Source organism: Gopherus flavomarginatus, chromosome 1 (assembly GCF_025201925.1).
Source record: "Gopherus flavomarginatus isolate rGopFla2 chromosome 1, rGopFla2.mat.asm, whole genome shotgun sequence".
In the NCBI taxonomy this organism is placed as follows: Eukaryota; Metazoa; Chordata; order Testudines; family Testudinidae; genus Gopherus; species Gopherus flavomarginatus.
In genome coordinates this window covers 262,528,497-262,600,585 of record NC_066617.1, presented here as the reverse complement: position 1 = coordinate 262,600,585, position 72,089 = coordinate 262,528,497, and the positions used below count along the sequence as shown (strand labels likewise).

The 72,089-nt window shown below is 43.5% G+C and overlaps 1 protein-coding gene across 3 annotated transcripts; it reads right to left on the bottom strand.

The window, feature by feature from the left end:
- Window positions 1-30,280: 30,280 nt before the first annotated feature.
- On the bottom strand, window positions 30,281-65,082 carry IRS2 (insulin receptor substrate 2). Of its 3 annotated transcripts, XM_050947604.1 has the most exons (3): window positions 61,471-65,082; window positions 42,002-42,047; window positions 30,281-32,665 (listed from the first exon to the last, which is right to left on the bottom strand). In XM_050947604.1, exons 1-3 carry the CDS (start codon window positions 64,835-64,837, stop codon window positions 32,638-32,640), a joined length of 3,441 nt encoding a protein of 1,146 aa, XP_050803561.1. In that variant the 5' UTR covers window positions 64,838-65,082; the 3' UTR covers window positions 30,281-32,637. The 3 variants fall into 3 exon arrangements, with proteins under 3 accessions (XP_050803561.1, XP_050803579.1, XP_050803570.1); XM_050947622.1 differs by lacking the exon at window positions 42,002-42,047; XM_050947613.1 differs by lacking the exons at window positions 30,281-32,665; window positions 42,002-42,047 and adding an exon at window positions 57,540-60,436.
- Window positions 65,083-72,089: the final 7,007 nt, after the last annotated feature.

The following is a 72,089-nucleotide window of genomic DNA, read 5'->3' as shown; positions in this document are numbered from 1 at the left end:
GGCACAGAGCTAGCTACCCACCGCTCCTCGAGGCTTTCCATTACATTAGGGGAATTCCTAACTGCCTTGTTCAGGCAGCTCTTTGTCTCCTTGACACCACCGAAGTGAAGCGAAAGAGAAAGAAGAGGCCAGGCTCTCTCCCTTGGATAATAACATGACTGCATAGGAACAATAAACAAACAAAAATCTCAGAATACTCATTTCTTATTGCTTTATAATTATGCACCAAAACATCCATCTGATACATACCAGCATAGATGCAAACTGGAGTGCTTGCATATTTTGCCATTTTCATCAAAAATTGCCTGGCTTTGATTGTCACAATGTCCCTTTGTGTTACTTTGCACTGGTTTTGTTTACAACTTGGCATAACAAAGGTTAACGGAACATAACGTAATTTAGCACAGAGCTCAGGAACCAAAGATAAATCAGAGAATCTGTTCAACTCAGGAAAGGAAGATGAAGGTTAATTTCCAAGAAGCAGCAACGTACACATTAGTGGGGCCAGATCCTGTCATTTGCTAAATGCCTTTTGACACGACTGTGCAAAATAGCTTTACTAGTGGGCAATGTCAAACTTGTTGACGGGTCTAGAGCTGCTATTGATTTCATGGCAACTGTAAGTGCTCATCACCTTTTTCTGAATCCTGTCCATAATCTGGATTGTAGTGAAAAAGTTTTTGCAAAGAAAGCTGCGTTTTTCACATTAACATTTTTAAGGAAAAAATTATGTGGGGAAAAAAAATCAGACTGTAGCCTTAAAATCCCATTTCCTACTTTAAAAAACACATTTTCCTGTTATAGGGAATATACTTTCATAATCTTCTCCTTGTCAGCATGCACCTGACTTTCTGCTGTGGCTGACAGAGATAGCCTTTGCTCTGTTTACTTCAAAGAATGAGCCACTGCTGTTTGATTTCATTTTACCTTTTTAATATGTAAACCTTCCCTTGAGCCAACATTCCAGGGGGGAAGGAAAAAAATATCTTTAAACATGAGGGTGGAGATCTATGAAGCACGGAGCTGTAGATGCAAATCTCCCCAGCAATTTTTATAACAGATTTATAGAGAAATATGTGACCCCGGTGCAGCACTGATGTGACAAGTATACCTCAGCCAAGCCAATCACTTTTCATTTATCTGTCAGTGCCCTTGTTTGGGACTCCTAGCTGCATTGCACCAGTATCGCTGTTTATTCTAAAGGTCAGTCACCCACACCAGAGTTCAGAAAATACCTTTTTTTAAAACAAGTGCAGAGGTAGCTTTGATCAGAGCTGCCTTGACCAAGCTAGGGAAGATGAATGTCACTAATAAGCAAGTTCCAGATTTTAAGAAAAACTTGGGAAATTCTTGTTTGATGCATATGAACTGCACCATGAACAAGATATATACAAAGGACCAAATCTACCCTCACATCTGTGCTAACTCACCTAAGGTAAAGGTAATGCACAGGGCAGAATTAGTGGATAGGATGGCTAGACATGAGCAGAATTTCACTCCATTCTCCTCAGGGAAAAAATAAGGGTCCCAGTCCTCCCTGATCCTGCATATACTTCATGGGAGGATTTCCTATTTAAATCAGTGCAGGTTCAAATCAATTATCTATTTCCATGTATTCTAAATCTCCAGTGTTCAAAAACAATTATCAGAGGCAGTGCTAGCCTAAGCAGGGTGCCCATCATCACACAACACATACTAAAAAAGCAAAAAGGGAGGGGGCCCTTGAGCTGCTTGGGGCCCTAAGCAATTGCTTAGCCTGTTTACGCGTAGCTCTGGTTCTGGCTCTGTTTGATGCAAAAGATACCAGATACTTCTTCACTGACAACTCCATTTCTTATGCACTGAAATTGAGAATCTTCTTTATGGCACTATTGCTCCATTGTGGTTCCATGACACACCATTCAGCTACACGCAGCTGCTGATGTAGATCTGTATCTAAGGGTATGTCTACACTACATTAAGAATTAGTTCAGGTCCTGGAACAGGAAAGCCACAGCAGTACAAGCCCACTGGGAACTCTGGATAATTACTGGGACAGTTAGCCCACGCTGAAGCCCATGCTGCTGTGGCATCCCTGCTCCAGCTAAGTGAAAGCCATCTCAGGTACGACTACACAATCTGCAATCACACCCCACGGATGCGGTGCAAATATACTGTAAGAGAGCATGAACAGATTCTTGGCCCCATTCTCCACTACCTTGGACCTTGTGTAGCCATTTGTACCTATGCAAAGTTGGTGTAAAATGCTACCATATCAGAATGAGGAACAGTCTGTAAAGGAAGACCAAAAGATTAGGAATATCTGATATGGCCATTATAGCTGTGGAGAATCTGGTCCGCTCTATGGGAATTATCATACCAGGTATTCCTAACTGCCCAGGCCAGCTTTATACATCACAAAGAAAAAAGCCCATAAACCCACTATCATAGCAGCTCCAACCTGGAGCAACCTCCTGCAGCAGGCCACAAAAATGACAGGCACACCTGCCTCAGTTTACCCTTTGAGAATTCACACTAACTCCATGCAAACTTATCCTCTAGTCCACCAACATGGTTTATTACTCTTTTGCTCTCCCTGTTTCACTGCTTCTCTTTGCTTCAGCCCTGGTTCTCCAGCTTGGGGATGACAACCACCAAACCCTGCTTGCTGCTTGTCTTGCCTTCAGCCTTCCCCAGGAAATATCTCCTCTAATCTCCCTGGTCTCTGACCTGCCCTTCCTGATTAAACTACTCTGCTCTGATTCACTGGGTCACTCCCTGGTCCTTTATAGCCCACAGGTGTTATCCCACCCTTTTAATCGGCCAAAGGAGAGCACCTGCTCTGGCACAGGGGGCACTGGACCTTGGGGCCAGGCATTTTCCCTCTTTGTGTGTCACTCTTACTTTGCAGCTGAGGGCTTGTCTACACTTACAGCACCACAGCAGCAGAGCTGTGCCGCTGTAGCTTTTAGTGAAGATGCCATCTACACTGACAGGAGAGCTTCTCTCATCAGTGTAAGTACTCCACCTCCCCGAGAGTCAGTAGGTATGTTGACTGGAGAAGCCTACCCATCGACAGAGCACTGTTGACATCAGAGTTAGATCGGCATCATTTGGGGGTGGATTTTCTGAGATTAGTTTGTAGTGAAGACCAAGCCTAAGAGTTACTGAAAAATGTTATTTGCTGTAAAAAAAAAATTGCTTTTATTTGAATTTTTTCATTGGATTCGTTTTTGTCAAAATTAAATAAAAAATTTAAACAAAATAGTTTAGTGCTCAGTTTTGCTTTTTCCCCTCTCCCTTTTTTCCACTGGAAAAGGAAGAAAAAAAATCCAAAAAATAGCAAAAACCAAAATTTTTCCATTTTAATTTGAACTGAAATTTTTTTTTCTCATTTCACCTGGACAAAAAGTTGAAAAATGCTTAATGACGTACCATTTTGGTATATAGTTTGAAAAGCCATTTAAAAAATAATAAAAACACTTTGCGATGAAATTTTTTGACCAGTTCTCCCTGTAACTCTAATTTCTTCACACACTGCAGACAGAAATATGCACACAGAGTCATACTCATACTATGGATTCCCTGGTCACTGGGATTATTTATGGGCTTAAAGGTAAGCACTGTGTTTAAGTGATTTGCTGTATCAGGGCCCATGAGAGCTTGGTGGCTAAATGCATTATAATGGCAATTTCAAATATATAGACAGGAAGTTAGTTACACATGTGGCCTCTTGCTACAGATAGAAAATAATAATGGCTTCTTGACCAGCATAGAAGCAGGCTTTTCCCTGAAATCTAAAGGCATAAATTAGTGGCTGTCAGCATAGCCAAAGAAAGAGCAAGAGAAATGATGGAGAAAGTGAGAACCACAAGAATAAGTAGATGCCTTTCTTCCTGTAATTTTTTCCTGAAATGTTTTCAAATGATTGCTTTTGCACCAAGGAGAATTCCTGAGTGATTTTGCAAAATGAAATTGCAAACAAAAAGTAACACTTTGAAAACATTTCCTTTGATTGCCAAACAAAACTAGTAATGCCACTTCATGTGTGTGTAAGATGCAGTGTTGTTGTAGCCGTGTTGGTCCCAGGATATTAGAGAAACCAGGTAAGTGAGGTAATATTTTATTGGACCTACTTCTGTTGGTGAGAGAAAAAAGCTTTTGAGCTTACATGGACCTGAAGAAGAGCTCTGCGTAAGCTTGAAAAGTTTCTCTCTGACCAACAGAAATTGGTCTAATAAAAGATATTGCTGCACTCCCCCCTTGTCAGTGTAAGGAAGAGGTCTTTAGAGTGCCAGAAGATGCCGTTCAAAAACAAAAGTACTTGTATTCCCTTAGCAGGAATACCTAGAGTTTCCCAGTATTTCACAAACTCTGTGCTGATAATGTTGGGGCTTATAAATTAATCTTTATTTTTATCTTATTGCTGCTGCTTTATATATAGAAGTGTTTCCCTCATATCTGGGATGCCTGTAGGTTAGTACAATTGTGCAAAACCAGCACCATTCTGATGTTCTACATGATGTCCATAGCTGTCCACGCAAAATTTAGTTCTGTGATAGAACTTGTCAAATATCTACAATGGACACATTCCCCTCTCACACCTGTCAGACAGTGCTGAGACTTCTACACCTCTGATCAATTCAGTTCATTTTGTTACCATGCCTCCCACCCACCCACCCCCCCATCCATCGTCTGTTTTGTCCACCTGTTACATCCTGCCTCTCACCTAGACTGGAAACTCTCCAGAATGGGGACTGTTTTCTTTGTTATTTCTGAAAGTCGTTACTTGAGTCAATATAGTCCCTGGTAACTTCCCTAAATACAGGACTGTTGGAGGTTTTTTTAAGTAACAGGTTGTGCAATGTTTGGAGAGTTTCCTTTTTTGTGCAGAGTGGCCACACATTGTTCCTTAGAATTAGTCTCCAAGTCCTTGCCTCATATGCAGTTACCTCATTCACAGAGGTATTGCGTAAGCTGCTCCAGAGACCCATTCTACAAACATGAGGGGGGAAATAAGTTTATCCCAGTGTAAACGGCACCTTTGCAAACAAAGCCAGTTTATGAACACTGTCAAATTGCAATCTTTCTGGTCCATCACAGTATTACCTCAGACACTTCTGCTAACCTGATTTCATTTTTGAAGAGAGAGTCTGGGTATTCCAGGGGAAATTTACTGTTGCCTTACGGCCACATTATAAAACCCCACTCACGAGAAGTATCCACCTACATGAGCAGCACAGCAGGTATAGCCAGCTCTTCACCACCTCCTGTAGGAGCCCTTGTGAGAAGGAAGAATCATATCCAGGTCATGCCTATGACCTGGCTATTCCTCCAGAGCAGAGAGGCCCATAAAAGTCATTGCAGCTGGAGCTCAAGAATGGGCAGTTCTTAGGGCTGTCATTTCGATCAGGGGCCAGCATTCTACAATAGGGGAGGCACAGGCCATCCCCAACCCAACTCCATGCACGAGGCTCAGGAGCAGTATAGGGATGAATTCCCCAGTAAATGTTCAAACCTGTTGCTTCACCAGGTCAATGCAGTCCTATAAGAATGTACTAGGACAGATATTCATGTTTGTGGTACATGTGCTAGAAGAGAATGAAAATGGAGTGCAAACTGGACCAGAGTAGAAAGGGTTAGCCCTATTGAATCATTATACAAACTAGTGTATCAGGAGCATGTAAATATATTCCATTCCAATATATATCATGTAATATATCCCATGAACTTGACTGGATAAACAATGCGCGTGAGCCACCTCAATGAGTTGACCATAGAGAATTCTCTGCCACCATGGGATTCTGTAAATTTTTAACTACATTAAATCAGAGATCCAAACTCAGAACTCGAGGACATCATGCCTTGCTGTAGTCTACAAATCCCACGATCTCTCTTGGAACTACATCCTCCAGAATGCCTTGTCATAGCCGGTAGACTGTCAATCACATGTTGTTGGCTGAAAGAAGAGGACAGCACTGGACCTTTCAAGGGCGAGTGTAGAATATATTTTACATTTGCTATGCAAAGAGCAAAAGATACAACCACCAGCATGCTGTTACACAGGTTTAAAGTAGAAAAACAACCTGGTGGTAATGGGCACAGCTGAATTGCTGCTGAACAAGTGTTGGATGAAAAGCATAGACAGATAATTGTGCTCAGCTCCATTTCTGAAACTGAGATAAATTCTGTTTGGAAGAAGTGGAAGCACATTTGTTATTCCCTGCTAAACTCTGAATAATCTTTAATAAGAAGAAAAACATACATTTTCTGGGACCAGAAAGCAGCAGATAAAATGCTGGAAAAAATATGTGTAGAGTGTACAAGATGAGGAATTAGGCTTTCATATTTAAAAGGCTGTTTTCATTGATTGCTACTTTGTCCCCTGAACTGTGGCACACTGACACTAAAATATTGTGCTTAGTAACTGTTTACTTGACTATCAACACTATTTTTTGTAAATCTCTGGACTTTGATATTCTCTGGGACATGTTAACACAAAGTATGACTACAACAATAGAAATAAGTATTTGCAGTATAAACTTTCATTGTTCTCCCTTTTTTCCTGCCTTTCACTGGACTATAAATACTTTGCGAAATATAAGAATTTATTTAGCAAATTGATCATTTGTTGCTGGGAAAGACACTTAAGACACCCTTCCTAGGGTGGCCTCACCCAGGTGCCAGAAACAATCTGATTTCCTCACAAATACACACACACACACTTTTGGGTGTTTTCTTGGAGGAGGGTTGTTTTGTTGTTGATTTTATAAACCTTCTATCTATCAGCTGCTTGTTATTTTCTCTTCTACTGAGCAAATAGTAGCCATAGTATTATATAAGACTGTGCCAATAACTAACAATTAGGAGCGCTACTTGCGTCACCCTAGGGAAAATATCAGACAAGGAAGAAACACCTTTTAGAGAAAATGACAAGGGCTGGTCACACAGATACCAAGACCAGGATCTTAAATCTCACTTGCTCACCTGTCTTCCCTGCATCAAGACCTCAAAGGGGAGGGTGGGTATCATCTTGCCCTCTCACCCTGCCACAATGCACCATGACTGTACTAATGACAAGGAAGATTCCACAAACCAGCCTGCTTGTATTTTAATATTGGTGGCATTAGCTATGAACTTTCCCTTCTGTTCCCCTTGTCTCTGAACTGCCTGCCATTTCCTGTATTGCAGGAGACAATTTCAATATTCTACCCTTTTTTGCACTTTCGTTTTGATTTCTCTGCTCAACTCCTCACTAATGCTTTGTTCCGGAATAGTTGCACCCTGGCTCTTGGCCTTTCTTTTTCTTTGCTTGCTTCTCCTTCCCATTCCCTTTCTCCCCCCAACCCCTTTAATTCTTCCATTCCCTACTCACTTTCTCCTCTTTTTCATGCACTTATTCTACTCCTCCTTTCATTCCACCAGTTGAATACCAACATCCTCTGTCCCTCCTGACCTCAGCTCTGTTTCCTTCTCTTAGTCACTGGTGACATCTGTCCCAGTCCATCCTTTATGCTCACTTTTTCAACTACCTATTGCTCCTCTCTCCACCTTCTTTCCTGATCCATGGGCTCTACTTTTGTTAGTCTTATTCCTACCATCTGATCTCGTTTGCCCACAAAACACACACACATACACCTTCCTTCCTTTCACCTGTTGTCTCTAATGCTTCGTTGCTAAGAAGTTCATCTCAGTCCACAATCCTTCACCTCTTCACTTTCACCAACACTTGTATCTCTCCCTTCAACTCCACTTCTCTTGATTTTCTCTCCTTTAGTGATCTTTCTCACTCTTTATCACAGTTACAGGGCTACCTGCACCTCTGTCCCCTTCCGGCCTCTCTGAATGCACCTCCTCAAGAATTAGGTCCTGTGCCTAACCCAGGGGTTCTCACAACAAAAAATTTGGTGGCCTCAGAGTGCGGCCACCAACTCTTACTGGTGGCCGTTCTGACATTTTTCCTAAAATACGTAGTTAACTTTAGGAAAAATAAATAAATATCCACATATACATGTGCACCGTAATTTATGTAGGTTTTGGGTTTTTTTGTGCAGACTCAGTAATAAAAATAATGTACAGTTGTTGCTATTCTTTACTGGACCTAAACAGAACAGACACACAAATAAGGTGCTTTGCTTGGTTCTTGTCTTTTTTCTTGTTTCTTTTGTTTTGTTGCTTTACAAAAAATTAAAAAACTTGCTGGCTAGTCAGTCTCAGGCTGTAGCCACAAGAACAGCCCCTGGTGGCCACATGCGGCCACAGTGGCTGCATTTGAGAAATGCTGACCTAACCTGACCTATCCTGCTGTGGGATTTTACAGGTCTCTCCAGAGCTGCCCAGAGGGGGGGAGGGGCAAGTGGGGCAATTTGCCCCAGGCCACGCAGAGGCCCCCCATGAGAATATAGAATTCGATAGTGTTGCAACTTTTTTTTAATGGAAGGGGCCCCTGAAATTGCTTTGTCCCGGGGCCCCCTGAATCCTCTGGGCAGCCCTGGTTCTCTCAGTCCTTGACCAGAAGCCCTAGGCTACATCATGCAGAGTGTAAACCACGTACCCTGATGGTCCAATTAAATTTGGTCACCTGTGGTGCTTCCTTTTGGGAGTCTGTGGCCAGTGGTATCCAGCGAACAGAGCAAACAAAAGGAATTGTTTGTTTTTTCAGTTAGGAAAAAAAAAGATTTTAAAACAACAAACTGCCTACATGTATGTCTATTTTACCTAAAGCTGTATCATCCTTTGACCTAGACAGACCCAGATTCTCCAGAAAATCCAGTTGGGTCCTGTATCCCAGTGCTTATCTATAATTGAAACACTACAGCCACACCGCTACAACAAGCTGTAGTGCTTCCATGTAGACAACACCTATGCCAACGGGAGAGGTTCTCCCATCAGCCTAGGTAATTCACCTCCCCGAGAGGCAGTAGCTAGGTCTATGCAATGATTCTTCCATCCACCTAGTACTGTCTACACAGGGGTTAGGTTGGTATAACTATGTGTGGATTTTTCACACCTCTGAGACAGACAGCTATGCTGATGTAAGTTCCCAGTGTACACCAGCCTTAAGTCTAGTGTGCCTCTTTAAACCCTAATACAGTTCTTTTTTTCTCTGTGTTCATGGACTTTGACTCTCCTTATCAAACCAGCCCTGTAGGCTCAGCAGGAGATCCAGACGGTCCTCACAGCCAATGGTTCTGGCATTGCCCCTTCATGACTCTTAAGTTTCATTTGATAGAGGGCTATCTGGAGCCATCTTCTCCTTTCTGCTAGCCCTCTATTGAGTTCAGACAACCCTCTATTGAGTTTTTAGCCCAGTATATTTGTACAATCAACATCCCAATAATTAGGACAACATACAACATTCATAAATAATTACAGAGCAGCTTCAAATTTGGTGCACTAATGTTCCCTTCCCTGAAAACTGTGGTGATGATTTTAGGCGCCTCTTCTTCTCCTTTTGCTTTCCACCTTTCCCCACACCTTTTCTTTCTTCGGTGTCTACACCATCAACTCTGCTATCCCTTCATGTTTCTGTCACCTGACATCCTCCTTGATCTTCATCCTCCTCCTTCCTAGACTTTGATGTCTAGCCTCTTCCTCTTGTCTCAGTCCCCTACCTTTACCCTAGGTGACTCCAGCTTCAGTGCTGATGACCCATCTGACACCACTGTCTTATTTCCTGACCTCAGCTTACCGCCAGCTCTGAGCCACCTTCTTCATTCATTCTATGATTATTCTCTTGACTGGTGTTCACCAACCACTGATGAGTTTCTGCTTTCTCAATCTCTGAGTTCCTGCTTTCTGATAGCTTCCTCATCTCATTACCCCCTGACCATCTGCTCAAAGTGGGTGAACTAATACCTTTAATTGAACCAACTTCTACTGTGAGAGAGACAAGCTTTCAAGCTACACAGAGCTCTTCTTCAGGTCTGGGACACAGCTAAATATACATTTCCCAGACCTGAAGAAAAGTTCTGCGTATCTCAAAACTTAATTTCTGTCACCAACAGAAGTTGATCCAATCAAAGATATTACCTCACCCACCTTGTCTCTCTAATATCCTGGAACCAACCTATCTACAACACTGCATATATCTGCTCATCATACAGTCTTCCTTGATTTCCAATCCATCCCCCTGTGTGATATTTCTATAACTCCCAGCCCCCTTCTTTTCTCTATATACTCTGCAGATTCCATAGTCTCCATCTTCAACTCCAACCCTTGCCTTCTTTGTCATCCCCACTATCTCTAGCTAGCAGTGGCTTTCCTCTGGCATCCTCTTTTTCAATTCTGCTCCATGTTGCCGAGTGCTTATACATTTTCTTTTTGTTTAACACTGCCCTTTTCCTTCCAAAATAATTCTACTTCATCTTCCTGATCAGCTCCTGTGCCTCCAGTACCTAGCAAATTTCCTCTGCCTTCTGTTTTCCTCAAACACTCTCTGGGAGTTTCTTCAAGGATGTGATTCAGATGGAGTTCTTCTCCCACTACTCATTTTCCCATCCACATATCCCTCACCTTCAGTTGCCTCTTCTCATTCACCACCATCTCAGATCCAGAGGGTTTGCTCTTACTACAGACTTCTAACTTCTCTCCCAATTCCTAATCTCCCTCATTCACTCTCTTTCTGTTTTTCTCCTCTCTCTCTCTCTTTCATCTGGTTCATTTCTCCACCATATAAGCACTATCCCTTATCTTTATAGTGCAGTTACGGTACCTTTATATTCAATAGATCAGGCTCATAATATATTCCAGGCCATTTTTGCTCCATTTAGTGACAAAAATAAACATGTCACTACTTTGTACCTCTGTGAATACTGTAGAACAGCTATAGGAGTGACCTGGGTTCTTTTCTGGGCTATGCATCATAAAATAGATTATTTCAATTCAATTCTAGTTGCAGAGTTTTTATTATTAGAGATGATGCATGAGCCAAGAAGAACACAACCTAAGCCCGTTGACTTTCAATGAGATTTAGATGCATAATTACTTAAGTCACTTTTGAAAATGGGACTTGGGCTCCTAAGTCACTCCGGCACTTTTGAAATTTTTTCAAGGTCATGAGCACCTTCAGCGAGATGCTGAACATCATCAATTCCCATTGACTTCCTGGAGAGTTGTGAGTACAGAACATGTGAAAGTGTTAGGCTGCAGTGCATTGTTTCTCTGACTCTTGGCTTCTATTTTGACAAACTCCCACCAGCCAGCATGAAGTCACTTTTCTTCTGATATATAAATATAGAGGATAGCCCAAAATTATGACAATGGGCCAGATCCTCCACTGGTACAAATGGGCACAGATCCAAAGCATGTTATCCTGAATTAAAGGAGCATGCTCATAAAGAACGTTAACTGACATAATAGTTGGGCTCCCAAGTAAGACATCCCCACAGCTGACGAAACTAAAGCAAAACACATATATAGGGCACAGGATTAACAGCATTCATGTATCTGGCATTTTCAAGATCTGGATTACACTGGTTAACCCCACCAGTGTGTGTTAATCTACTTCATTACACCACCCAATTACAGCTAAGAGAGAAAAGATCTATTTTAGGTGTTCTTACCTTTGAATCTATACCCTGAAAAATCAGGAGCATTTCCCAGGCAGAACAAACATGCAAAATCATGTATAGATCTTAAATGTTAAGGGAGTGTAAATCCCATTATTAGCTTATTCAAATTATGTCCATTCGGTTGACAGCTCACTTCTCAGTGCAAGTATAATGCAGGTCTCAAGTTTTCTGAGATGCACTCTCGTGCTTGTGCTATGGGCTTTTCTCCATACAGAGTAACCTTATCGTACAAGCCTTTTGGAATGGATTTCTCAAGCTGAGCACTTGTAGAAACCCAGCTTCTTTTAAATGTTATGCGGGTTACCCCAAAACTCCATGACTTCCTTTCTTCTATTTACTGTAGCCTTTTCTTGGTACATAAATGTTAGCAGAGGCATGTGGGGTTCTTGCTGAAGAAATTCTGCCAGCAATGTTATGCAGGCTCCCCTTCTAAACTCACATTCCCTTGGCTTTTACGCCCTAATCTGACTGACTTGTAAATGGGCATAGAATCAACCCAACAGATGGGCATGATGGCAGCCAAGCAAGACTTTATTAATGTACATTGTCTGAACGTAAAGAGCAGAACGAACATTAGTAATATCAAAATGGCTGCCCATCACAAATTGATGTGACTACAGCACAGAGATATGCCATTCACAGTCTGCTTTCACATGACATAAAATGATCAGGAATAAAAATATTCATTGAAAAACTACATCGAGATGGTGTTCAGACTAACAATATACATCAATAACGTTGGGTGAAAAACTTGACAGGTGAAGGAGGATAAAGACTAGAATGAAGATGAAGAATAAAAATAGATGAGAGGATATCTTCTATAACTATGGAGCTGTCACTGAAGTCTCCATAATGCCTTCTGTGATCGTACAAAAATATTTTTTTCTTGTTAAGTGTAATGGGGGAAGGGGAAGCAGAGGTGAGGTCTAGCTTCTGTTTCTCTGAAGGCCTTCACAATATCGACCAATATCTGGGTAGGTCTAATATACTGCAAAACAGCTCTGTAGCCTTTGGACCGTATTCAGAGGACTCTCAGTGTGTTAGGGGACCAGCACTTCTAGTTACCTAGGAGGCAGCCTTTAAAAAAGTTAACTACAGGTGACCAGATAGACATAGCTATTTTATATATATATTGGAACATTTATTATTTTATTCATCAAAGTATTCTGGATTTTATTGACAAATTAAAATAAATGTGCTAATCATCTTGGTTGTGCAACAGGTTGGAAAATACAGTATCTTTATCATTCTTATATTTCTATTCATAAAAACTTTTGGACTCTGTCAATCAAATTAGATTATGAAAGACCACAATACGTCACCACGTAATGGTTTGCTACCTTAAAAATAGAGCAAACAGGCATGATAATCAGATGAGCCTTTCTTCTTGTCAAGGAAGCCATTCAATTAGGATTTTTCTGTCCCGCATGAGGGGATGTTGATATAAATATTAGAAGTCAGAGTACAGTTGCTGTATAGCAGAAGGAGCTTTATCACAGAGCCTTTTATTGATAGTGCAGTGCACTTGAATAGAATTATTTCTTAATGTATTCATTAGCTCTCTCTCAAAACCTGATGCTGAATGTATTTGTGAAAATAATTGAAACAATTTCTGCCCAAGATGACAGCAGTTTATAGGACAACTTAATTAAACACTAAAATTTAGGAATGGAATAGCATGTGTTACACACACCCCTTTCTGTGTTAGGATTGCCAACTGTTTTATCACGCAAACCAACATACCCTTTGCTCCGCCCCTTCACTGAGATCCTATCCCTTCCCTGAAGCCCCGCCCACCTTACTCCATCCCTCTGTCACTTGCTCTCCCCTACCCAGGGCAGTGTGGGCTCAGGGTTGGGGCTGAGGGGTTCGGAGTTTGGGAGGAGGCTCTGGGCTGATCCTGAGACATGGGGTTGGGGTGCAGAAGAGGGTGAGGAGTGCAAGCTCTGGGAGGGAGTTTGGGTGCAGGAAGGGGCTCTGGGCTGGGGCAAGGGTACAGGAGACATCTAAAAGTTTATTGAAAGAAAGAAAGAAAGCCCCACTATTTTTATTGCCAAGTCATCATTACACAACAGTTTTGTGCCCTCTGGGGTAAAACAATAATATAGGTAAAGGTTTTTCAAACTACTATAATCTGATAATAGCTTATTACTGTATTTGATTAGCCTTTAAGGCCTTATCTACACTAGCAAAAATCAGACTTGTAATTCTCCACAAGATCAGCTCCTCTGGTTATAGCAACAGTGTAAGTGTTCTACATCTATGTCGGTCTAAACCTACTCAGGCGATGGGTGTTTTCATGACCCGGTGCAGAAATGTCTTGGCCTAGTCTACAACATTAGTGCTTATACTGCTGCTAGTCCTATTGCAGTGTCACCATGACTGGCAGTTACTGAGACAAAAGGTACTAATTTTGCCAAAGTAAACGGCTTTAGCGAAAGCTTGAGAGTAGAATCAATGACAGTGGGTTTACTTCTGTTCTTGGTCACATACATGACAGTGTCTAGCAATGTCATTGACTTCAACAACTATAAGCAAAACTTGGCCCAGTGACTTAAAAATAAAAAACCCTTAGGCTATGTCTATACTACAGACCTTCCAGTGGTACGGCTGTACTGACACAACTGTGTTGCTGTAAGATCTCTCGTGTAGCTGCTCTATGCCAACAGGCGAGCTCTCCCGTCAACATAATTAAACCACCCTCAACAAGCAGTAGTAGCTGTCGACGGGAGAAGCTCTCCCACCAACATAGTGCTGTCTACACCAACACTTATGCCAGCTAAACTTATGTTGGTCGGGGTTTGTGTGTGTTTTTCACACCCGAGTGACGTAAGTTTTGCCGACATAAGTGGTAGTGTAGACATGGCCTTAGAGAACAAGCAATAAATTAGAGAGACGAGTGAATTAATATCTTTGATTGGACCAACTTCTGTTGGAGAGAGAGAGAGAGAGACAACCTTTCAAACTACACAAAGCTCTTCTTCAGGTCTTGGAAAGCTAGTGTGGATGTCAAAGCTAAATACAAAATTGAACAGATACAATATGTGTTGAGCTAAGGGATCATTCAAGGTGAAGTGACCCATTAATACCCCTGCAGTCATAGGACAAAAAGGGGGGATAGTGGGTTACAGATTGTTGTAATAAGCCATAAAACCAGTATCTTTATTAAGACCATGATTTTTAGTGTCTAGCAAAGTTATGATTTTAAGCTCCCAGGTTCATCTTCTAAAAGTGTTGTGCAGATTTCCTTTGAGGATGAGGACTAATGGTTCACAAAGCCTTGCTTTATATCTGACCTGCGTTCACCCACAGCTGATAAGGTGTTTTTCTCTTATTTTCCTGTGTGAGTTCATTTGAGAGCATAGTGCAGGCCTGCACAACTCATAAAGCAGCGAGGGCCACATTACTCCAAAGAAAACAACTGTGGGCCGAAACCCCCCGGCCCTACGGAAACACTCCCCCGCCACCCGGCCCAGCGGAAACACTCCGCCCCAGCACCGCCCAGCCCTGCAGAAACAAACCCTCCTTTCCCAGTGCCGCCCCACCAAAACAGCTGTGGGCCAAAAAGGAAAGTTGGGGGTGGGGAGGTGATGCTTGATTTAAAATCAAGCAGGGGCTCCCAGCTGAAGAGCTGGCTGGGAGCCCTCAGGGTCAAATTAAAGGGCCCGGGGCTCCAGGGGCTGCGGGAACCCAGAGCTTTGTGGGGTTGGGGCAGGGATTTAAAGGGCCCAGAGCTCCTGCTGCTGAGGGGAGCCCGAGCCCTTTAAATCCCAGCCTCAGCGCATCTGCTGGAGCCGCCACCGGGATTCAAAGGGCTTTGGGCTGCCCGTGGTGGCGGGGAGCCCTGAGCCCTTTAAATCTCAGCCGCGGCCGAGAATCTCTGCGGGGAGCCCTGAGCCCTTTGAATCCCGGCCACGGCTGAGATTTAAAGGGCTCTGGGCTACCCACACAGTGGGCAGCCCAGAGCCTTTGAATCCCGTCCGCAGCTGGCAGGGCTGGCTTTAGGAAGTGCGGGGCCCAATTTGAACATTTTCGTCGGGGCCCCGGCAGGGATGACTAAAAAAAAAAAAAAATCTAAAAAAAAAAGCCTTTCATTTCTTAGCAACCGGTTCCCTATAAAAAGTTCTGCCACAGTATGTATTTTTTGTACCAGTAGGGTTACCATACGTCCATATTTTCCTCCTGGATGGCGATTTAAGATCCAAAAAGCCTGACATGTCTGGGAAAGTACAGAAGTATGTTAACCCTACCTAAAGTTCTTTTTTAAAAAGATGTGTCTGAACTAGAAATGAGCTCCGTCACTCCCTGAGGGTGTGCTAGGGTGCACGTGTTGGTCCCAGCTGCTCCCTGCCCACCTCATTGAAGCAGGTGTGCAGGGTTACTTCCCTGGGAACTACAGGGCACCAGTGGACATAGGGCTGGCTGGAGGTAGGGGGGAGGTGGCTGGAGGTAGGGTCTGGCTGCAGGCTGGGCAAGAGGTGTGGGGCAGGCTCGAAAAGGTGTGTGGGATGGGCTGGCTGGCTTCAGGCAGGGCCACAGGGGGGGTGCGGCACGGGTTGGCAGGGCTGGAGACAAAGGAGTGCAGAACTGGCTGGCTTCAGGCAGGGGGGTGCGGCAGGGGTTGGCTGGAGACAGGGAAGGGGGTGCAGGGCTGGCTGGAGACAGGGGTTGGTGCAGGGCTGAAGGCAAGGCAGGGGGTGAGGGGCTGGCTGGAGACGGGCTGGCTGCAGACAGGAACTGGTGCAGGCAGGGCAGGAGGTGCAGCAGGGGTTGGCTGCGGGCAACTCATGCAGGTACAGGGGGTACAGCCCATCCTGTATGGTGAGTGCCCCCTGCTCCTGCCTCCCCCACCAGGGTAGCAGTAGCAGCCTGTGGCTCAGAAGCTATTTAAAGGGCCTGGGGCTCCCCTGCTTCCACTGCCCCAGCCCTGTAAATAGCTGCAGGAGCCCTGGGGAAGTGGTGGGGCTCCGGGGCTATTTAAAGGACCAGGGCAGCAAAGGCATCTGGAGACCCCCCCCTTTCCTGCTACCCCAGGGCTCTGGGAGCTATTTAAAGAGCCCGCGGCTCCCCTGTTTCTACCACCTCAGCCCTGTAAATAGCCGAGGGAGCCCTGGGGAAGAGTTGTGGCTTCAGCAGCTATTTAAGGACCGGGACAGCTGGAGCCCTGGCCCTTTAAATAGCCCCAGAGCCCCCCGCTACCCCAGGGCTCTGGGGGTATTTAAAGGGCCCGGGGCTCCCCTTCTTCTACCGCCCCAGCCCTTTAAATAGCCACAGGAACCCTGGGGAAGTGGTGGGGCTCCCGTGGCTATTTAAAGGGCCGGGGCGATAGAAGCGACGGGAACCCTGGACTTTTTAAATAGCCCCCAGAGCCCCACAGCCCTATGCCAGGGCTCCAGCAGTGGTGCTCTGGTGGCAATTTAAAGGGCCTGGGAGCCACAGGCCTTTTAAATTGCCCCCTGGGGAAGCTGGGCCACCCCGCTACAGCGCACTGGCTTTTGCCGATACTGGGGCTTGGGCATGTGGCCCTCTTAGGGGCGGGCTGATTCAGGGGAATTGGATGAATTGGCCTAAAGCCGGCCCTGGCGGCTGAGATTTAAAGGGCTGTGGGCTCTCTGCGGCTGCAGGCAGCCCAGAGCCCTTTGAATCCCTGCTGCGGCTGAGATTTAAAGAGCTCTGAGCTCGCGGGTGCCTGCAGCTCAGAGCCTTTTGAATCCCGGCCGCGGCTGAGATTTAAAGAGCTCTGAGCTCGCGGGTGCCTGCAGCTCAGAGCCTTTTGAATCCCGGCCGCAGCTGAGATTTAAAGAGCTATGAGCTCCCCGCCACTACGAGCAGCCCAGAGCCCTTTGAATCGCAGCCGCAGCTGGGATTTAAAGGACTCTGGGCTCCCCGCGGCTGTGGGCAGCTCAGAGCCTTTTGAATCCCGGCTGCGGCTGTGATTTAAATGGCTCTGGGCTCCCCACCGCTGCGGGCAGCTCAGAGCCTTTTGAATCCCGCCGCGGGTCACACAGTGAGCCTCTGCGAGCCACATGCTGCCCGCGGGCCGTACGTTGTGCAGGCCTGGCATAGTGATTGTCTGGTTTCACCCATATAATTGTTATAAGGGCAAGTATAGCTTCAGATGAGGTACACTGCAAATTGTGAAAGGCATGTGTAGGACCCATGGATCTAGACAGGTGTGTTGTGGGAGATGTTGATCATTGTAGCAGTGGAGATATGTCTGTAAGCTTGTTAACGGGCCACTTCACTTTGAATGGTATCTGAGTGAGCTTCCGAGACCTGAAGAAAGAGGTCTGTGTAGCTCGAAAGCTTTTCTCTCAGGGCTAGTCTACACTGGGAGAGCTTTAACGTGGCTTGTGTGGTCGCGGCGCAGCGCTGGGGAAGAGTCCCAGCGCTCTTAAAAAAAACACCTCAACAAAGGATGCGTCTCCCAGCGCTGGGGCACTATCTACGCTGGCGTTTTACAGCGCTGAAACTTGCTGCACTCGGGGGGTGTTTTTTCACCCCCCCGAGTGAGAAAGCTGCAGCGCTGTAAATTGCCAGTGTAGACAAGCCTTCACTAACAGAAGTAGGTCTAATAAAAGATATTACCTCACCTACCTTCTGTTCCAGGTTGGACACGGCTACAACAACACTGCGTACAAGCAGTAAATTACTTATTTTGAAAATAATCAAAAAGTCACCAATATAATAGTGATAAAACCAACACATCACCTACCCCCCATGTACTAATAAATCAAAATTGCTTACACAGTATAAATGATCCCAAAATAAACTAGATAAGAAAAATATTAATACATTTTATTTTAAGAGGTAAACAAACTCTTGGTTTCTTGCTAAGGTGGGATACACTGAAATTAAGCAAGGGATCAGAGGGCTTGGCTACACTGGAGAGTTGCAGCGCTGGTGGTGGCTTTACAGCGCTGCAACTCACTCACCGTCCACACTTGCAAGGCACATACAGCGCTGTATCTCCCTGGCTGCAGCACTGGCTGTACTCTACCTCAGCCTGGGGAATAACGACTGCAGCGCTGGTGATGCAGCGCTGCTCCGCCAGTGTGGCCACCGAAAGCGCTGTTATTGGCCTCCAGAGATATTCGGAGGTATCCCAGAATGCCTGTTCAGCCACTCTGCGCATCAGTTCGAACTCTACTGCTGTGGCCTCAGGTGACCTGCCCTTTAAATGCCCCAGGAATGTTAAAAATTCCCTTCCTGTTTGCTCAGCCAGATGTGGAGTGCAATCAGTGAATCTTTCCAGGTGACCATGCCTCCACACGCCAAACGAGCCCCAGCATGGAGCAATGGCGAGTTGCTGGACCTCATCAGTGTTTGGGGGGAGGAAGCTGTGCAGTCCCAGCTGCGCTCCAGCTGTAGGAATTACGATACCTTTGGTATCAAAGGCCATGCTGGAAAGAGGCCATGACCGGGATGCGCTGCAGTGCAGGGTTAAAGTGAAAGAGCTGCGGAATGCCTATTGAAAAGCCTGCAAGGGAAACTGCCGCTCCGGCGCTGCCCGCACGACCTGCCGTTTTTACGAAGAGCTGGATGTAATACTTGGGGGTGACCCCACTGCCAATCCGAGGACCACGAAGGACACTTCAGAGCGGGGGGGAGGTGTAGGGGGAGAGAAGGAAACCAAGAGTGAGGGTACTGGGGTGGGGGGAGACACCCCAGAGTCCCTGGAGGCATGCAGCCAGGAGCTCTTCTAAAGCCAGGAGGAAGGTAGCCAGTCGCAGTAGCTGGTACTTGGTGGAGGACAAACAGAGCAGCGGGTTCCCGGTAAGCAGCTTTTATTTTCAGGATGGAAATTTTTCGGGAGAGGAGGGAGGGTTCTGCATGCATGCATGCCTAGATATGGAATAGTGCATTGATGTGGTCTATCACGTCGCAGTAATCGGCCTCTGTAATCTCTTCAAAAGTTTCAGCCAGAGCGCGGGCAATGCACTTGCACAAGTTTATTGGGAGAGTCACCATAGTCCTTGTCCCAGTCAGGCTAATGCATCCACGCCACTGTGCCACGAGTGGTGGGGGGACCATTGCTGCACACAGGCAAGCTGCATAGGGGCCAAGGCGGAATCCGCATTGCTGTAGAAGACCCTCCCGCTCTTCCCAGGTGACCCGCAGCAGCGAGATATCTTCCAGGATCAACTCCTGTGGAAAATGTTGGGAGAGTGTTCAGTGTAGGTGCCCCCTGCAGCTGTTTACTTTCCTCAATGCACAGAAACCCCAGTACAGGCCTGAAGCAATCAGTCCCCCTTACTCGCCATCTCGGGGCTCCTGTGGGTTATGTGCGCTCTCTTTGGGATGGGAAGATTATGCTATTGTGAAGAATGTTACTCCTTCACTGTGTGGGAATAACTGTCTGAGATATAAACAATGCTGCCTCTGTTAAGTGTTGCCTTTTTTGCCTTTCCACAAGCAACCTTGTGTTCTCGGCTGCCCATATTATCAACAGCTCAAAGACTCCAAAACCTCCGGAAGAAGCTGCAACAAAGTAAAGAAGACCTGCTGCAAGCAGTTATGGATCACTCTGCCAGAGAGAATCAAAAAGTGCAGGACTGGAGGGAAAGGGAAAGCAGGATCCACCAGGAAAACGCAGTGGCCAGGAAGAAAAGCACAAAGCAGCTGATAAGCATCCTGGTGCGCCAAGTGGACTCTATCCAGGCGCTCGTAGCCATGCAGGCAGAGCACTACCGCGCCACTCCCCCCCACCCACACAAGCTCTTTCCCTTGTGCTCCAATATCAGCTCAAAACCCCTCTTCCCCAGCATCCAGGTTCTTACCACCACCAGCTGCCTCCAACACCTGTACGTTCACCAACCAGCCCTGAGAACTACGACCCTTACCCTCTGCACTCAACCCCCATCACCATGCAGTATAGGCATCCTGAAGTGCAGCAGTCATTGCACAGCACTCCAGACAGGACATATTCAAATCTGTGACTGGACAGTACCCCACCGCACCCCCCTGCCCTTTTAGTTTCCCAAAATGTTGCGTGTCTGTCAAGAAAGTTATTTTCTTTTCAATAAATGAATTCTTGGCTTTGAAAACAGTCTTTATTATTGCAGAAAGTCAAAGATACCTTAGCCCAGGAAAAAAACAGGCACTGCAAATCAGCTTAGGAAACACAGATTCCTACTAACATTGTAACCACTGCACTTCATTCCCGTGCAAGGCACCAAACATTACTGTTGGTTTTCAGCCTCAAATTCCTCCCTCAAGGCATCCCTAATCCTTGACGCCCTGTGTTGGGCCTCTCTAGTAGCCCTGCTCTCTGGCTGTGCAAATTCAGCCTCCAGGCATTGAACCTCGGAGGTCCATGCCTGACTGATTCTTTCACCCTTCCCTTCACAAATATTATGGAGGGTACAGCACGCGGATATAACCGCAAGGATGCTGCTTTCCCCCAAGTCTAGCTGCCCATACAGAGATCGTCAATGCCCCTTTAAACGGCCAAAAGCACACTCCACAGTCATTCGGCACCGGCTCAGCCTGTAGTTGAACCAGTCCTTGTTCCTGTCAAGCTTCCCTGTATACGGTTTCATGAGCCAAGGCATTAACAGGTAAGCGGGGTCTCCAAGGATCACAATGGGCATTTCAACGTCCCCTACTGTGATCTTCCAGTCTGGGAAAAAAGTCCCTGCCTGCAGCTTCTGGAACAGGCCAGTGTTCCGAAAGATGCGTGCACAATGCACCTTTCCAGGCCAGCCTGTGTTAATGTCAATGAAACGCCCACGGTGATCCACAAGCGCCTGGAGAACCATAGAGAAATACCCCTTCCGATTAACGTACTCGGATGCTAGGTGGGGTGGTGCTAGGATAGGAATATGCGTCCCATCTATCGCCCCTCCACAGTTAGGGAAACCCATTTGTGCAAAGCCATCCACAATGTCCTGCACGTTCCCCAGAGTTACAGTTCTTCTTAGCAGGATGTGATTAATGGCCCTGCAAACTTGCATCAACACGATTCCAACTGTCAACTTTCCCACTCCAAACTGGTTCCCAACCGATTGGTAGCTGTCTGGAGTTGCAAGTTTCCAGATTGCAATAGTCAGCCGCTTCTCCACCGGCAGGGCAGCTCTCAATCTTGTGTCCTTGCGCTACAGGATGGGGGCAAGCTCAGCACACAGTCCCATGAAAGTGGCTTTTCTCATCCAAAAGTTCTGCAGCCACTGCTCGTCATCCCAGACTTCCATGACGATGTGATCCCACCACTCAGTGCTTGTTTCTCGAGCCCAAAAGCTGCATTCCACGGTGCTGAGCATTTCCGTGAATGCCAGAAGCAATTTAGTGTGATACACGTCAGGCGACTCGCTATCATCGTCGGACTCCTCACTGTCACTTTGGATCTTAAGGAATAGCTCAACTGCCAAACGTGATGTGCTGGCGAGACTCGTCAGCATACTCCTCAGCAGTTCGGGATCCATTCCCACAGAAATTGTGCTGCACAGAAACTGTTGAGAAAGTCAAAACGGCGCCAAACGTGGACAGAAAAACAGGGATTGCTGGGATGTGAAGCGATGCATCACGGGGCGTTGAGATAGGAAGCAGAATGACCTGCACCCTCCGCCCCCTTCCCACAACTCCCGGCGCCAAAATGGGACGAGGTGCTCTGTGGGATAGCTGCCCATAATGCACCACTCCCAACACCGCTGCAAATGCTACAAATGTGGCCACACTGCAGCACTGGTAGCTGTCAGCGTGGCCACACTCCAGCGCTTTCCCTACACAGCTGTACGAAGACAGCTGTAACTCCCAGCACTGCACACCTGCAAGTGTAGCCAAACCCCTAGAAAGCACAGCAAACCAGCTGATAAAGCTGCTTTAGTGCTGTAAATGAGGCAGACAATCTAAATGATTGCTGTGTGACACACATTAGCAGCAAGTGACCTGCCTTGGAGCTACACAAGCAGGGGAAGTTACATATGCAGCCTTGTCTTTTCTCTCAGCTAGACTAGAACTGTAAGTGGCTCCTTTACTTTAGCAGTTTCCTTTGAGGAATGCACTAAAATACCTCATGGACTCTTTTCTTGCCCTTTCAATGGGTAGAGAACAGTGGCAGAAAGAATCAGCCCAGGAGGTTGAGTTTGATGTTTTGTGACAAACCCTACTAATACAGACCATTTAAGAGCAAGTGTCTTGAGGTGAAACAAACAGATGATGCATGCAATTATCTCTTGAATCTCAATGGCTGGAAAGCACGGGGTTTATTTAAATTATGCTTCTGTATTCACCAAAATAAAGGCTAAAGGGGTTTCTTGTATAATGATGCATTCCACTCAATCCTTAGCTGGACATTTTATCTCCTTTATGGAAAGGTTCATGAAAAATCTAAAATACAATATAGGGGATATGAAAAACCAAAAACCAAAACCACACTCTCTTTATCCAAATTGTTCACACCTTAATATCACCTTGCAAATTAATGCAGTTAGATGACAGTTCAAAAACACCTTTACAAATATTCTCACTCATGAACAATATACTAAATATGATTCACAGACAAATGTGATGCAGTAAATGAATATACTAGTAGAGATGCCACAATAAGTAGTTTAGGTTCTGAGGCATGAAGATAAGTACTGTACGCTAAGAGGTGTCAAGACTTAGGGATCTGTTGTGAATTTCATGTACACAATATATTTCATGTACACAGAGATCTTCTATTTAAGGCAAGGGTGAGCAAACTTTTTGGCCTGAGGACCACCTCAGGGTTCCAAAACTGTATTGAGGGACAAGTAGAGATGGCTGTGCCTCCCCAAACAGCCTGGCCCCCGCCTCCTATTCGCCCCCTGCCACTTCCTGCCCCCTGACTGCCCCCCTCAGAACTCCCGACCCATTCAACCCCCCCTGCTCCTTGTCCCCTGACTGCCCCACCCCTAACTAACCCCCCAGGACCCCACCCCCTATCCAGCCCCCCTGCTCCCTGTCCCCTGACTACCCCCCCAACCCCTATCCACACCATCATCCCCTCACAGGCCCCCCGGGACTCCCACGCTTATCCAACCATGCCCTGCTCCTTGTACCCTGAGGCCCCCTACCCCTTATCCAACTCCCCGCTCCCTGCTCCCTTACCATGCTGCTCAGAGCACCAGGACTAGCAGCTGTGCCGCCCGGCCAGAGCCAGCCCCGCCGCCACGCAGTCTAGAGCACTAGGGCAGGCTAGCGTCTCTTGCAGCCATGCTGCCTGCCAGGAGCTCACAGCTCCGCCGCCCAAAGCGCTGGTGGCACGGCAAGCTGAGGCTGCAAGAGAGAGTGGACTGCAAGGGAGGGGCCAGGGGCTAGCCTCCCCGGCTGGGAGCTCAAAGGCCGGGCAGGATGGTCCAGTGGGCCGTAGTTTGTCCACCTCTGATTTAAGGGAATAAGTACAAGAGAGTTACATTGGGATTGGCAAAAAAAAACCACCCAAAATACATGACATTCTCTACACTGACACCTGCCAAGATGTACCTGGCTGTACATGTGACTATGGATGTCATCTGCAGAATCAAGTCTAATTAGGCACTTGGCATAATATTCACCAACAAAGAGGGAGCTTCTGTCATGGTGGAGAAGACGGGAACTGGTTAATTCAACAACAGCTTGAGAGAACTTTACCAACAGAGTGCTCATCTCACTAACATCCAACATACTGACAAGACACATGCGCCAAGATTAAGAAAATAAATTACAGTCATCAAAACATAGCATTGTTGGGGCTAATAATCACTAGCAGAATTGGTTAATCTATGACCATAGAGCACTGAAGGAAAATCAGAACAGACATATGGTTTCTGAACATTACCACCATTCTGTAACCTTGTAGGCTGGACAGTGAAGAATGTAGGTATAAAGGGATAATGAGATACTCCCTGTGCTGTGTCCACAACACAACAACAACAAAAACTAATGAAAAGAATAAAGCATGCATGTTTTACCATAGGGATGATAGTGTTCTCTTGGGTTTCTTTGAAGCACAACTTTTTAAACGTGCCTTGCCACATCTGCTGACTCCTGCAATTACTAGCTAGGGAAGCTGAATCCTCAATTGTCCTTCTTTCTTTAGAATTGTCGGATCCTGGATTTTGTTGCCTTGCAAGATAAATGAAGCACAGATATGGTCCAGTTCTCTGCCATACCAGGTTAGAAAAATTACTTGTAAAACCTGAAGGGAGTTAATGCAACCAACAGAGATAAAAAGAGGTTATGCCACCTTGGAAGGCTTAATCCTAAAATTCAGTGAAAGTAGACTACCTTCAACATTCTCGCTTTAGAAAAATCAGGTGAAATTTTAACTCCCATATCTCTAAAATCTTTAAGGACCACCTAGAGCAGAAGTTACTATTGGATCGCTTTACTGATTTGTTGGCGAAAGGCATTGCTGGAGATTAGGCCACAATGACATGGCAATTCCTTGCTTGCTGCACTGAAACATTGAACAGAACTGCCAGTTTCATGCAGGTGCAACAGAGTATCATATAAAAACAGTGCAGCTTTGGGGACAATGGACAGCCATGTCAGGTTCTGCATCTTAACACAAAAGGTTCTGAGTATATCCCATTTAAGAACAAGGATACTTTTGATGTGTAATGGAATAGTTTGACAGAAGAAATAAATCACTGGCTGAAGTTAATTTTCTCATGTATTTCAAAAAGGTCACCCCATAGCACACCACCAAAAGCTTTTTCTTCATCTATGGGTAAAATAAAATAAAATACTTCTTCTGGGTCAGATCTTCAGTTAGAGTAAATCAGCGCCACTCCAGGGGACCTTTACTGATTTATGCCAGCTGAGGATATGGCCCTCAGGGTTTACCCTTTTGCAGTAGTGTATGACATTTAGATTTCTCCTGACTTGTGCTTTGTTGATCTACCACATATAAAGATGAGTAAAAAATGAATGATGGCAAGGTCAATGACAGGTGTTTGGCAAGAACCTTCTCAAGTATGCTGTGCAGGTTAATTTGCAAAATTGCTTTACCACCCTCTGCTCTTGTCCTTTTTCAGTACTTGCCTCTTGACATGCATTTGGAAGTTTGCCTTGCCCTGGAAAATGCTGAAACACCTGGAGAATACAATGAGAAAGGACCTTCCTGAAGGTTTTATAAAATTCACCACTAAGACCAGTGGAATGCAGGTAGTCCTACCATTGTAGGTAGTCCCACTATTAGTTTCCATGGCATCTACTCACATTTCATCTTTGAACTGGAATTTGTGTTCTTCTGTAATTTGTAGGAGGTCTAGTTTTCTCTAAAATATATATATGTGCTATGTTGGAATTTCCTATTGGGAATGACATTCCTAAAAATATGAGAGAAGGCTGTCATAACCACTTCCTCTTTTTTGTTATAATGTATAATTGCTAGTGCTGAATTAGGAGAATGAAACGGTCAGCTTTATTTGGTTAACAGTTGCTTACCTCTGTTACCAAATTCAAAGAGTGGTCGAACATAGGAACTGAACTTCAGTTGAGAGTAAGCAATCTAACTGAATTCAGGTCTATCTTCAATATCTCTTCCAAGTCAGGTTGTCAAAGACTGATGTTGTAGAGACTTTAACTTCTCTGCTTTGTCAAATAGGATTTTTAGATCATGTAATGTATTTCATTACCATAACTTTAATGCATGCCTTTAAGGCATCCCAGAAAATGTCTGAGGAGACTTTACCATTGTCATTCAGTTCAAAACATTGTCAAGAAAGCTAGTACAGCATTTGGGTAGGGAATATTATTTTAAAAAGAAATTAGGACGACTTGGACAAGTGTTAACTAATTTTAACTTTGCTGATATAATACCAGACTCTGTAAATAAAAGTATTTTGGTTTTAGAGTGTATTAAATTCCTTTTCATTGCACTTTTATTTTATATTTTTATTATGGGAGGGCTTAATTACACTTGATTTATTAAAATATCGATAATGTTACTAGGTCTGATCCTGCACATCTTACCCAGGCAAAACATCCAATCACAAGTTTGCCAAAGTAAGAACAGTAGGACTGGACATTCACTTCAGCCGCTAAGTTCACCCATACTAATGAATGCTTATGAAAGGAGTAATTCTAATGGTTTCACAGACTAAGCCTAGATTTAGATGCAAAATCTTTATACAATCTTAAGGGAGTTTATTTTTATGTGAGGCAGCAAGAGTTGAGGTCGGCCCAGGGGTAAAGGCCACTGGAAGAGTTGTGTAGAATCTGAGGGTTTGGTTTTAATTTCACTGGACCAGCTGCAGCTCATACGGTTCCTTCTTGTGCTGAGTATGTGATCGCTGTTACTAAGATAATTTTCCTTTATCTAGAGTCCCTGATATTTGTATTTATGGGTCTCTAGGGTGTGTGGTTCCAATTCCCTTCTCTCCTCCTATTTGAAATATACAAATATAGCCTGATGTTTAGTACCCACCTCCTTTTTTTTCTTTGTAAGAGCCAATATTTTTGGTTGACACTGTGAGAATCCACATATTTTAGACCTAACTCAGTTTAATATTTACTTTATTTTTATAGTTATGCCTATCCCTTGTGCTGGATTCTTTAAACCATTTTAAACACGTTTAATCATTGTATATAAATAGATCATTAAAAAAAACAGACCAGGGGCCCATATTTTCAAAAGTGGCTAGTGATTTTGGTTGTCTCCATTGCTTGGATGCCCAGGCTGAGACACCTTGAAAGGGTCTGATTTTCAGACACCAGTTTCACTATAAGATGTCTCAAGTTGGGTACCCCTCTCCCAAAAATAAATAAATAAAATCAAGACACCCAAAAAAATCAGTAATTTTTTGAAAATTTAGGCCAAGGCTCCTACACAAACAAATAATCCATATTCTCAGTGTAACCTCCAGCCCACCCACACTCCTCCACCAACCATGAAAAATCTGAAGAAAAGGTAATCCTGGCAGCATCATAAAATCCCTCTATGAACTGATAAGAGTTCCTTGTGACAGCTGGGACACACCTGGGAATAAGAAAATCTGCACTGGAGACATTTCTAGATGACCTGCTGCCCACAGTGGATGAAGACTGTGGGCCAGATTCTTAGGCCTGCTACACTCTCTTCCTGCCACTTAGGTAGCTCAAAAGGAGTGGAGACCGGCTGTAACTCCCCAGCTGGGGATATCCCTGCTATAATGGAATCCGAAGTAGGTTTAAAGCTGGTGTAGCCACAAACCCCGAAGCAGAGAAAATGTTGAGGGTGAAGAGAGGCAGAGAAGATTTGGGGCCAGAGTGCAATACTCTCCAGTTATACCTCGCTGGCAGGTAGTCCCTCAGGGACTGTTGTCACATAGTGCAATTAAGAGTGGGTCCTTAGGCAGCTCTAAACTAGCTGGGTCAGAGAATCGGAGCCATAACCGGCTCACTGACGGATTCCCACTGTGTGCGCTCAGCAGAAACTAAGCACAGCAGAGAATCTGGCCCCGAGTATCTATACCGATTTTGTTTTACCAATAGTATTTATCATGAGGTATTGCTGACTCACCCATATTACATAAAAGTGGAAGGAGCTTCTCTTCAATGGCTCTGCTTCTTCCTTGCTGAGCATTCTCAGAGTCTGGAGTAGTTCTTCCTGTTCAAGGATGCTGCCACGGTGAGTTTCACAGGGTTCCATCTTGTCTCCCTTTTGGTTCCATACATATGGTATCATTAGAAAGGTTAGAAGGACGAACTGTGGTAATTACAGTATTTTGATGAAATCCAGCTCTATTCTGTCTCTCACCTGACCCTGCCAGTGCTGCTGAATACCTGGGCCAGCATTTGAGGGGAGGTTAGGGCATGGATCAGCACTAGCTGGCTGAACCTCAATCCACGTAAGGTTCAGATGATGCTTCTAGGTAAGAAGACACAACTGGAAATTATAGGTTATCTTCTGGGGAGTGTGCCCTCTATTTGTAACTCTTGTTCACCATTTGGAGGTTGTATTGGAACTCCAGTTGCTGCTGGATGATTTTTTCTTTTGCTTACAGACGTTGCTATCATGATCCCTGCCTTGGTCACCTCAAAAATGGGTTGTTGTAATATGCTCTAGCTGAGGCTACACTTTCAGCCGACTAAAAATTTAAGGTGATGGAGAAGGCGATGGCCTATTTCATAAGTGGTATATTTCGCCAGGAGGATATGACGCCAGTGCTCCAGAATCTGCATTAGCTGGCTAGTGGTTTCCAGATGGAGCTTAATGTGTTATTTATTTTAACCTATAAAGCCCTAAATGGCTTGGGACCTGCTTACCTGGGAAAGAGAGTGTCACTCCCCAGGCCATACTGCGACCATGTTGGAGTCTCTTCAGTTTAAGAGAGGGAACTCTCAGTGAAATGTTCTCTGAGATGGGCCTTCAGGCTTTGGACCCTTCCTCCCACCTTTCATGTGAACCAGTCCATGTTTGACTTTCAGGGCATGCTCTGTTTACTTAGACTTTGGGGGAAGGAGCGGCTAGCTGGGAACTGACATTTGTCAAGGAGGAGAGTTCAGGTTTGCTGGGGAATGCTGGTGGGTTAGCTGCTAGGTTTTAAAGCTGCTAGTTTGACTTGATTGATATTTTTTATAACTACATCTAAGGCACAAAGAGATAGGTGCTTGTTTGAATATTGCAGGAAGCTCTAGGGCCTTGGCGCTCTCACCCTGTACTGTGGTTAAAGCACTGCAGTGAGACTCTAGATCTAGGTTCACTTCCTAGTTCCACTTGATTGCCTCACCTTGGGCAAGTCATAGTCTCTCTGTGACTCAGTTCTCCTCTGTAAAATGGGGATAAGTTTTTCCTTTCTCCCTTTACTTGTCTATATTTGGTTTGTAACCTCCTGAGAATGGAGACAATCTCTCAGTAAGTATATGTACAGTGCCTAGCACAATGGAGCACTGATCTCAGTCAGTTCCTCTAGGCAACACTGTAATGCAATAAATAACCAAGAATGTCCTGCCACAAGCCCCTTGCTATTTATGCATCAGATCATGATAGCAGGAACCTTTCCAATCCTTCATGCTCCCACCTGCCCCCAAGCAAGTGCCAGTTTCAGTCCCTCAGACTGCTCCCTCCATACCAGCCTGCACAACATAGAAAGGACTACGTAGAGTGCAGCCATTATTTGGCAGCATAACACTGAAGAACAGAAACCAAGGAGGACACCCAGACATTCTGGAGGGGGAGCCTCTTACTGTGTTCCAAAGCCCCTGCATGCAAGCCAGCAAACACAGCCCAGTTCTAGATAATGTTTTACATTCGCTGTCCGCATGTGTAGACAACTATATGAGGGGTATACCAGGGGATAATCCGTGGATGTCTGCTCCTAGAAGGAAATGTGCAGTGGCTCCCATAGTGCACCACCTTCCAGTGCGCCTCATGCTCTTTGAGCATTAGCAGAAAGCTCAAGGGTTACATGCAAAGTGAAAACATTCCCTTCTTGCAAATTAGTCTGTGTTCAGGTGCTTTGAAAATGTTTCTAAATTTAATCAGATTATAACAGGAGTTAAAAACTAAGGGCCCTAACTTAGACTTCTGCTGAGGGCAAAATTTGTTCCTTAAAAGGACACTAATTTTTTTTTTAAAAACCCTGTATAATTCTAAAAAAAAAAAAAAATTACTAAAAGTAGTTTGCTGGTTTTCATTGTTATTATTTCTGTTAACAGAAAGACAGGTGAGTATCTGTCAAACACTAAGATTTAGTCATAGAAAGCCTGATTCACCCTAAAGGAACAAGAATAAAGTGGTTTCATCCCAATAACCAATAAAAACCCTACAGAAAGCAGGCCCTCAAAGACTTTATTCCTTTAATAAATAATTATTTTATTGCATATGGCTATTAAGGAGAGCATCCATGATCAATACAGACTAAATACAATACACTACTCTAGTTCCATTTATTCTCGTCTCCAGCAGCATCACATTTATCCTTATATACAGCGTGTACATTGGAAGACACAGCAAGATAAGTTAAGTCTCTTGTCATATCACAATAGCAAGAAATATATTTAACATCTTGAAATCCATAAACAATACGTACCCAAAAAGAAAACACTGCTTAATAACTATAGAGGTTATATAGCAAAAAAAATATTTTAAATTTAAGGTAAGTCAGGCAAAATGTACAAAGACCCAATATACATTGTGAAGTTTTAGCAAACATAACATTTATACATTTTGGTTCCATTCTGTAAACTAAATCAAGAATGTAAATATTGCATATGCCTTTTGTGAAATATACAGGATAGAGGAGAACTGAGTACATCATCAAGTTTTGTTTTGTTTTTAAAGTTGCTGTATGAATATTAACCATTTGTTATAGTGGCATGATTTTACAATTGGTACAGAGGGATACTTCAAAGTAGAAGTTAAAACACTGCATTCAGCAGGTACCACATTCAGTGCTATTGTTAGGGGGCAGGAGGTTCACAGAGCAAACGTCAACAATTGTATTTGTTTTCGTTTCAGAACTGAACAAGTACTAACTTAGAACATTTTAGAAACATGTAACGGGTTTTAAAAAACCAAATAAACACATTTAAATTGATCTTAGACCAATATTGTACAGCCTATGCATTGCTGTGTTGCGAGACCCCTGAAAATTACACAGGAAAAAAAAAATTACACCCTGTGTTGCGGGGTGGAAAAGGAATTAGTTTACATTCATCTTTGTCTTGTAATACAATCCTGTGTTCTAAAAGTTCAGCATGTAAGCAGGAAGACTTTGCATTGTCATCATATTTGTAAGACATTGACTCTTGTCTTCCTCAAAATAAAAATATATAGAGAGATATATAATGCATTCTGTTTATACTGATGTATAGGTTCTCCATTTATCACAGAGAATTAAAAAAAAAAAAATCACACACAACTCAAATGACTTACTGTAATACTTACATGATCACCAGAGCAGGCACTGGGGAGGTGCCCTTCAAAACAATTGTATATGAACTCTTCATTCAATTTATCAAAGGAGCAATAAGGTGACAGAACATTCTGCTAGTCTGGTGCAACAACTGTAGGTGACATTTGGAATAACAGCCACCACACATGACTAGTATTTTCAGAATACTGAAAATATTAAAAACCATGGGCATTCTTGTAAAGAACTCTGGCTAAGTGACTGCAACTTTTATTTTTCCCTTTAATGATGCCTTTAGCTGGAATGCTACTTTTCTGGTAAGAGGCAAATATTAGGACCTTCTGGATGGCATAGTAATATATTAGAATTAAGATTTCAATCTGCCCAATATTTATTATCATCATCCTTGCAATCCTAGCATGCCTGTGTAGATTTTTGGTTAGGAGACATGCAGCGAAGGTCAGGGTTAATTGACAAGTATGAGTTTGTAAATAGCAGAAAAGGCTTTTGCAATTTGAAGTACCTACATAAACACCTACTTAGAGAGGATTAAACAAAGTGTTTCAAAGGTAAAAAGAGATACCCCACCCCCCCAATGCAGTTTGATTATTTTAACTTCCATTGCTTCACTTACACACTTTATAACTATTCGGAATCTTTCGTCAAAGTCCGATCCACAAAATTTAATTTCATTTTAGACTTTTCAGTTCCCACATTGGGCTTTGTCTGATAAGTAAACACTGCAGCTAGTGATTTAGAACCAACCAGCAGCTGTATACTTAAAAAAGTTAAGTAAGGCTGAAGACTGTTCTTGAGAGATAAAGGAGGTCCTGTTATACACCAACAATACAAATCCGGCTTTACTTTGAACTGAGGTAGTACTGTGGTAGGCTTGAATTTATGCCAGTAAATACCAGATTTTACTGCTTTTGCAGGTGTTTGCAGAATCCCTTAATATGCTGAAGAATAAATACAGCGCATCTTTGCAGAAAAAGGAAATGAAGGCATTGGCCATCAGTTAGAGGCCAGTTGAAAAGTTCCGAATTCCTAGTGAATATCTTGAATAAAGTCTGTCAAAACAGCAGCATAATGAGACTGTAGATGTCAATGACAGGAAATGAGTGAGGCAGGTTGCTCTCCCTTCCTTGCTGATTTGTTGTCCAGTATAGTCCGTAACTGTTTTAAAAATTAAGTAACCTTTCGGACCAACAACAAAAAATAAAGTAAACCTTAAGCAGCTTTGATTTTAAAAAAATGTAAGCCAAGCAGCTTCTTTCAATGTTGTACTCTGTTGTTTGAGGTCATGGTGATAAAACTAACTCCTTCACTCTGGGGGGAGGAACAAAATGAAACAAAAGTCAATAAATACTGTTACACAAATCAAGTTACTGATTTAAAAACCATCAAGAGATTGTTTTACTTTTATGTTAGGCTTTAATGACAAGAAAAGTATCATCTAGATGAGAATTACCTATAAAAATATCCTTACATATCTCACATGGTATTACACAGAGGAAAGGGGGATAAGGAGCATTTTCTAACCTAGTACTATTTTCTTTTCATGACTACCAATAACAACTGTTCAAGCCATCAAACGTGACTTAGGGAGGAAAATGGGAGAGGAAATAGCAAAAATTCCTCTCTTCCGCCCCCCCCCCCCCCGCACTCCTTCTAAACAGCACTCGTTTGTATTAATAGCAAGGTACAAGTTCTAGAAAATATATAGGAACAACAATTTTCAATTTAGTTGGAAGCTAACTAGTGGAGTGTACTTCCAGACATTGAAAAACAAGACTATTCTGACACTATTTTGTACGAAGGTCAAATCTTCTAAAAAAATAAATATAATGGATAATCATCTGAATTAATTATTTCAGTTACTAAGAAATCTACTGTGCCCAATGAAGACCTAAAAACTCTGTAGCTGGAAAGGAAAAAGGCCAACCTGCCCAACCCCCAAACAATTTTTTCCCCTCCCCTTTACCTTTCACAGAAATGATGGCTGTTGCCTAAAAAGCTGCCTCAAAGAGCCAAGCAAAGTTATTTTTTTTTTAAATCCCATTTTATTTTATGCTATTTTAAAGAATCCAGCTGAACTGTGTCAGGTTCTTTTACTATAAAAAAATAAAGATACGTACCACTCTCATACAGCAAACCTGTCATATTTCTTAACTCACAACTTTAAGAAGGTTTGTTATTGTGGCTGTTTAAAAAAAACCCAAACATTTCCTTGATGTGTCTCTTTCTTAACTATAAATTGTTCTTAGCTTGTTATAATTACTTATAGTAGCTGAGCATATATACCAATTGACAGAAATCAGAGACCTTGGAAATTCTACATGCAAACAAAATAGCATATGTGTAGCACAATACCAGATAACATGAATGCAAAATTGTGTTCACGTTAGATACTCCTTACGGTGCCTGTTGTTTTTAAAACTTATTTTTGCCGCAACACTTAGTTTTAAAAGCTCAGAGGAAGCTGTAGTTTGAAGGTGAACTGCAAATTTTTTGCCAAAAATTAAAGGGTGCTTTCACAATGTCAGGAAGGAACAATTATATAGCTGTTCAGAAACATAGGCCTGGATCCAGCAATCCCCAAGGCAAAAATCCATGTTAGCTTTCCTGAGTATGGATGTAAGATCAAGGATGTAGTGGTCAGCGTACTTTAGCATGTATTTACTAATTTTGGCATGTAAAATAAACGTAAAACCAAATTCAAAGCCAGTGCATAACGAGTTATACGTGAAACCTAGATAATTAAAAAAAATGTAAATATAGTATTTATATCATTGGATTTTCTCTGTATTGATTCCTAATTAATCAGACACCATGGCTTGTTACAAAAGTACACAGAAAATCAAAGGCAGACACGTCTTTGCATGTGCACAAATGGTAAAACTGCTGTGGAAACCTACGATCACCCATTTTATCCAAGAAAAAGGACCTGCTGAAATTAATGGGAGCTACTAAGTGCTCAGCCCTTTTGAAAGTCAGGCTTCTTATTTAGGTGCCTAGATATGGACTTGGAGCCTAAATTTATGCCCCGTATTCAAAAATTTTGACTTCTGTTTCTAACCTTAAAAAAGCTTAGTACAGTGCAGCTTCTAGTCACAAACCAAACAAACCCAAACATGGTTTTATTATGGAGGAAGACCGCCAATCTGTGTGTGGATTACAAATTTTAAAAGGGAATGCCAATTAACGATGGGTACATACAGGATAAGTGGGGAGCTCTTATTTACACTCTCATAATACAAGAATAAGGAAACTTTAAATTGAAAGATAAAAATTAATTTTTAATATCATGCATAATTAACCTGTGGAACTCATAGCCAAAAGAAAATGTTATGAGCGAAACAGCTCACCTTCAGGGTCTTGAAAGCAAAGATGTTCACAGACCTTATTTAATAAAAGTAAATGGGTGTATTAAGAACCCACATGAAGCTCTTCTGTGTAGTAAAAACAGCTGCAGCCAAGGGCCATGTGGCAAGCAGCTTAAAGTGGTGAGAGTACGGAGCTCCCAGGGTTTCCTACATTTCAAAATCAGGGCTTGGGGACTGGAACAAAACTTTTGTGCAGGCAGTCAGCATGAGCGTGCTATATTTTGTTGCAAGTCTGTGTGGGTCTACGAGGAGAAAGTCAAGAGAGTCACTTCTTAGGATAAGGCACAAGGGCCTGATCAGATGCTTCTGCAAAGAGACTGCCATGCATGCTGTTTTGTTCCTGCAGTTGTTTAGGGAAGCAAGCAGTGTTGTGTGTACACTTTGTAAATAAACAAATTGCACTAAAAAATAAATAGCCTGACTCTGTGTCACTGATCTCTTATCTGAGCAGAAAACATCCTGCCAGGCCTGAATTTTGGCTACTATTCATTGGGGCAACAATATAACTAAGGCCAATAGCTTAAAAAAAGGATTCAAAATGTCTACAACAGGGATCGGCAACCTTTGGCATGCGGCCCATCAGGGAAATCCACTGGTGGGCCAGGACAGTTTGTTTACCTGCAGCGTCCGCAGGTTCAGCTGATCGTAGGTCCCACTGGCCGCGGTTCTCCGTTCCAGGCCAATGGAGGGCTGCAGGAAGCGGCACAGGCCAAGGGATGTGCTGGCCACTGCTTCCCGCAGCCCTCATTGGCCTGAAATGGCAAACCGCAGCCAGTGGGAGCTGTGATCGGCCGAACCTGCGGACGCTACAGGTAAACAAACTGTTCCGGCCCATCAGTGGATTTCTCTGATGGGCTGTGTGCCAAAGGCTGCCGATCCCTGTTCTACGGTCTATATGGATAAGAAAAATATCCCTGGTTACAGTAGTTAGGAATTTTGTACATAAAGGAGCATAAAAACTCATACTTCAGGACATATGTACACCAATGATGAAACTTTTTTGCTTTGGGCCGAATATTCCAAAAAACTGTCCATGGGTTTTCTTGCATCTTCCTCTGAAGCATCTAAAACTAGCTGCTTCCAGACACCAGGTGTCTAGGTGGTCAGATCTAATACAGCAACTGCAATTATTAAGAGCTAGAAGTTATCACTGGTATAGATTTTGTACTATTTAAAAATATATTGCTTTTAAATCATTTTGTGCTTTTTAAGAAACCTTGTAAACTACAATTTAGTTTACAAGTATTTAGGAATATCATATGCAAACAGCGAGTAAGCAGTATATCTGATTGCCCTGTTAGGGATGTTTATTTAGAAGCCTATTTAGGAATCTGACCCATAGGAAACTACTTGTACAACCATCTGAAGTGCTTGTAGGCCCTAATTCAACAAGGTATTTAAGTGTAACTCTAATGAGTCTACTCACATGCTTAAAGTTGGGCAAGTACCTAAGTATGTTGTTCAACTGGGGTTTTAAGGCCTGATTCAAAGCTCAGTAATGTCAGTGAAATTGTTTCCATTAACATCAATAGGCTTTTAATGAGGAAAGGAAAAATAATCACTGCTACATGTGTTGCCATGAGATCCACATGAAACTTCTTGTTGCAGATCCAGAGGAAGTCATTTACCTGCTTGCCTAAAATAAAAGGTGCCAGTTCCTAACAAGTACTATCTATTAAATTTAACTTTGGCCATTAATATTCTGTATGTAATCATAGGCTCCAATTCAGCAGCACTTAACTAAGTGCTTAACTTAAGCATTTATAGAACTAGAATAGTAGAATATCAGGGTTAGAAGGGACCTCAGGAGGTCATCTAATTCAACTCCCTCCTCAAGGCAGGGCCAATCCCCAACTAAATCCCCAAATAGCCCCCTCGAGGATTGAATTCACAACCATGGGTTTAGCAGGCCAATGCTCAAACCACTGAGCTATCCCTCTCTCCACCATGGCTTGCAATGAGACTACACAGGTGCTTAAAGATAGGTGCACATTCAAGAGCTCTGCTTACTCCTGGCTAAAATTTGTAAGCTACACGATAGGTTCCTGACTGCCTCCAGAAAAAGAAAAGGTTAAACAGCTTAATCAAAACATCATAGATACGGTCCTCCGTAAGTAAAACAGGCAGGAGGAGCTGCATGTTTTCCAGTGGAAAAAAACAAAACAAAACAAAACAAAATCATAATCAGTGACAGTAAACCAAACCAGCACATGTTGCATGGAGGAAAAAATTCATGCATGTTTAACAGACCCATCTGTGTGTCTACGTATGGATTAAACAAATATTATATTTGGGAGAAGTATGTATCTGATAAACCCTATATCCAGGGCCACACACAAAAAAAAATCAAAATAAAAAGTCTGATATAATTTCTACTCTCTTTATCTACATTGTTTACTCCAAATGGTTTTGGGGCACATCAAGAAGAGATCCGCAATTACAAGATCACAGTTTCCAAAACTACCAAAGGTAAAACTCATTCAAATTGCATTAATACTTCTCTTGAGTGCATAAAGCAATAAATACTTAAATAAAATTAGCTAGAGAACAATTCAGTATTGTGACTTATCAAACACCATGTGTATAGAAATATAATGATTTGCCAATTAAAACAAATTCAATCTGCTTATTAATTTGCAGTCAGTAAGCAGTGAATAAGAGTGTATTAGGTCTTAATTTCTAAAAATAGACATAATTCTCACCTATTGATATGCATACAAATGAACAGTTATTGATGTGGCTCAATACAAAACACACTGTTGGTCAGTTACAACATATAAATTAACTCAAGAGGCAGTGTGATCTATTGAACAGGACAATGGCTTGGGACTTAGAACACCTGGGTTCAATTCCCAGCTCTGCCACTGGTTTCATGTCACTTCACCTCCCTGTGCCTTTAATTCCCCTCCTATCCTTCAGCTGTATTGTCAGGTATGTTGCAAACAAATGACTTTTCTACCACAAGTAGTCCCATCGAAATCACTGGAAATCCTCATGATAATAAAGTTAAGCACGTGTGTTTGTAGGATCCAAGCCATAGACTGTAAACTCTCTGGGGCAGGATCTATCTCGTATTCTGTAGTTCTATGGCACCTAGCACATCAGGGCCCTGATCTGAACTGGTGCCTGTAGGCACTACTGTAATACAAAATCAAAAACAATAAATTAAAGACACACATACCGTATTACAGTTACATTATTTCAAAGGAAGGGAAGGACCAAAATGAAAACAAATATCTAAATTTTCTGATCAGTATTTATCACTCCTCCCCCCATGATATTAATTCATAGAACTATAGATCAGGGACAAATCTTGACCTTCCTCCAGCCCTTGTTCAGCAAGTTACTTAGGAACATGTTTAACTTTGAGTAGTGAATTCAACAGGACTACTTATGTCTAACTGTAAGCACATGCTTAAGTAGGGGGTCTTTTCAGGTTGGATTTAATAAGACTACACATGTAAGAAAAAAAAATGTTGGCCCCTGATTAAAGGAAAAGGTTTAAGACTAGAGCTTAATGATTTGCCAAAGCAACATACATTTCCCCTAGCACAAAATATTTAAAGTGTCCACAACTACCATCAATCTTTTGTTACACATACATTTCAAAGGAAAAACAATTTAACTAGGAAAGAGGTGATACATTTATTGTTCAAACAAGTTATGTTTGGACATAATTTGAGGCAGGCTGCTCAAACGAACACACTTTTTCTATTAAGAAAACAGTAAAATGTCATTTAAATATGGACTTTTTTAATTTAGAAAAAAATGGGTACTGTGTGAATATAGCCTATGACCCACTATAGCAATCAAAATATATAATTTGTATATGTATAGCTATACACCAATCAGGCTTTTAAATAGGCAGAGCAGGGTTTATGTAGATATAGGTATTTGCATTAAAATTAGCGTTATAGTACTGTTACACTTGGGTTCAGTAATCAAAACAAAAAATCTAATTGAGATTCTATCTATTGAAGTGGGAAACACTGCCACATAACTTGAAAAAGCTGCTGTGTGCTACCACCTGCAAGTGCACTACAATTATTTTCAGACACTTAGTAATGAACACTGTACATTAGAGGCTAAGATGGGTCCCAATATTCTTTGATGCCATGCACACATATTACAATTGACTCTTAGTGTCAAATTCTGCCCGCAGATACCAAAGTAATAAGAGTTGTGCATGAGTGTCTGAGGACAAATTTAGATCTTAGTTTAAATTTTTTGTTTCAATACAAACTGGAAATTTTAAAACATTAATTTCTTTAACAAAATTGCACTTTCTCCACTCAAAAATGTATATGCCTCACTTTTTTGAGACTACTAAGTGATTGTTTTCACTTGAATTTTCTACTGCAATATAATGGGTCGATCCTGCAATGGAAATATACATGGTACTATAGTAAGTGCTATGCTTAAATTACTGGAGAATCTGGTTCTAAGTTTGGTATAAACTATATGTCAGTATCTATTTGTCAAGAAGTTCACAGACTTCCAAGTATGAGCACCCATGCATTAAAATATAATTCTATATAAATTATATAATTATTTTTAAAATATCATTACAATGAATTTATAGCTAACATGCTGGGCTTTGAAAGGTATTTCTCACATCCATTAAAAAATAGGTATAGATTTAAAATAAACAAAAAACTTACACGTTTGTACCTCCCAGATTAGTTAAAGAAGTTCTCTTACTATATATATCTCAAATTCAGAGATTTTGCTATTTTCTATTACTAAATAACTTGGAATGGATGTAATAAATTAGGCAAAATAAGCCTACTTAGCACATCATGAAGTTTGTTCAGTTATTTTCACCCTCTCTCTCCTGCAGCATGGATATATGCCTGCTTAACATGTTAAATGAAACTGAATAAAACCAAGTCACTTCTCATACAGAAAGCACCCAAATCATCAGAAAAATCTTTCAAGTCTTTGGTCTCAAACTGGAAAGAACCATGTAACAGGGACAGAACACAAAGAAACAGAGGTGGAAACTATATAGGGAATATGCCACTGAAAAGATTAGCACATGGCATCCAGTCAAAGAGACACTATCTCTACAGGATTTAGACATTAAAATATAAATAAAGAGAGAGAGAAAAGTTAGGTTCCTGGTTGATGACCATCACTACTGCATTTGCCTCTCACCTTACGAGCTACCACTCACTTTTATTATTGCTGCAGATATAGAAACAGGACACTGGAAAAATGGATTTCAATTTGACTGTCAGTTTGGCGTCCACAAGTCCTTCTGTGTCAACCCCAAAGAGAGGGTAGAAATCATCTCACCAGGTGACTGAAGGAGGGAGAGAGGGGAAGAAGCAAAATTCTATAAACACAGAAGCCATATAGGAAAGCGTGGTAGAAGAGGTACTCTCTTCATTTTTCTGTTCTGTCCTTATATTTTCTTCAGATTGGGACTGAAAATAGAAGCGTGAGGGAGAGAAGAAGCTGGGCAAGAGATTGCAGATTCCATGTTTCTAGGAAGAAGATGCAAAGAAAACCTATGGGGAACTGAGCAGACAGAGCTTATTTACAGGGCTGACAGGTATAGACATAGCACTGTATGTCCTTGTATAGTATTCTACTTCCCTTCTACCTACAGGGAGTCAGAAAAAGGAATTGCAACCTCTCCTCAAAAAGGTATGTGATCTAGAATCTCAGTGCACAAAAGGAAAGCTAAAAAAACACACCAGGTTATTGCAAATTTCTGAACAATTCTGCAGATTTGGAATGAAAATCTCTGTAAATTGGCCAATATGTTTTGCAGAATTATGGAGGCACCAAAACCATACAATATATGTTGAAATGAAAAGGTTTCTGTCAGTTTACTGGAAAATCAATTATACAGTATGCAGGATGCCCCACAGCATTGTGCAAAAGGAGGAAAATTTCCAGTTTTCCAATATGTCTGGACAAAGCTTACTATTTTGTTTATTTTACCTATGAATTCTTCCCACTCCATTTTCCACCTGAAGCCACTCCAATTAAACTATCTCATAATTTACTTCACTCAAATACAGTGTTTCTCAAATTGTAAGGCAGGCTTCCCAGGCCAAATGTAAGGAAATTAAAAAGAAAGTGAAAACTAAATGTTTTATTTCTTGCTATATCATTAACACATAAGTTTCAATTACTGATCTGTCTAATAGGTTCTCAGTACTTGGTACATATACTGAATATTCAGTAAACTGTTTTATCTTGTGAAACCTTCAGTATAAAAACAATGAAGAAAAAAAAACATGTTGAGGCTGGTTGTCCAAATGTTTAAGCATTCTTGCAAAATACTCTTCCCCTTGTCAAGATGACCCCTGTAGTGCTTCAGTGTAGATGGCTACTATGCAGACAGGGAGTGTTCTCCAGTCAGCGCAGGTAATCCACATTTCCAAAAACCAGCAGCTTGGTCAATGGCAGAATTCTTACCTTTTCAGTTTAGACCAGACCTTAGTGTGTTTACCTAGATCATCATCATCTAATAAAATTTACCTTACAAGTGCTGAATCTAAATCCACACCACTCAAAATCAAAAGTTAGTAAGTTCTACTCTTATTATTAAACCATTGGGAGACAGACACTAAAGTACAGTATTCATAAAAGAGGACCTGAGCCAGATTTTAGCCTCAGATGCTAGGTATCCAATTTGCCTGACCATTACAGTACCTCCTCAGTTTGATTTCACCCTGAAGTTTTTTTTCTGCCATCAGATGCACTGCGGGGCTCACAAAGTCCTCTATATTTATAAAAAGCATTCCCTGACTAGGGTGACCTTATGTCGCGATAAAAATAGGGACTATCCTGATTTGAAGGAGTTTGTCCCACCTCCCGACCAGAGTACGGTCGGGACGCCATTTGTCCCAATATTTTGTTTCCCGGTCTTCGGCGGCAAGTCCTTCAGTCGTGGATGGTCTTCGGCAGTATTTTGGCCGCAAGGTTTATTAACCCCCACCGAAATACCGCCGAAGACTGTCCACGACTGAACGGCTCTCCGTCGAATTGCCGCCGAACTCCGGGACAGGTGAGTGTAAAAAAACAACCACGCCCACCCTGCGGCGGTCCCGATATTTTTCCCTTAACATCTGGTCACCCTATTCCTGACCCAAACAATTGAAGACAAATTCTATTCTCATTTATAGGTTTGCAGTGTCATTAATGTCTACTTCAATAAGGTTGCACACCTATAACTGAAACTAAGACTTTGACACAGTGGTTATTGGTCACTTTTCAAAAGTGCTTCAGAGCTCCATGAAAATATCTGAAAACATCTACTCACCTGCTCTCCAACCTAACTCCCAAGTAGGCATTAGTCCTGTTTCTTTCTGTGAACAGGTAAATAAAATTGATTGTATATTATCAGAATTGATTTAAGAGTAATAATCAAAGCAATTGTGTATCTGATGAGTACTTTTTTAATTTCTGATTTACAATATAGATCCCCTTATTCCCTGCCCCCACCTCAACTATTATAAAACTGGATTTTTTCAAAAATAATGCTACAAAAAGTGTTCTGGAGTCTTATGGTGTGCAAGCATTTAGGTCTTATACTTAAAGACTATTTTGTTAAAGAAATATCAATAATTTGCTTATCAATATCATTCATGATTTTACAAGAGGATTCCACAACAGATGAGACTCTCCTCTGAAATTTATATACAATAGTATTGTACACAGCAGCAATTATTTTGTTAGGGGTTGAAAGGTTGTCACATTAACACCATAAATACCCATTACATGTCACACCTGATGACAAACTGATATACCCTTTAAAAATAGAGGCAACAAATTGGTAAGTAGTTTAGAAATGCAATACCAATCTTTAAAATCTTAAAAAATGTCTTATCCACAGTCCACTATCTCAAGCAAAAGCACACAAGCAGTATTGAAGGAATTAAGGTTATTCCTAGCTGCACCTCATGCATCTCGAATCCTCTTACCTAATAGCTTCCTGGAGAGACAAAGTGAAGCAAACTCATATTCATTAGCTCTGCTAGACCAAACAGACTCCAAAGTTTCACTTTTACAAAGGTAGTTAAGGAATGCGAATATAAAGTTGCCAAGTTACCCTACTCCAAGGAGCAATAATGTCTGAGTCAAGTGAGGAATCTCAGTTTAAACATCAACAGCAAATATGCCATGTGCTAGTTTTCAGCTGTGAGATCTACAGTACATAAAAAGTCTAGTTCCTTAACAAAAAAAACAAACAATCTTTGTTTAACTATAAAAATACCTACTTGACTAAAGTCATTGTCTCATAACTTAAATATTATTTAAGAAAGGGGTGGGCATTTTACCAACTTTTAGGACCCTAGTATTATTTGTCCTAAAGTACAAATCCCATAACATAGTGCATTTTCTTCTGTAAATACAAGGATTTGTCAGCTGAACTACAGCCCGAAATAGAGCTCTGGGGCCATATAAATGTACTATTTCAAGTGTTTCTTTCTGTACTTTCTAGTTTTGTTTTGTTTTTTGGCTACTATAATTTGCTCCAAAGCAAACATGCTTGTAAGATATCAGTGTTTCAGGTATCTTAATAAGATCCACTGATGCCTCTCACAACACTTCGAGAAAATGATTCTATTTAGCAACAAATCTGATTATATAACTAAGTATTTCTTTTTAACGGCAGGACACAATCCATAAAAACAAATACAAATAGGATCTTTGTTACCTAAGAGTTCACATCCAATCCCACAATCACTCAAGCACACAAAAAGAACTTTCTCAGACTTCAGTGGGAGTTCCCAATACAGAGCCCTTATAAGAATGGATCTATTTGCAGACATCCTACCTTGCCACAGTGGTTTGGGGCACCACAACTGGTTGCCGTAAAAATTATTAGGATGTCTCATCAAGGGACTATAACTTCATGTGGGGAAACAAGCAGTAGATGAAGTCTCATAAAGGCAAGGATTCAGTTTATAAATGCTCATAGCAACAAGAACACACAAAAAGAGGAATAAAAGCCACTGAATATATATAGCAGGGGATATCTTGCAACATACATGTTTCTCAGAATTTTTTCAGATGTAAGAGGGTCTTATGGCATAAGGTTCTCTCAAAGGTCTAAGAGCACAACATCCTTGCAAACTTTATGTATTGCATTGACCAGGAAATATAATCTAAAAGAATGCACTCAATAGTGCAGGCAGCGGAAAAATAAGGACTACACAAATCCTTTTTCATTTCACATTTCCTGAACAAATACAATACATCAAATATACTAACTAGACACAGTACAGTCCAGGTCAAGCAGAAGTACTTAGCTATCTCCAGCTGATGCAAATATGCAACAAGCACCAGACCAATCTGTTAGTCAAAAATAGACACATTTGCCTTTAAACTGGCCAATCTTATAATAACTGGTGAAAGAGAGCAAAATTAAGGGCACTGAACATTCTATATAGAATCCATTCCTGACACAATAGCAGTATGTTCCTCAGAATACTGTTCAGGCTAATAAAACAGGCACATATACTCCTATTTCAGATTTTAGTATAGTAGGAAAGGTAAGTTAATGGATATTACAGTCACCCTCTCTCTCTGGATTCACAACTGAAGACTTCACTAAAATTGAAGTACTCAAGTGACGTTATTCAGTTCTGTAATAAACGCTGTCTCACTTGTAGAAAGCCTACATTAGGATCCACCAAGGATTTTAAGGTCACTTGGTCATTCAGAAAGTTGGCTCAGAATTATTAATTGTATTCTGTATTAACATTAATTTTATTCTGTATTCATGTGCCCCAAATACAGGCCCATGAGTTTTCTGCCATCAGGTATCCCAAATATGGTTTGTCTTCCAGAAGAAGACCAGTTAAGAAAAATGCGAATAACTGTTACTCTTGTAATGTTCCCATCTTATGCACAGGAAACCCACCCTGTCTCTTGCTGCTGCTCCTCCTCTCCCCCACAGCAAAATACATCAGCAGCAGTCTCAAGATGCCTGTTCATACACAGAGGAGTAAGCTGGAGCACCAAGAGGCAGGCCAATTCTCCTTACACAGAGGGCACAGCAATTCTGAGCACAGCTAATGGGTGCCTCCACCTGACTGACAGGTCATCCAGAACAACCAAGACAAGAAATCAGCCTGCATTTCTGGCAACAGACCACAGAAATGCCTTCTTGCTCACCTCACTTTTTACAAATTCAACTGTTAGAAAACTTGGATGAAATCCATCTAGTGCAAAAACATTCCTCAAAATCATACATAATAGCGTATGAATACGCTTCAAATACATTAGTTCCCAGAGCATACAATTTCCCACATTTATGGCCCACAGACCACACATGGTGTACTGAGAGCTGGCTGGTCACATGGTGTTAGCTCTCCCTATTTCCAGTTGCTAAACATCATTAAAATGCAGGGACAAACAACAGAGACTTAAGGTGAGTGAAGTAATATCTTTTGCTGGACCAATTTCTGCTGGACAATGAGACAGCCTTTTGAGCTCCACTGAGCTTAAGGCCTGAAGAAGAGGTTTGTGTAAGCTTGAAAGCCTGTCTCTCTCACCAACAGAAGTTGGTACAATAAAAGATATTACCTCATCCATGTTCACTCTCTCAGATCCTGGGACCAACGTGGCTACAGCAACACTGCAAATGGAAAAATAATGTCAGGAGAGTGAATCACTGCTATAGTTCCATAGGGATGTTGTGTGACCACAAATGGTATGAGAGATGGCCTCATCAATCAGGAATAGGAAAGGAAATGGCCTATGTTCTTTATCAATCATGTAGTACAGGCTATGAAGTACAGAAAACCCCTGTCCTAGATGGTTTAAAAAGACTGTGCAAAACTGTTTAAATTAAGGAAGAGTATAAGAAAGGTCCCACAGTCCACAAAAAATTCACATGTTCGTGATGAAAAGTTCCAGAGGCAACTGTGTGCATAGCATCTGACCCAAGCGGCTAGCATAACTCTAGGATTAAAATTAGAAGACATGTGCGTATGTGGTCCATCCTGATACTTAAGTCTCATTATGCTAAATTCTGCATTGATTTACATACCACATATTTTCATTGACTTCCACAGAGTAAATAGAATAGAATTTGGCCCAGTATTTCCTGTTAGCTGACAGCCACTTAACATAATTTGCTCTGACCATTGTTACATTGTACTCATCTCTCTTATTACTTGAATGCTTTTTACGTACTGACAATATTTCATTTCTTGTTTCCGGATAAGAATTTGCTTTGTTTATATAGAATGTGAATTATAACTTTTCTGACGACCACAATAACCTTTTTTCAAATCTGCCAAATGTGGCATGTATTTTAAAATAAAGAAGCAAAACAATTTAAACAGTAAGACAAATCTAGAAATGTAACCAGTAACGTAACTAACACAGAGCAACAAATAAAAGAACATGGCTTGGAGAAAGATATTAGAAAAATAATCATCAAGTTATTTAGCCTTTATTTGTTTACTAAAAGGTTTGTAACAGACCAAAAGAAAAAACTCCTCTCTGTTAGTTGTGCCTAAAGGCATAACTGCCAGTACTGTCATTCTTACAGAGCCCTTCTGTGCATATTCCTAACAATGTAAAAACAGCTTTTTTCTCATCGAGCCGTTGTTCCTGTCACACCTTTTTAAAGAAGGCATACAAGGCTTACCTCTGTCACTTACGTGATGAGCAAAGAATAACTATCAAAGATACTTAGAAAGTACTCTGTCTTTTCAAGCTAGTTTTACAATCAGAATTAGAATACATTATACCTGAGTAACATACAGCTATTCTTCTACTGAAGAAAAAGCAATTATTCATGTTTGGGAAAATAGAGAGGATGCAAGGAAAAGATTAAGGCTTCAGCTTATATTATGCCTAACTAAGGAGACAACCAGTAAACTTTACATGCAACTGTATGAACTTTAGTAAGAAGTAGTCAAAGTAGTCATCACTTTTACAGAAGTCATTAAGTGGAATTCAAGCCCAAGTCTTGAAGAATACAAGAAAAATGCAGATAATTCAAAAGAGATTTTCTAAAATACTATAGGTCAAAACTTCATCACTGTGCTACGCCAGAGCAGATTGCAAATAAGAACTGTGTGTAATAAAGGGCAGATGTGGGAGAAACAGAATCTGCTCTCTCTCAACTTGGGGACAGAGCACTGGCACAGCCAGTACTGCAGCCTAAAGGCTGCAACAACAGCTTTGATGCAGTGTGCAATCCCTTGCTCTTAGGCTCTACTCTCAGATTCACCAGATGCTGCCTCGCTGAGCCTCTGCCCATTCTCCTCTTCCCCACGGAGTGTTGTTTAGGCTGCCATGGAACAGCACAAGGATACAGAAACCCTTACACAGGCTCCCCACAACATGCCCCTCTCTATATACAAAAGCTGCACAAATTTTGCTGCATTTAGGCCTCGTCACAACTCTTTCCCAGGCTGCAGGATTTTGCCTATTTTTTTCCCCCTAACTCCAAGTCAGGTATAAATTTATTTAAATGTTATACTTTGTCCATTTATTTCTTTAGGGCCACATTATGGCTATACTGAAGTCAATGGCACAACTCCTATTGACTTCTTTTAATCAGGTTCTGACCCCCTTATAAAATGTATGGTCATTATTTTTACAACACACACGACATAATATTACCATATATTAAGTACCTTTCATTTTATTGTCACTACAGCGTTCATGCTAATGTACAACCACAAATGGTTAAAATTAGACTTGTTCCATAAATGACTTGCAGTGTTGAATCAAAGTGTAGTGTCAAGTATCAGAAGGGTAGCCATGTTAGTCTGAATCTGTAAAAGCAGCAAAGAGTCCTGTGGCACCTTATAGACTAACAGACGTACTGGAGCATGAGCTTTCATGGGAGAATACCCACTTCGTCGGATGCATTCGACGAAGTGGGTATTCACCCACGAAAGCTCATGCTCCAATACGTCTGTTAGTCCAAACTGTAGTGGTGTGTGTATCTGCAAAACATCCAACAACTGATTACTAGCTATTTTATTAAGTTTAAAATTTTCATTGGAGCCCACAACTGTACCTCTGTCATCAAATCTCAAAAAACTATTTACCGTATATACTCTTTAGTAAGACTAGTTTTTTAGTAAAAAAGAGGAGCACCAGAGAAGGGGTATAGAGAGGCAGAGGTGGGACACAACCCCTCCCCTCCAACAGAGGGAGCAAGGAGAGGCAGCACAGCCAGAAGGGAAGAGGTGAGGCCAGAGTCTTTCTGCTTCTGGCCACGCTGCTCTCCCCCAGCTACCGAAGCAGCTGCAGCTCCAGGGCTGGAACATGCTGCGGCCGCACCGGCCAGCCGGCCCAGTCCGCTGGAACATGCTGCAGCCACTCCAGCCAGGCCAGAGACATCCTCTCCTGGCCCTCCCCAGACAAGGTGGGAAGGGATGGGGAGAGTGTGGGGATCCCGGGCTAGGAGTAGGGTCATGTGGGGGGTGGTCACAGGGGTTACTCCTCTGACCCTCAGCTTCTCCCCTGCAAAAAAATTTCCCCACCAATTGCTGTCCCAGCACACCAGGGTAAGCATCTGGCAAGCCAAGACACTTTGTTTACTTAGGTTTACCTCCATGCCTGTGGATGCTCGAGGTAAACAAACCATCTTGGCCCGCCAGCAGCTTATCCTCATGGCCCAGGAGCCAAAGTTTGCTGACTCCTAAATTATAGGGTCAGCTTTATGAACAGGTCATAAACATTTTCCATTTTTACTTATCCTTCTTGTTGGGGTTGGCTTATAAATGAACTGACTTATGATTGAGTATATACGGTGGCTACTTTGGTAGACATTTAATTTGATATTAATGAATCAAACAAAATTGTAATTACAAAATTTCCTTTTATAAGTGAATACAAAGAGGAAAAAAAATACCATGCTATAGTTCATTTCTGCATGCTTGAAAAAAGTTCTTAATGCTGTTTGAGTGTAGCTACTACAGTAGCGGCACTATAAGTTTATAAATGACTCTATAAAGATAATTGTAGAAACTGTATTTGCTTCACTGCAGCATATTTATGTTCATTCACAAACTTTTCCCTGAATTTATCTATGATACCTGGTAGCACTAATATTAAGACTCTATGCTTTTAACAAACTTGATTTCCATCAGTTTTTAAAAGAGGAATCCCCCCATTGACTTCAATAGGAAGAAACATTTTTAAGGGGGGGGGAGGGGAAGAGGAGGAATCAAAGCCCCCTTAAAAAGGATTTTTTATTTAAAAAAAAATCATGGTCTATGTAAGAAGTCCAGCCAGTTCACTGATGACAGACTCCTTCATGAAATGTTACAAATTTTGATTCTATAGGCCCAAATATAGGCTTAAATAGTTCAAAACGATCAGTTAAATATTGAATACTTTTAAACAATATTAACCATAAAAACAATTTTACCTTTCTCATCATTTCATACACAAGTTAATTTTAATCAACTTGAGCACCATGGCTTTTTTGTAAAATGAATCCGAGTTTTGCATTTTTCGCTATGACAAACTCATGACTTTTCCTTCTTGCCATGTCAAGCGGCTGTAATCATCAGAATTAATATTTAATCAATATATCTATTATATATCCTGCATTTTGGAGGATTAAAATTTGGACAGAAATATTTTCTCAAGACTGAAACTTGGCCTCCAACGTGTAGGTCTACATCCCCAATGCTATGCATCCGAAGAAGTGGGCTGTAGCCCACGAAAGCTTATGCTGAAATAAATTTGTTAGTCTCTAAGGTGCCACAAGTACTCCTGTTCTTTTTGAGGATACAGACTAACATGGCTGCTACTCTGAAATCCCCAATAAAGCAATTTTGTCATTTTAAAAACTGCATGTTGTACAAAGAGTCAAAATGGTACTACAATACAACTGAATAACTGCCTTTCATAAGGATTTAAAAGTTTATTAGAGAATGTTTAAATAAAAATGATACAAAGAGTTCAAAGCGTCAGTTGTTGGTCATTGGGGGCAACATACAGAGTATAGGGGGACGCTGGTATGTGGGAATTGGTTAGCACATAACATATACAGTCTGCAAGGTCCCCCAATGCGGGGTGTATGGTGGGTGGGATCAAGAAGCAGTAGGGAAGCAGTGAGGGTACATCGCTCATACAGTGGGTTGCACGCAGTCATGGGTATAAGTAAGTGGGCCGGGTAATGGGGACGGGATGACCCTCGCATGGTGGAATCTAGGTCGGTGGCTTTAGGGCTTAGGGGATATGGTTCAGTAGGGGGGGTTTATAGGCCTCCTCCCCCCATGGGTGCACAGAGCCATGCCAGCTCACTCTTGGTATTGGCGGTGGCCGGTGATGTGCTCTATGTAAATGTCCCTAGACCACCGGATAGTGTCCGAGACCATCAAATGTCTCATGAGCCGTGCATAGCGACGGCCCACCCCACAGGCCCTAAGTACACATTCATTACAGGGATCCCAGGCACCCAGGGCCCCGACAATCAGGGCATCAGTGTAAACCTCGTAGCCCTTTGCCCGCAGGGTGTCCGCCAAGGGGGCATATTTTTCGAGTTTACGGGCTCGGGCTTCACGGAAGGCTGGGGTCCTGTTCTCAAACGGGATCGTCACGTCGACGAGGATGATCTTTTTCCGCTCCTCGTCCGTGATGACGATATCCGGGCGTAGCAGGCTGTCGGTGTCGGGGATGGTGTGGTTGACTGCGACCTCACCCAGGTGTGGGGCAATGGCCTTCACCAGCCGGTCCTGGACGGCGTTGTGGCGCAGCTGCCAGGCTCTGGCGTGGGGCTTGCAGCTGCACAGGACATGGGGCAAGGTCTCCAGGGCGTACCCACGCTTCCTGCAGCGCTTGTCTCGGTTCCCGTGGCGGATGGCTCCATTGAGCGGGACGCAGTTCAGGTGGGCGCGGTGTATGAACAGCCAGTCGGCGAAACGGGTGAAACTGCCCACGGGGAGAAAGTGGTTGCTGGAGTCCCACTTGCTGGTCACCTCAAAGGCCTTGCCCTGGTCGGGTTTTTTCCTCAGGGTGTCCACGTAGAGCGCGTGGACAGCGGCATTCAGTGACTTCTCCAGCACGCCTCTGGCTCCGGGGCTGATGATGGTGTTGCCCTCTGTTTTGATCCGTGGCACCAAGACTCCCAGCTCCTGTCGTTCCTCGCTCCATATCCAGCGGCAGCCCAGTCGTTTTCCCAGCCGGCGCGTGGCGTTGCGGGCACGGGACCACAGCGAAGTAATGTCGCCCCCATCCCGGGCGAATTCACCGTCCAGGGAGCCGCTCAGGAAAGTGGCTACATCCGGGCCGGAGGGAGGCCTGCCAATTCACTTCTCGATGACAGTGTGTAGGGCGGCCACTGCGACGTTCTTTACCATGGCGTCCGGGCATGTCAGGAGGCGGAAGGCGTGCGTGACGACCGCAATGTCGCAGAGGTCACCCATGCGGGGGACGTTGGCACCACCGTGCCTGTGGGCAATGTATATGAGCTCGTTGCTGGCTCTCTGGGGCAGGGACAGCCACTGCTTAACCAGCTGCCAGATGGTGTTGTCTGCCTTGTTGAGGGGCACCTTCGCCACGGCAGAACCTCTTAAGACGAAGGTGATGCGGGGGATCAGGAAAGTGTTGAGGGCGTTGATCTTCTGCCACGGCGCCAGCAGGGATGCGTCGATCTTGGCAGCGTCCTGTAGGATCTCCCAGATGGTGTCCTCAGGGGTCTGCCGGACGCGGACACCAGTCGGCGTGCCGAGGTGTTGGTACGCCTGTCCTTCTGCCAGGGGAACGACAGACTCGCCCTGGATCTGGAACTCCGTCGTCTGTACCGAGTCTCTCTTGCTCCCGTCGACATGGAGGGACACGCACTTCTTGCTACATCTGCTGTGGCACAATCCCATACTTCTCATGCAGGAAAACCTTCCTTTCATCATAAGTGGAAAAAATCTGCTTGTGTAAGGACTTTGAGTCCATAGCCTAAAGTGTAAACAAGAACTCAGACAAATGATAAAAGACAAAGGCACCCTATCACCCATGGGCAAACATGCTTCACAAAACTGCCATTTCATATCTGATCTCTTAAGTCCTCTTCCTCAAGGAAACCTGCACAACACCTTCTGAGGATGAACTTGAAGCTTAAATTCGTAACTTCGCTATACACTAAAAATCACAGACTCAATAAAGACACTGGATTAATGGTTTACTGCAACAACGGGTAACCACTAACACTCCTTTGTCCTAGGACTGCAGAAGTGTTAACTGCCCACTTCACCTTGAATGGTCTCTGGCAAGGCGTGTTAAGTCATTATGCTAAACAGTCTGTTTCACCTTGTATTAAGCTGTGACGCACTCCTGAGTACCTTTCCCAGATTTGAAGAAGCTTGCCTCTTTCATCAACAGAAGCCAGTCCAATAAAAGATATTACCTCACCCGCCTTGTCTGTCTAACCTGGGACCAACACAAAAACAACACTGCAAACAACAAGAAGTGTTAATCCATTTAAACAGTCTACCCTGAAATGTGGGCCAGCAAAAGGTCTAAACACAAAGGACTGTTTAATGGATATTTACTAGTACTATCACATAAGGAAAAAGAAAAAGAATCCTTCTCACTGGCCTTTTTGAAAAAGTTCCAAGTCACAAGAAAGAAGAGATTGCATTAGGAAAAAACATCACTGCCCCTCCTGTAGAATTACTTAGATACATAACTCAAGCACTGCAGAAAACATAATAGTTTGAATAAATCCAATACTGTTATGAAAGTATTACACAATACACTGTTAAACACATAAATCAATCATATACTTCCATGAGACAATTTTGTTTTTATTCTTGCTATTTAAACAAAAAGTGTCATGTGGCAAGTTATTATGCTTGCTTACTTTTCATTTTCACTTGCCTTGAACTACGAAAGCCAAGTCACTCTTACTTTCTGGTACTCAAGCAATAGCACAAAAGTAGTTTGTGTCTTCTCCATTGGACAATTAAGTTTAACTGCCCCCAGAAAGCGTTTCACTGGATTTTTTTTTTTTTAATCTACTCCTATCAGGTTGCATACAACCTTCTGTCAAAAAAGGCCTCTAAATTCTCACCTTAAATAGTTTGACAATATATCCTTTAAGAACCAACTTTAAGAGGTGTTAAACTCTACAGAATGACTGCATTAGCTATTATTTAAAAATAATACACTCCCTGGAGAACTGAATCAGAGAAGCAAACCTAAGGTTAATTAAAATTTTATTCTATCCAATTTAACAGTTTTCACTGACATGATTTTACAACTGTTACTGAAATGACTTATTGATGTGTTTCTGTCTTAAGACATACCTACAGTATTACTGCAGATCAACGTTAGATTGCCTATATCTTTAAAACAGACTTAGAAATTAACACCAAAGTGAAAGCAGAACATGTCATATTCTATACTCATCACCATAGCATTTAATCACATAAATATTGTTAAAACATCACTTGACAAAGTTGTACAAAATGGAAAATTTGCCATTATGGTCTACTGTTTCTCAGAGATGTCTGCTGTTTCTCATATCAGCAAGTTTGCTATATTGGCATTATATTAAAGCCTCCATTTCTAACCTCTTCTAACAAAGAACAAGCTGCTCAATAATGTCTAATCTGTGTGTCAAATAGTCCTGTTTAACACTATACAAACTCAGGGTAATATCTGGATAGTTTTTAAATTTAGCATGAATATCCTGGCCTACTTAAAGGACACCCTCTCCTTTGGAAAGCCTTCCACTAAAACGAAAGATATCCTCCATCTTCAAAACAAAAAACTTTAATGCATAAGAGAAATTAATGACAGTCAAATTAACAGAAGATGGCCCCAATGACATGGTTGTAACAGATGGTGTTGCTACTCAAAAGACTTAGAGATTCTACTGTATTCTGCAGCCACAAATACAGCATTAAAGTATAATGAAACAGACATTCTTACTTTTTAGTACACCTTTCATACATCTGTATAACAGGATCAGAGCGGACTGTGCGTAACTATTTCAGCCTTCTCACAGCCACAAGTCAGAGAATTCCACATGGAAAACCAATTCCTCTCGAAAAGAATTCCACTACAGATTACTAGAGAGACAAGGTGAGTGAGGTAATACAGGTTACAGACGGATGCATTGTTAAGGCACATTTAGCTAAGTTATGAGAGTGTTCTGACTGCCTAGATAGAGGTATTAAATCCAACATGGGCTATCACTCTGTTGGATGAGAGAACAGAAAATCCTCTCCCTGATGACACAGTTCATGATCTTCAGTCATAATTTGTCTTAAAGTGGCTCACTACACACTGCTTCTAAAAGAAAGATACTTTAGACTGTAGTACAATTCTTTGTGTACCATATCTATTGTCTTTCCTAAGATATTTCAGTCCCTTGTTGAAGGACAAATATGTTCCCTATTCTATTTAGGCTGTGAGCTAACAGTGGGCTAACAACCCATTGTCAACAGTGAGGCTGGGGTAGGTTACTACAGCATACTGCTTGTAATAGCAGGTGCATGGCCCTGAGGCTACCATCTGCCAGGAAGGAAGTATTCTCTTCTAGGATGCTGAAGAGACTGACAAATAATGTAAACAAAACACTGACTCACTCCTAATCTGTGGAATCAAGCTATTACATTACTGGGTATTTTGCAGTGTAGATGTCATATGGGTTTTTCTTCGTCTGTTTAACTATTTCAATATGCTGTTTCACTTATGGGTTACTTATATGGGACAGCTATTCTGTGTTTATTGTACAACTGTATGTACCTCCCACATATACACACAAGCTACTTTTTTTAAAACTGTAGAGCTTGTTAAATTATGAACTCCTGTAACGATACTATAGCTCCAATGACTGAACTGTTAATTACCTATGCACAGGCAAATTTAAGTGTCAGCTACATAATGAGTTTATCTACAACTGAGTTAATGGCTTATTTCTTAGGAATGTTACTGAAATTAGCCATGATGTGGGAAGAGTACTAATACTTCACCAAAACCTTTCCCCCACACTTTGTCAGTCTAGTTGGTTTGATTGTACGCACGTTGGAGTAGGAATTTTTTGGATATGTATGTACAGTATCTGATCTCAGTTGGAGACTTTAGTCCAGACACTACTGTAATACAAATAAATAAAAATGAAAGCTTGGAATTCCAACCAAAACATACTAGTGCAAGATCTGTAACTCAAAAAGAAAATTTATCAATAGTTTTTTAAAATTCACAGAGGTATTTATATCCATTTGAAAAGTATTTCCCCACTCAAAACCTTGAAATCACAATCTGCTTCCTTAAAAGAAAGGCAAGGTGTGAGAGGCAATATCTTTTATTGGACCAATTTCTGTTGGTGACAGAGATGAGTTTTCAAGCTTACACAGAGCTCATCTCGGAAGTTTGTCTCTCTCACCAACAGAAGTTGGTCCAATAAAATATATTACCTCACCCACCTTGTTTCTCTATAACCCTAGGACCAACAGGGCCACAACACCACACCACATACAAGAATGGAAGCTATTGATCCTTAAAATGCATTTACCCTTCACTGCATTCAAACACTGGCATTTTTTGTACATTTCCACATAGCACAGGACTACTGCCATTTTGCTAGAAAAATTTTAAATATTTGTTTTGGAGAAAATTATATGGACTGTACAAACTGATGGGGGGGGGGGAAGGAACAGGATAAACTTTGACTGTATTTCTTTAAAGGTATTTCCAACCAGATTGTTGCACATTAGATTCAAGTTTAAAACAAACATCCACTTTTGATTAAATCAAGCTATTTTTAGCAGTAGCTTTTCATCTACAGTACCAACAGAAACACATTTGCATGTACATGAATAAATATGCAACTTAGCAGATTAGTCTCCACATAATCATGCATATTGATTAGAAACTATCCACCAACATGCTAAGCACCAGTGTCTAGCTGTCTACACATTAGGGGCAGGATGCATGTCTACCTTTTAGTAAAACTAAAAAGTAAGTCGCTATACATGCTATCAGTTTACCAATCAATTAAGTATTTTATCCTTATGCAGACCCAATAAAGAACTGAGGGAGAGGGGGAATTTCTATTTATTTCAGTGAGCTTTAGATCAGGCCTTTAGAACTTAAATCTGCAACTCTTGCTCACACCAAAAAAAGTGACACTAAATTCATTAAGAATTTTGCTTTAGTAAGGGCTACATGGTCAGCAAGACTACTACTCACGTGAATTTGGGTTTACTAGTGCGAGTCTGCCCCTGATGACCTCCTTACAAAACACATACAGAGAAGCAGTTATAAAAAAATAAAATAGCTATATTTTTTTAAATTCAGAGAAGCAATGTGACACTTAGAAAAATAAGCGTTCAGATACCAGGGTGGTGGGTACCAAAATGAGAACCTAGAGCTTGATACTGCACTGCTGAAATCAGTGAATGCTACGGACTTCAATGAGCATAGAATCAGACCCAGCGATAGCATTTGCTTGAAAATGAACTCTTGAATTCTATGAGGAATTACAAGAATTACAACTAAATATTAAATGAATCTACATAGAAAAGTCTATTAGATAAATTTTGTCTATTTGTTTTAGATGGCTTATTTTATGTACTTTGCTAATATAGTGAAAAATCTACCAACTATCAGCAAAATGCTGACTTCACAATTTCAAAAACACAAAATAGATGCACTCATGGACACAAATACAGCCCATAAGTGAAGAATGTATATGCACAGACATACGTTACACCACATGATGGTCTTTAAAAAATTCAAAGCAGTTAAACATTTCTATAGGATTTGTTTGCTAGATGGAAAAGACAGACATTTTGTTAAGTGCTCCTGCTGCTTTTGAGAAGATCTGGCTTAAACTGAAAATACCTGGATTGTATATACAATACTTTAAACTTCCTAATGGGGGAGGAGATCCATTACTTAAATTGAATACAGTGTACGCATGCCATGTTTCAACTTTTAAACAAGCTTCAGTATTTCAATATAATGAAATTTTTTAAAAATGGTAAAACCAGCACAAAGGATCCAACATTATTTCCTCCTTGTAGCAGGGGGATGGAGGGGGAATGCATACAAAATATGTCCTAATACTCTTTCTGGTCATACATTTCTTTATGTATTTTACTTACAACACAAGTGAATGTTAGTCTCTGCAGCTATCTTGAAAGAAATCAAATTATCAGAAACAATCAACCTAAGCATTTCCTCTGCCTTGAGCAATGACTACAGTGGTTTACTTTAGAACAAACCCACCGTTCAACTTAGTCTATAACTAAGTATCTTAAATGATTCAAAGTAACCATGACAATCTTCAAATGTTTAGTGCAACTAAATATAATTTAAACTATAATAAGAAATAAAAGCCAAATACATTTATGGGTTTTGGTGTTTTATCTCATTTTTAAAAATCTGACATCCACATAATAAAAACTGAAAATGAAATTTTCAAAAAAGGAAAAGTTTTCATTTAATTTTATAAAATGTATAGTTTGCAGTTTGTATTTTATAGGTTATGCTGCCAGATTTGATACCTAATCATTTCATTTTACCTCTACTAGAAGAATGCAATCTGAAAAAGCAGTAGCACATTTACAAACAAGCATCTAAGGTGAAACTGGAACTCTTAACTTTTAACTGCAAAGTAATTTATAATCACAGCCATATCAGATATAAGAGGTAAGCCAGTTCTGGAATCAATTAATTCTGAGGTATATAACCCACTGCATGGCACTAGATCAATAAGAGCAAATATTACATTTAGTACTAATTTATACTAAAAAAAAAATTAGGCTTTTAAAAAAGACGTACAAAGCTGTATTTGAATTTTTTCATAAAATTAACAAGACAGTTTGATTAAAAGATTTTTTTTAATACAGGCAATTAAAACATTTCCCTGCAGTTTCTAAGCCAAATATTGTGGCAATCAGTATATAAGAACCAAAAAGTGAAACTGACTTCTCTAGTTTTATTGTCCAAACTGAACACAAAGGAAAAGTAAATCAGAGTTTCAGTTTTAACAATGTGAGAATTTTCTCTAGATTATGACGTTTGTACTGTTTAAGTATATTCATAAAATCCTTACAAGAATTATAAGCTAGTGAGACAGCATTTTACCTATTCTCAAAGACCACTATCTTACTTTATGATCATTTAAAACCGATGCATTACAGGTTATAATTGAAGACCCTTTTTTAATAAATCAAGAGGAAGTAAAATGGGGGGGAGCCAACAGACCTCAACAGGTAGGTGCACTATCACACGTATTTGCTGTCACACTTTGGAAAACTTAAAACAGCACATGTTGCTTTTGGGAAAAAAAACAAAGATAATGGCCTCAATTGTAATACCTTAATTTCAAGCACAATTACTACTGAACTTAATGGGAATTTTGTGTAAGGATTTCAGGATAAAAAACATCACAGGGTGAAATCCTGACCCTATTAAAGCCAAAATTACTAGTGACCTCAATGGAGCCAAGGTTTTACCCAAAGGTCAGATCCTCAGTTGGTGTAATTTAGCACAGCTCCAATGCAATAAACAATTTACACCAAAAGAGGAACTGGGTGAAAATGTTTACATAAGCAAGAAAATACATAATTTTGTATGAACTAATGTTCTTTTGCGAAAGGGCTGTTATTTCATACTTAGAAAGTTGAATGCTAACTAATAAATCAGTGTGCAACAAGAGTTTCCAGCTGTCTAGTAAAAGCACTATTTTATTTATATTTCAGAAGAAGGCAAGTACTTGTTAGACTCACAGGTCTGCATGCTTTCAGAGTGAAGCAGAACTATGTTAACTGATAAATTCTGAATAACCTTTTTATTTTTCTGTTTGAAACTAGTTTGGTGGTGTTAGCTTGTTCTCATTGTAACAGAATGATACTGGCTCAAAATTCCAAAAACACACTATTCTTTAAAGCAGACAGGCAAGTTACTGATGAAAACCAATGCATCTTTATTTTTAAAGTCACATGATTAATTTTCTTTGTTAAAGGCACAAAAACTCAAACACAGTATTTACCTACATAATAAGATATATCTATAGATATGGGAAAGTATTTGAACTATGATTTTACACTGAAATATTACATTTCCTGATAAACCAAGTAGTTGGGTTTTTTTGAGTTTGTTTGTTCGTGTGGGGATTTTTTTGTTTTGACACAAGATACATTTTTTTAAACAGATTTTTTACAAGAGCTCTTCACCTTACTTCTTTCTAAAGAAGCATACATAGCAGTTTTTAAATTGCTCCAACAAAACTGTTAATTTCTCCTTAGCTTTGAAAGGATAAATCTAGTTCCCACTCAATGGCTTTAGTGATTCAGTAAACGATTAGCACAAACGGCAAAGTAAACAATTCTCATCACATCTAATATAGGCTACCTCCATGGTAAACTGTATATAGAAACATCAAAAATCATCAATAAAATTTAGCCAAATCATTCTGTACTGCCACTGTCTTAAAATAAGAAACAAGAGTTAAACAGTACCTCGTATACTTAATACATATATTTCTTTAATTCTGTATGTGTATTTCATCATAAAATATGAAAATCCTGTTAATCTTACAAATTAAAGTTCTTAGAACCTCGAATTCTACCGCTAATAGTACTGGTGATCTTTAAGAAGTAGCAGTAGTAATAAGGTAGTAGTACTGTAAACAAACTTCAATGTGCTTATGTAAACAAAACCAAAATAGAGCTCAGGAGTTGTAAATGTTAATAGCTCCCTTCAAAAGCCCACTACTGTACTTATGCATTCCATTACTAAGGTAATATTCTTGCACGTTCCTAATCGCACTGCTCTTTTTGTTCAAATTATTTTCACTAAAAATACATGTAACATACAGCATTCACTTTAAAATATGACCAGGAATACTGATAACAGTTATGCAAAGTGTTTCCTATCTCTTTGTCCTGAAATCGGCTATAGTTCTTCCTGAATAGAGTGAGTGTAATTATATTCAACAAGCACACAGGTGTGGGAAACAGAATGGCAGAAATAGTCATCAGCTGTGCCTCCTACATTTAGCTCAACACCCAATGACATTGATCTTCACTGCACATTTACATGCATATAAGAAACAGAAAAAGGAAGCCCATACACAAAAGAAAATATTAAAATAAAACAAGTATCTGAATAATGGTTAATTATTTTATAACTACTAGAATTAAACTAGTAGTTCCCACCATTTGCCATTCTCTAAATTCATTTTGCTATATTTGTTTTATTAACTTTATTAGAGATGTAGTGCCAGTTTCCCCTTATTAGCTAAGTGAATAGAATTTCCACAGTTTAATCCAATCTGGATGCTGGGAGCATTTTAATCCAGTCCAGGTTTTCCCCCTAGGCAGAGTTCCCCTTAGGGTCAGCAGTTTGGAGGATACTGTAGAAGTGGTGCTTCCCCAACATGGGTTTGTTATGCAGTTAGGGGCTGTAGGTGGGCCAAGCAAAACTAAAATCTTGTTAAACTCAATTTACAATTAAATACAAGAGAACTCATGATTTTACTGGAATATAATTCCAATGTACATGCCACAGCCAAACATTCTTTATATAAGGCAATGGAACCAATAATTGTAGCATTCACACTGATTTATCCCAAACCATGTAAATCCTGGCACCAGCCTAAGCAAAACTACAGATAACTGACAAGTCTGTTTCTGTCCTTAACTCTCCCATTCAGTGTGTTCATCTTGTAAAAATTCTGATATTTCAGTCAACAATCCTCTCAATTAGGTTCAAAGCTTTCTCCACTTTCATCTCTTCCATCTTTCTGCACTTCCTATAAAAAAAGAACATTTTCTTCTTCAAAATCAACAAGCCAATAACAAATGGAACAAAAACCTCTACAAGTGGCTGTCAGAAATGGCTACTTTTTACTTAAAACTGATTATCTTTATGAAGACTGATTATCTGTATGAAAACTATAAACATGGAAGTAAAACCTTTGTCATTTCAGCTCCCTAGACCGATAAACACATATTACAGGTTAAAAATGCTCTAGTGTAATAGCAAAGAGGATTCCTGTAGTGTCTCAGTCATGAACTTGTAATCCTTCACATATTGTCTGTTCCTGGCCTCCCCAATTATAATACAGACTTTCCCTCTTGCTAAGACGCACAAGTAGCACCCTTTGGAAAGGAACAGCTACATGATTAAAACAGAAATTCTCTCTCAAATTAAGCTTTAAATTATTTAGGGTTGTTTTTGTCTTCAAGCAGCCTGCATTTGCAATCCATTTAAAAAGCAAACCAACCAACTGGCCACTGAGACTGTGATTCAACTGGCAGCTACAATGTAGTTACACATCACTCTTGGGTAGGCCTTTAAACAAAATTTGCAAAACAATATGTAACCCTCAAACATGCAGTGACTCCTGAAAAGATCAATGTTTTCACATGCTCACTGCAGATTTATGCTCATACTTTCACAACAGGTCAAAAAAATTCAGAATAATCCTTCCGAGGTTGTTCTGTTTTGACTCTTTCAGATAGAGGACCAAGGATCTGTTAGTAGTCTGATGTGCTCCCTCACTGTGTTTTAACTCAAGCTTTATAAACTCTTAAGCAAATACTTCGAAAAATCTTCTATAACTGCACTTCTGTAGCATGTCCAAAATATAGAACTGTGTACTCACTGGTTTGGGTTCCTGTGAAGAGGAAGCACTCAACATTTAAGTGTTTCCTTGTATATAGATATTTTATTTGGAAAGTTTACAAAGCTGAGAAAGAGAAGATAAACCATCTCCCTCCCCATAGGGCAACATCCCCCAGAAATACAAATAGCAGCAAATTGGGAGAGTGACCTACTACCCACCTTTCACAGCAGTTGCTTCTTTCAGGTTATGGGCTAGGAAATCTATGCTGGCATAGGCGCTGGTCTCCATTCCACTGATGTCCCCATTCATGGCGTGCCTGCCTTTGTCACAGTTCGCCAGGCTCCCATCCACCACGTCTATGGCGATGTAGTTGAGGCCGTTCTGGAAGCCGGCGGAGGTCTCCCGGCACATGGGGCTGCTGCCCTGCTCCTCCTCCAGGCCTTCGCTTTTCCTGAGGGACACGTTCTCCACCGAGGCCGAGTTGTGCCGTTTGGGGTTATGTGCAAAGGAAGGAGACACGGGGGTCACTGTGGTGGTGGAGGAGAAGGTCTCCGAGCTGTGCCGCCGGCGCCCCTGGGGATCTGCCCGGATGACCTTGGCCCCGCGGTTGGGGTCCGGGGGCGGGCTGGAGAGGATGAAAGCCTCCACCCCGGCCAGGGTGAGTCTCTTCACCCCGGCGGTGGGGCTGGTGACCCGGGCACTTTCTGGCTTCTGGGCGATCGGCTGGGGCGGGGTGGCGGCCAGGCCGAAGGTCATCTCGGTGTAATCCCCCCCGTCGGGCGGGCTGGACAGGCAGGCCACCCCCACCGCCGCCTGCAGGTAGAGCCCGTCGGGCCGGCCGCGGCTGGCGCAGGACGCCGGGGACAGCGCCTCCCGGGAGCCCACCGGCACCGGGCCCGCCTGCGAGCCCAAGTCCAGGTTCATGTAGTCGGAGAGGGGGGAGCGCCGCCGCCCGGCGCCCGAGCCCAGCGAGGAGGCCAGGCTGCCGGCGGCCGCCGCCTCCCCGAAGTCGATGTTGATGTACTCGCCGGGGCTCTGGGGCTCGGGCGGCAGGGGCTGCTCGTGCATGCTGGGCAGCAGCGTCCGCAGGGTGTCCAGGGCCAGGCGGCAGGGCCGCACCGCCCGCGGGCCCAGGAAGCTCTCGGTCCGGCTGTGCCGCAGCGGGGAAGGCACCGTGTGGCTGGAGGGGGCGGCGGGGCGCAGGCGGCAGGCCGGCTCCTCCGGGAGCAGCCTGCCCGGGGAGCTCATGAACACGTACTGGTCACTGTCCTTGGCCGGCTCCTCGCTGGGGCAGGAGCGGGGCAGGGAGCTGCAGGCGTAGGTGGCCTTCGGCGGGTCTCCAGCGCCCTGAGCCGGGGCGAAGAAGAAGTCGGGCGGGGTGAGCGAGGCGGCGGGCGGCCCGTGCGGGGACATGTTGCTGGAGTCGCCGCCGCTCAGCCTCCCGTCCGAGCTCTCCACCGACAGCCGGGAGCCGCCCCACATCCGCATGTAGCCGCTGTCGTCCGGGGAGCTCTCCCCGGGGGAGCTGGTCTTGTAGCCGCCGCCCGCCCCGGCCCGGGGCTGCAGGATCTGCTTGGGGGCGGACACGCTGGTCGGGCTCATGGGCATGTAGTCATCGCCGCTCCGGCCGCCCGGCCCCAAAGCCGCGGCCACCCCGGGCGTCATGGGCATGTAGCCGTCGTCCCCTCCTCCGCCGCCCCCTGCCGGCGGCCCCAGGTTGCTGCTGCTGCTGCCGGAGCTGCGGTGGGAGCCGATCTCGATGTCCCCGTAGTCCTCGGGGTAGGGGGTGTAGGTCACTTTGGGGGAGGCCGCGGGGAAGAGGCGGGCGGAGCTGCCGGCGAAGGTGGCCCGCATGAGGGTGTACTCGTCCAGGGAGGCGGAGGAGACCTGCGGGGGGGCGGGCCGCTGGCGGCACGGCGTGGTCAGCGAGTAAGTCCGCTTCCTGGGGCCCTTGTCCCCCGCCAAGTCCGGGCAGGGCCGGTAGCAGAGCCGGCCGCTCTGGGGCCGCTCCATGGCCATGTAGCCGTACAGGTCCGTGCCGCTCCCGGGGTCCCGCACCGGGGGGGTCTCGGCGATGGACTCGGGCGTGTTGCTGCGGTTGCTGGCGGTGGAGGAGAAGGGCCGCAGGTCGCCGCCCGGGCTGGAGCCATATTCGTCGAAGGACATGAAGCCCGGGTCGCTGGGGGAGCCCGATACGGAGGCGCTGCCGCTGGACGGGCGCTGCGGGTGGGGGGGCTCGGAGCCGAGCCCGCTGCTGGAGGAGAGGCTGATCGGGCTGGTGGCGGCAGGGGGCGAGTGAGACACGGGCATAGACATGGAGCGACTATTCTGCAGGCCGCCCCCGGGGGGCACCGGCCCCAGCTTCCCCCCCGCCTTGCCGCCGCTACTGAGAGTGTGCGAGCGGCTCAAGGGAGTCCGCACCGGGCCGGGGCTCATGGGGCTGCCGGCGACCGAGCCCGCTCTGCAGCCATCCCCTTCGCTGGCCGTCCGCACCCGGCCCGGGGTGCCCTTGGTGCCGGCGCTGGCGCTGGCCCCGGCCGCCAGGCTGTCTGTGCGGGAGCGGCGCAGCAGGCCGGTCTGGCTGGGCGGCAGGTTGACCATGTGGTGGTGCCGGCGGCCGGGCACGGTGATGGGGTGGGTGGACGAGGCTCCGGGGCCGCCGGCGCCCCCGGAGGAGGAGGACGAGGAGGACTGGCTCTTGCTGCGGGGCCGAAACTCGGACAGCTCCTTCAGCGCCTTCATGGCCCCCAGGATGGTCTCGTGGATGTTCTGCGCCACCACCGAGTCGTCCGCCTGCATCCAGAGCTCGCCGGGCCCGGTGGCCGCCGACCGCCCCACCTCCATGAAGAAGAAGCTGTCGGAGTGGCCGCAGCGGCGGATGTTCATCAGCTGCAGCGTGACCGAGGGCAGCTCGCAGTTGAGGCGCACGAAGCCGATGGTGCGAGCGGAGAGGCAGAGCCGGTGCACTCCGGTCAGGTTCTTACTCTGCCCCAGGCCCTTGGGCTTCAGCGTCACCTGCCAGACCTCCCGGTAGGCAGCGCTGGCCGGGGCGAGCAGCCCGTAGTTGAGGTCCTCGCAGCCGCCGGCCAGGGAGGAGGCGGCGGCACTGCAGGAGGAGAAGGGCGAGGAGAGGTGGCGGAGCGGGGAACCCTGGCAGGCGGCTTTGCCCTCGTTGAGCAGGTCGGTGAGGGCCCGGTACCAGCCCTCCTGCTCCTGCTCGTTCTCGGCCGCCACGGCGAAGTACTCGTCCTTGGTGTAGAGGGCGATCAGGTACTTGTGCTTGGCGTCCGCTCGCTTGTTGATGTTGAGGCAGGAGTCCAGCGCGATCACCCGCTTGGGAGCCCCCGACTTGTTCTTCCATTTCTTCTCGTTCTCGTAGTACTCCAGCCGGGCGCCGCCCGCCCCCGGCTGCTCCTCCCCGCTGCCGCCGGGTCCCCTGAGCACGAAGAAGCGCTTGTGCCCGTGCTTCTGCTTGCGCAGGTAGCCGCATTTCCTCACGCTCTGATGGTTGTTGTTGTTGTTGAGGTTAGGACCAGGAGGGGAGTGCAGGGGGGGCAGCAGCCCCAGCAGCGTGGGGCTCGCCATCCCCAGCCCAGAGCGCGGGACAGGGGGCTGAGTTCTTAGCGCCCTTGGGTGGGGGCTTATTCTCCTGGTCTCCGGCGCCGCTGTGACCCTGGCTCCTCTATACAGCGCGGTGGTGATGGTGCTGTTGCCGACCTGGCTGCTCCGTGCAGTCTGGGCTTGCTGCTGCCCGAGGTCCTTCTAGATCCTGGGCGCTGCTGCTCTCCGGAGCCTCGGAGCTGGGCGCTGCTGCCTGTCTCGGTAACAGTTTCACGGTAAGTAACACATTGCGCACCAAGGGCTGAACTAAAGAGCAAAACAACACGTGACCCGCTGAGTTACCGAAACGCTCACACACCGAGACGGGGGGGCAGGGGAAAGCCAGAGCAAAGGTGGGCGAGGCCATCAATCCGCCGCCAGCTTCCTACGGCATTGGGTGCCGCGCCGGGGAAAGGATAGCGCCGTGCACCAATGGGGATGGTGGGAGGAGGCCGAGTCAAGGGAGGCGGGTTGTTATTGGGTTGTTCGCGCGTCTCTGCCCTCTTCTCTCTCCCTCTGTTTCTTCCCCCACACACCCTCCCTCCTTCTACGCACGCCAGCTCTCGTCTGCCCCGCTCCCCTCACCCCCGCCCCGCACAGAGGCACGCGGGAGCTTGCCTAAAACGCCAAGCGAGCGTGAAGCCCAGACAGACACGCGAGCTGGTCGCGGGGCTGCAGAGCCCGCTGTCACTGAATGAGCATGTTAGCAGGGCCCCTCGGCCGGGAAACGGGGCAGGCTCCAGCAGCTTCGCACCCGGTGCAGAATCAGTGACCGTACAGTAAAGGTGGAAATTTAAAAAAAAAAAAAAAAAGGAGAGGGGGCCATAGGGACCCGCCTGTGTGACGGAGGAAGCTGAGCCGGGTCGGTGTTTACTACTCCAGGGCTGACACCGATGAGGGGAAGCTTTCCGCCAGCGATCGAGAACGAGGGACAGTTTTCCTCAAAAGCAAGACGCTGCAGCGTGGGCCAAAGGCGAGAGGTGCCGGAGCTGGCCATCCCCGCATCTAACCAGCCATCTTTTGTGTGCCTCCATCACCAAACCTGCCGCCCCACGTCAAGCCTGACCCCGGCTAATGCTAATGGACGTGGGCTCAAAGCCCAGGCAGTACAAGTCCTGCCCTGGCCAGAGGAATGTAGCTTTCATGCTTTGGTAACGCTTGTGTAGCTTGTCATGGCAATAAAGCTCCGTTGCCTTGCCTGGTCCTCCCCTGTATCCCCCAGGCAACAGAGCTTCCCTGTGTTTGTCTCCCTTCCCACTGCACACACCAAAGTTTGCCGTCCTAGCGTGCTTCTCCAGCGCCACGCAACCCTGCCAGCGGGCTTGGTCCCTCTGTGTCCCCAGCCACACATCTCCCCCCCCCCCCAATCCCATCCCTGCCTTCTAGGCATGCCGCATACACCCTTCTGTGACGGCCACATCAGAACTGGCCTGGTCCCCCCGATCCCTCCACTCTGGAGAGTGCCTAGTCCCCCAGGGAGTACTCCCCTACTCATACTCACAGTGCAGTGGCTGGGTCTCCCACCCCCGCCTTCTCCCCTCCCAGGAGCCAGAGCCGCCTCCCCGAAATCACTAGACATTCCCTGTCCAGCCACACGCCTCCTCTAGCTCCCCTGAACCCGTATAACAGCGCCCAGACCTCCTCCCCCTCTCGGGCATTTGCTCTTGGCTCGCCCCGCAAGCCCCACGCAAAGTAACGGAGTCTCCAGGGAGTAGCCGGGTGGGCAGCTGGTTCTGCTAGTTTGTCACTGATCAGGGGCTTGTTTGCCTTTTCTCCACAGTTCCTGTGTCTGTGTAGCGAAGAAATGCCACCTGGAGAGTGAAGAACGAGGCGGGGAGGGGGCGTTGTTCATGTTTTAATTAAGTAAATTAATTGATCGCCGTGTTTTGCGTTGCTGTGTATCAGGGCAGCGTTCGTGTTTCCTTGCGAAACAAAGCCAGCCGCACTGGGGGATTAGAGCACATCGAGGCAATTAGGTAATGAGAGTTGTGAAGGGGGAGTGTAGCAGCCTCACATGCTCCCCCAATGTTAACACTCTGGAAATCTGCCACGGCTGCAGTGTGTGTTTGCAGGCTGCTTTCCTTGTGGCGAAGGTGCGCGCACGAGTCCATGTTTTTCCAACCATTACAAATCCCTATTCCTAGGTTGTGTGGCTCTATTTTCCACGGCTACGTTTTACGGTTCATCTGTGTGCGATGGGATCCCGGCCCTTCTCACCCTTGTTTGTGCAAAGCCCCAGTTGATGAACGGCTCTCAACTAGAGGAGGTTCCTGCTTGTTTACGAGAACCAAAATTAGTCATCTCATTGGGCTTACACGCACAACTAACAAACACCGGGATCAATTTGTCCCTTGCTTGTACAATAGACAGGGGAGGAAGTGGGGGAGCGGAATTTTAGAAGCGAGAGGTGATTTACCATCCTCTGTCCCCTTCCCATTGCACCCCTTTTGTGTGTGGGGGGGAGTGTGGCAGCACGGAGACCGGCAAAGATCTCAGTTCTCTGTGTGCGGAGGGGGGGACGGGACACCAGACAAGCTCTATGATACATGTATATAGGGAGGGGGCGGTAGGGAACAGGGGGACCTGGCTAGCTGTAAGGTGTGGGGGTAAGGTGGGTGGAGAAAGAGTGGGAACCAGAAACGATCTGTGATGTGTGTATGGGGAGGGGGTGGCCGCGGTGGGGAACAGAGTGGGCCCAGAGAATATCGGTGATGTGTGTATGGGGAGGGGGCGGTGAGGAACAGAATGGGAACCAGAAACGATTTGTGTGATGTGTGTATGGGGAGGGGGCGGCCGCGGTGGGGAACAGGGTGGGGACCAGAGATGAGCTGAGGGACCGGTGGGGAAGAAGGAGCCTGGCGAGCTGTACGGTCTCTGAGTGGGTGGTGCGGGGTGGGGAACAGAGCGGGACCAGACAAGCTCTGTGGTGGGTGGGTGTATGTATAGCCCCCCTGATAGAGAAAGACAAAATAATTGCTCGTTCTGAAGCATGCAACATAAAAACACACCGTGGTGGAAAAGGGGGAAAGTTATAATAAAGAGTCTTGTGATAAAGAAAAAAGTATTTATTGAAAACCTCTAGCCCAGGCTGTTTTTAATCACAGCCGCATCTTCTCCTTTCTTAGACTCACTCGCAAAGCTTGTCTTCCTTTTGCATATGCTTGGGAGGAGAAGGGGCCAGGAGGTCAGACAAACATTCTTGTTTTTAAATTTCTGTTCTGAATGCCATCGGGACGTTCATGTGTCTGTATATTATGCAGCTGAAGTCATCTGTTTTGAATGTAAAGTTGAAAAAATATAGTTTCCATAGTGCAGGGCAGAGGGCGGGCGCAAGCAGCGAAAACAATCCAGTGTTCTCCTAGCAGCTTGTGATCCCCTCCACCAGTCTAGACCCCATCCTACACGTACACACATACGAGTAAATACAGCGTATGGCGCTAGCTACTCCATGCACATGCCATGCAAGAGAAAGGTAAGAGTCTCTGTCCTTTAAATTATCCTTGGTTTCGGCCGTAATAACTCATTTAGAAACCAATTCCTGTACCTGAAATAGGGGAGACTCAGCTATAAATATCAGCAGGCTCAGGCTGCAGTAGAGAGGTTTTTTTTTAAAGAACCCCCTTTTCCTCAAAGAGTGGGTCTTCACATTGTAAGTATTAAGCTACTTACCTGTTTGTTTTTTACTTAAATTAATACATGTTTAACACAGAAAAGGGGAAAGGCAACTGCTAGAGACCTGGGGTATTACCTTCCGGGAGAGAGAGAGATGGCTGGTCGCTGAAGTCTCTGCTACTGACTTTCCATATGACCATTGCCAAGAACCAGTAACCTCTGTGCTTCATTTGGAAAATGGAAATAATACTTACCCACTGTGGGAAAATAATTTGAGATCTGTGGTTTAAAATGCTGTAGAAGTGCAAGGTTTTTTTTATTTTCTATGTATTACAGTCCTTGAGGAAAGTTTCTTATGCAAAGTCAGATATGGTTAGTTTTCTAATCTTAATCATTATGAGCCAAATTATGACCCCTTTACTCAAATTGGTACTTATCTGAGTAATTCCTCGCCAATATGAGTGAGAGGTTCACAATTTAAATGTATAAAAATACAGAAGGCTATTTCTCAGAAAAACTTTAGAATTTTTTTTCAGGAAGTTATGAAATATTAATTATTTGGGGTCTCAGGCAGATCTTTAGAGTTGGCATTTGTAAAAAAGAGTAATAATTATGAACATATTTTCATAATGAAAAATGTAATTATAGCAGCAGAATCAATGTTTAACAAACAATTTAGGTTGACAAAAAAAACAATAAAAAGAAGGAAATTTCCTTTTAGCTCACACTTCTGCATAACAAATTGCTACTTCTTTGTATTTTTTTATAATTACATAAGTAGTAGTCAGTAATAACTTTTAATTTCATGGTGCTGACTGATTTGTGACACATGCAATAAATATTGATTTTTTTTCTATTTAATTATTTTTGCTTTGTGGATTTTAACTTAGTAGGTTACCAAAAAACAGCAGTGTATGTTTTTAGTGCAGGGTATGGGAAGCACTGGTCCAAGAGTCCATGAGCTTTAAGAAAAAAAATGATATAATGGTACTGGCTTCAAGGAACAAACTCTAACAACAAACATCTCTGCTTTAAAATTACATGGATGGTCTTTCCTCTTCGTCTCTTTTTCTGCAGGATTCTGAGCCTTGTCTTCATGCCACACTTTATCTCTTAAGAACACAAGAATGGTTATACTTGATCAGACATTCAATGGTCCTGTGACCCGTGTTGGTTGGCCCACCAAGCAGCTAGGGGGCGGTGGGTCACTATTGTCCCAGTGGCCGGGCTGCATCAGGCTGTCTGTCACTAGGGAATTAGCGGAGGGAGGGATGCCGACACAGGTCTATAGCGCACCTCTCAGGCAGGGGAGCGCCAGCAAAAGTCTATAGCACTATTGAGATTATGCTACCGGAGGCAGGTTGGCCAGGGTAGGGGAACACAGGCCCACCCAACTCCTCTGTGTTCCAGCCCAGGGCCCTGACAGTGGCAGGGCAAGGGTCCCATCAGCGGGGTCTCTCCGCAACACACTGATCAAATAGACTCACCACACTGTGCAGTTCTGTCCCTAGGCTCCTTCCTACCCGGTCCCTTGAGCAAGTCCCTCCGGTCCTTCCAGCTTGTCCAGTATTCCACTGCTGGCAGCTCCGGCTCCCACTCTGCCTCAGGCTCCTCAAGTTCCTCCAGGAACTTTGTGGTAGGCAGCCCTGGCAGCCCCATCTTTCCTCGAGGTCAGGTTTCTCCTGGTCCAGGGCCTTTCTGGACCAGCAGCAGGGTCTGAAGGGAGCAGTCTGCATCTGCCTCCCTCTCCGGTGCTGCCCTAACTGGGCTAAGGGCCCTGCCTTTATACTTCCTGTTCCACCCCTCTTTTCTGGGGGGTGGAGTAAGCTTGGTCTGGCCCCGCCCCCTCAGGCTGAGAGAGTGGCTTTTTACCCTCAGGTTCGGAGGGAAGCCACCCTGGTCCATCTAGTCCAGTATCCTGTCTTCTGACAATGGCCTGTGCCAGATGCATCAGCGGGAATGAACAAAACAGGGTAATTTCGAGTGATCCATCCCGTGTTGTCTAGGCCCAGCTTCTGGCAGTTGGAGGTTAAGGAATACCCGGAGAATGAAGGTAATCCCTGACCATCTTGGCTAATAGCCATTGGTGCACCTATCCTCCATCAATTTATCTAATTCTATTTTTAACCCAGTTATACTTCTGGCCTTCACAACATCCCATGGCAATGAGTTCCACAAGTTGACCATGCACTGTGCAAAGAAGCACTTCCTTATGTCTGTTTCAAACCTGTGGCCTATTCATTTATTTGGGTGACCAGTATTCTTGCGTTATGTGAAGGAGTAAATATAACACTTCCTTGTTCACTTTATCCACACCATTCATGATTTTATAGACCCTGACTATATCCTCCGTTAGTCAATTTTTTCTAAAATGAACCGTTCCAATCTTTATAATCTCTCCTCATATGGAAGCTGTTCCATACCCTTAATCATTTTTGTTGCCTTTCTCTGTACCCTTTCCAGTTCTAATATATCTCTTTTAAGATGTGACAACCAGAACCACACTCAGAATTGAATGAATGGTCTTATGATGGATTTATATAATGGCATTATGATAGTTTCTGTTTTATCTATCCATCCCTTTCCTAATGGTTTCCTAATGTTCTTTTCTGATTACTGCTGCACATTGAGTGGTTTTCAGAGAACTATCCACAATGACACCAAGATCTCTTTTGAGTGGTAACAGTTCATTTAGAACCCATGATTTTGTATTCATAACTGGGATTATTTTTCCCAACATCCATTACTTTGCGATTATCAACGTTGAATTTCATCTGCCATTTTGTTGCCCAAAGTCACTATCTTAACTATCTTGAGTAATTTTGTATCATCTGCAAATTTTGCCACCTCACTGTTTACCCCACTTTCTGAGATCATTTATAAATCTGTTGAACAGCATTGGCCCCAATATAGATCCTTGTGGGACCCCACTATTTTCCTCTCTCCATTGTGAAAACTGACCATTTATTACTACTCTTTGTTTCCTATCTTTTAACCATTTACTGATTCATGAGAGGATCTTCCCTCTACTCCCATGGCAGTTTGCTTTGCTTAAGACCCTTTGTTATCAGATCTTGGCAAAGACTTTCTAAAACTACAAGTACACTATATCCGCTGGATCACCCTCAGCCACATGTTTGTTGACATCCTCAAACAATTCTAATAGATTGATGAGGCATGATTTTCCTTTACAAAAGCTGTATTGACTCTTCCACATCATATCATATTTATGTGTGTGTCTGATAATTCTGTTCTTTACTATAATTTCAGTTTGCCTGGTATTGAAGTCAGGCTTACTCGCTTGTAATTGCCTTAAAAAAAATTGTTACATTAGCTACTCTCTGGTCATCTGGTAGAGAGGCTAATTTAAGCCATAGTTTACATACCACAGTTAGTAGTTCTGCAATTTCATATCTGAGTTCCTTCAGAACTCTTTGGTGACTTTTTACTGTTTAATTTATTAGCTTGTTCCAAAAGCTCCTCTATTGACACTTCAATCTGGAAAATTTCCTCAGATTTGTTACCTAAAAAGAATGGTTCAAGTGTGGGGATCTCCCCCACATCATCTGCAGTGAAGACTGATGCAAAGAATTAATTTAGCTTCTCTGCAATGGTCTTGCCTTCC

Coding starts and splice junctions, on each gene's coding strand:
- IRS2 (XM_050947604.1), bottom strand. CDS start 64,837: ATGGCGAGCCCCACGCTGCTGGGGCTGCTGCCCCCCCTGCACTCCCCT. Junction 42,048..61,470: donor AGAAGCAACTGCTGTGAAAG/GTGGGTAGTAGG, acceptor ACCTGTTCACAG/AAAGAAACAGGACTAATGCC. Junction 32,666..42,001: donor GGAGTTAGGTTGGAGAGCAG/GTGAGTAGATGT, acceptor TCCTCCCCCCAG/AGTGAAGGAGTTAGTTTTAT.